The following is a 56,465-nucleotide window of genomic DNA, read 5'->3' as shown; positions in this document are numbered from 1 at the left end:
CCTTCCAGGCTAATGTGTGCAGAGCGGGTGTGAAGAAGGTCACGATGAAGCAGAAGAGTCCTGAAAGAGGAGAGAATGCAGACCTGTCAAATAACATACTTTTCATTTTAAGACATGAGACATCGCTACAGCTTGAGATCCTCCATCCTGATGTGTGTTAGCTCCAGTGTGCATGTGTGTGTGTGTGTGTGTGTGTGTGTGTGTGTGTGTGTGTGTGTGTGAGTGTGTCTGTGTGTGTGTGTGTGTGTGTGTGTGTGTGTGTGTGTGTGTGTGTGTGTGTGTGTGTGTGTGTGTGTGTGTGTGTGTTTACCCCAAACCTCCCTCTGCCCCCCATCCTCTCTGAGTCCCTCTCTGACAGGTGACATTTGGAGCGGTCCAGGAGATGTATGTGCCATTTGTATCCATGGCAGGGTCAGAGCATGTTACATGACCTGCAGGACAGAGAGCCAGAGAAAGATACTAATCTTACCCGAGGATCAATACGGCACAGAGAGAGCCTCTGATAATTGGCCGGTGTCAATCAATCAGCTCTGTGTTTGTGCAGCTCTTAAACATGTCTTTGTTACTGCAGGAAGTACTGAAAACTGAGGACATCCTTAAAAATAAAAGCATCATATTCTTGTTATCACCATGGACAAAATTCAGGTGCCAAAACACAAGCATTCAAAATTCTGCTTATATATTTTCAAGGTGCTCAAACATGATCGGCTGAAAATCCAGGTATTCAAGGAAAAGCAATAGGTGCTACATCAAGTCAAACCAACGTCCAGCCAATCAAGTCATGCTCCTTCGGTCATGTGACCCAAGAGGTGGGAAGAATCCATCCAGATACTTTGCCTGATTTGAATTTGGTCAGTTGAGTTCTTAAAACTTGAATATTTTATTCTGAAATTGTGATCACTGAAAAATAAATTTGAAAATGAGTTGTTGAAATTTTGAAGAGTAGAAATTCAGAGGCAGATGAAAAATAGTCGGTGCTGGAAATTCAACCAATTTTTGATCTCCTTGTACTCTTCAGAACCTGGAGATGATTTAAAGGATCAGTTAAAAACTCGCCTGATTGGACAGGTATTTTGTTAACGAACCTGCTTCTGAATAATATTGTGACTCTCTCACCTTTATCATATTTGTCTTGATGTATGTTGTGTTCATATAAACAACTTTGTGACTCGTGTCTGCATAAATGTTTCACTTCCTGTCTTTTGATTTTTTTTTCAAAATGTTCACACCTTTATTTTTTTATAGAGGAGAGGGTGTGGGAAACTGGGAGAGAGTGGGGGAATGACATGCGGCAAGGAGGCCGCAGGCTGGGTTTGAACCCAGGCTGCCTACTACATGGGTGTGCAACTTAACCATGAGGCTAAGTCTGCGCCTACATCTTTTGATTTTTAATTTGATTATAGTGATGCATCAATGTGTGGTCAGACCATCATTGTTGAAGTTTGTCGACACAGAGATGATCCTGACAGTTCATCTGTTTTTTGCTGGTTTTAGTCATCAATATATATAAACTTATATGTTTAGATTTTAAATCTCTCAACTAGTAAACTCAGATTAAGCTTTCAGATAAACATAGTGAAGAAAAGGTATAAATTTACCACATGAGGAGCTGCATAAATACTGAGTTTTAATGGTAATACATCTTCATCTTACACCTTTACTCAAACTGAGAGTTTATTTCTTGGTTATTTCATTTACTACATTTTATCACATGTGTGTGTCTGAGCAGGTTTAGCTGCTGTTCAGTAAACTGTTTGAACTAAGGTTTGTGACTCATTTGCCCCGAAAGATTTCCAAACTACAATGGGAACATCCAGATCAAGTTACAACACTCAAACATGATTTAGTAGGCCTGGTTTGGTTTGTTGACATGATGTGGGAAAGAAACACAGTAAAGGGGGGTCATCACTAATTATCTGAGGAAAGATGCCTTGTACACACTCTACATTACGAAGACGTCACTTACGTAAACACGAGTATTTCCATAAACGTGTCTGAATGATTGAACATCCGTCTGAACGAGCTAGCCTGTCTGACTGTGTTAATGGGTCCTGTAGTTAGCTCTGTCTGGACTATTGGTGCACCACGGAGGATACACACACACACACACACATGAAGACTTGCATTAACAAGAATGCAAACACACAGATACACATGTGCACACACACAAAGTGCACCAGAGGGGTAGACTACAAATGCATGATGTTCAGAGAGAGGGTGACATCAGAATATGCAAAAAAGACTTTGCCGCAGGCCAGAGATTTTTAATGATGAATCCATTCATTATAGAATAAGGTCATTATGCTTTTGTTGTCATGAAATGTACACATTCATCATCAGTCCACCCAGGACCGAGCGCTTTGTCCCTCTTCTGAGGACGACCTTGGATGGAAAATTTATAAAGGGAAAAAATAACAAACACACAAATACAAACACAGACGCCGTGCACAAACACACATGATAATACACACATTAACATCCCCAAGGACAGCAAATATACACACCATGAAATAATTTCTACACCACGTTCATTTCATCACGCTGGAGATAAAACAGGCCATGAAATGCAACATTTTGTCTGTGTGGTTCGGCTTTTTTTCTACCCTCAGCAGAGACTAAAGCAGATATATGAGCCTGTAATGAAACATTTTATGCTAATTGTATTTGTTTATGAGCAAATTAATGGCAGCCGTGCAAAACGGATGATGATGTGAGCACATACACAACATGATAGGATTCCTGAGGAATTCATTAGCTGTTTGCAGGTAATTAGAGGAAATAATTAAGGTGATTAGAGTGCGTCACATGCACGCTCACACACACATTCATACACACTCAAACACTGGTACAGTATACATCAAAAGATCTCCCCTCCGCCCTCCCTGCTTTCCTGCAACTCTTTGCTTAAAGTGCTGACAGTGCCGTCTGGAATAACCCAATCACTGAATACAGACAGATTCTGATCCCTCTTTCTCCCCTCATATTCTCCTTCCTCGCAGGTCTTCTGTTGGTGAGATCCCCCTCCAGTCACGAATCCCTCATGCAGACCAGGTCACAATCTGACACATGCAGAGGTGGCATATTGGTGCACCAAAGATACAATCGAGTGGGGAGCCTGGCAACACAATGCAGGAGTGATAAATCAACAAGCTGGAGCTCCCCAATATAGACAGCACCGCATCACAGACAATAGCCTGCTGTCCGTCTGAATAGCAGGGTGGAAACACACACTCACATTCACACACACATTTGTATATATGCAGCAGTCAGCCATGCACATCTTGCAGGAATCAAATGTTCATGTGTGTAGCAGGAGCTGTAACATGGAGGGTAAAACCGGCTGATTATCAGAGTGTAATAAGCGAGCAGCCTCTTCTCAGTGTAATTGGTCTGCAGCAGATCTGCAGCCGAAGCTCGTTAGTGTCACAGCAGAAATAATCACGCAGTAAAAACCCCTCCTGTGACTGATCACCATATATCATACACATACACACTTACAGATGCATGAATGATTCCCTCACACACACACACACACACACACACACACACACACACACATACTGGCTCTTGATAGGTGGAGCTTTAGGGTTTTAATGCAGATTTGTGCATTAATGCAGGATCTTGAGAGCGAGTGTAATAGGTTGCCATGTGAATTGGAGGGGGGTTGATTTATTTGGATAGAGCTTTGTTGCTATTTTATGTCGCAAAAGTGTTTAAACTGTCTGCCTCGCCACAGTCATCCCGAGCCTACAAAACAACAGAAATACATGTTCGGATGCAGCTTTATGCTCCTTCATTTCCACAACAAAACAGGAGTCTTCTCACAAACTCAACCAAATATCTCCTGTCATTCAAATCCTTCTGATTCAGGAAACACAACACTGATGGAAACAAGCAATATCAGATCTTTACACCACTTCCTGTTTGAGATCAGAGAAATGCATCAATCTAAGTAGATGTTGATGATTCTTTTTCTTTCCTTTTTAATGCACCCCCTTCATGTGAGCGAACACTAATATCCTCTTTCAGGTGTGATTGCTGCAAAGACACTTTTGCATGCTGTATCTGCATGTTGCTTTATGGTAGCACACACGTTAAAAATACCTGCTCTGACTCCAGCCTCACAGCTGAAGAAAATATCCATGAAGCCGCTGATGTGCCTCAGAGAGAAATAGTTCTACACGAGCACTCCTGTGAGGAGAAATACTGAGTAGATGGCATTGGAGCTATTACAGTTTAAAGAGTGCAGACCTTTTCATTGTTTAAGATGAAGGTGAACGGCAGCGTGTGTGCGTGTGTGTGTGTGTGTGTGTGTGTGTGTGTGTGTGTGTGTGTGTGGGCGGTGACTGATGATCCTGATTCAGAGAGGGGACCTACACAGCGTCTGAAGCAGAATCAAAGTCCCGACACCCAGGTATACAGCACCTGCACCAGAAGTCATTTAAATGTCCTCCTGGGCCATCGTGGCATCAGGAAAATTCAATCAGGCTGTCTGCTGTTGGAGGGGGGACAACGTTCTCTGAGATTACTTGCAAAGAAACTTAATAGCTAAGAGCATTAAATGCTGGTTGTTGCTAGCACCGCTGCCAATAGTGAATAAATGATTTTGGCAGTGTATACAGACAGGGAAATCAATACCAGAGGGTTTTCTGTGGCGTTGGGCTTCTGTATTCATGTAAACATGGGAAGTGGTTTTCTTCACACCTCAGAGCGAGATTACCTCTCACCACTGGAGGCCTGCCCAGGCGCAGAGGAAGATGCAGCTCTAAGCTGAAGTCTGCCACCCGCAGGAGGATGATATTTGAATATCACCTATTCAAATACGACGTATGCAAATATCAGGCAATTTTTTCTGGTTGCCCACACTACATGTCAATGGAAAAACCCTCTGCTTTGATAAGAGAGTGTTCAAGCAGAATAACTGTTGCACATTTAGTGGCAGCTGCCTAGAAGGCTTGAAATTGTGTGATGGGTGATAAGCAGGAGCAATATTTCATGAAATGTCTCTGTTATGCTCAGTATAAGCTGCCGGCTCTTTGCTCTTTTGCTGTCCTGTTCCCTGTTGTGACCTCGCTCTCTCCATATCTCCATCCAGACTTAAGTTAGGGGGCGAACAGAGAGACGGAGACGAGAGGCTGAGGAGGAGGAGGAGGAGGAGGAGGAGGAGGGGGTGGGGGTGGAGAAGGCAGTGGTGTGAGGGGTCTACTGCTCAGCCATAGTGACCGGGTGAAAAGGCAGTGCAGATGTAATTTGTCCTCAATGGCTGTTTGGGAAGAGTAATTGTGGTGACATTGGCGGGTCGATAGTATGGATTTTTTGTTTGGAGTGCCCTGTGTGTGTGGTGCTAAGGGGAGGCCAGGAAATATAACACTGCTGCTCAAATACAATAAAAATGGATCGAGGGTGTGGTGGTTGTTTGCAGAGCTGGTAGCCATCGTTTGGCTGTGGATGTCATACTGTAGCTGCTGTGGTTATCAAACACACCCCGCCGTTCTGCCCTATTAACACCAAATGTTCCCGGCTCCCAACAGGTCTCTGAAACAGGTTTAAACGCTGGAACAAAACCATCAGTTACAAAGTGTTTTACTGGAGCAAATGCGTGTCCAAATAAAGCACAGTGGAGAGAGGCTGAAACAAACGCTGATGTGTTCAGCCTCTTTTAACTCAGCTTCCAGGCAAACCGTGACGTACTGATGACGACACGCAGCTTTCCAAAAGACGTGAAAGAGTCTGAATCAAAGGGGCTGGTTGTTTGACCCTCATTCCAGGGATGGTACAGTAACAGTGGGGGGTCTGGATGAAGCCCCAGGGGGGCGGAGGATAGCATCTCTGGTGTCCCAGTAAACTCTAACATGATCAGGCAATGGTGTGTGAGCACAATGTGTTTTGTCCACCCTAAGAAAAGTAATGAGGGAGAAGAAAAGGGGTTATGACACAGTAGAGGGACATCCTCTGTCTGTCCTGCATTAAGGTGGGGGTCTAGGGTCAGCGTGTAGCCTTTTGTAATGCTCCCATAAACAGGTTTTCACTCAGAAATTAACACGCATGTCACTGGATTAAATCCTTTGTGGGGTTGAAATCTGTTTTTAAAAGAGCCAGCTGAACTCCGAGCATGAAAGTTCAACCATAATTTGAGACCCTGACTGTTCATGTGTAGTCTTTGTATGTGACCAGGAGTATCAGTGTTTTACCGACTGTTCAATGTAAGAAATATGGACACACCTACAAATAAACTCATATTATCCGTGTTTAGTCATTTACCCAAAGACGATAAACTGTGTTCCTGTAGTTCTGCGTGTTGTTTGTCTTAGTGGTGTTGCTGTACCTGTATGTGGAGCATCGTCTCCATAGTTGAACATAGAGCAAACAGAACAGACATCCTTAGATCTAGTGGTTCATTTAGTGGAGGTAATGTTGGCTACGACTCTCCACCTGAGCACTCATTATCATAGCTTCAGCTCATGTTCGAGCTTTGTGAAATGAAGAATGATTCGTATGGTTTTAAATGTTCACCCTGTTCACCGCTCTGCACACACTTTATCACAACCTACAGAAACTCACCATCCAGCCTGAGAGAGCATGTGCAGGTCTGCAAATTAACCTGAGCTTGATTCAGATGAACATTTGAAACCAACCTGTCTGTGCTCAGAGTAACTTACTAGAGCTGCTGTTTTTATTCTCTGTTTGGTCGTTCCTGTTATTGTTCTGATTATTTAGAAGCTGTAAATCTGTAAATGTGTAGCATGTGAGTTTAAAAACTTAAATAATGTCTTCTTAATTAACACAATGTAGCAAAAATGTGAACCAATGTATTCCTGATTGCACTCATGCGTCGTGAAAATACAACAATGTTCAAAGAGTATTTTGAATACTGAAGTTTTTCAAAGGAAGAACTCCAGTACTTTGTTCACCACTGACAGTATTAAGTCTTCAAAAGTTTCTTGTTTTGCTTTATTCTACCTGTTTCTCATGGACTCTGTTACTGTATGCATTTGTTGAAGTTTGTTCTAAAGTCTGTGTTTGGTCCCTTCCTTCATGTCTTTTCTAGAAAACTTGATAATAGCTCTAACTCTTGCAGAATCCTCCAGTACACTAAGCTCCTCCATGTTGATAATGAATACTTTTAGGCCTGTTAATAAGACGCTTCCTTGCGAGTCAAGGCCACCTCGTCGAGCAGAGCCGGGCTGGCCTGTCCCTGTCACCCCCGTCACCTCACATCAAGTCCTGTTTCACTCTGAAGCAGTGCTCTTTGGGTCAAACCATTAACAGAGTCAACAGACACAACCAGGACCACATTTTGACACTCGGCCGCCGCGCTGACGTAACCGAGCACGACACCTGACGTGGGGAAAAGGTCACACGACTCGTCAAAGAGACAGGGGTGCCTCAGAACGAGGACGTGAGGACTGAAAAATGGACGCCTCCCAACAGTGATGATGGACACATGGCTGAAGCATGGCCTTCTGGGAGCGGTGGGAGGAGTGGATGTCCTGCCGGGAACTGTCCCTTCTGGTTCCTCCGGCCCGCTGACGAGCGGTGTCCTCGCTGATCTCACATGATGAGGCTCACGCTAAGTAGGCAAATCAGATGTGGTTAAGTGTGGACAGTTTCACATGTAATCAGAGCGACGTGAGCGCTGTCTCTACTGGCGAGAAGTAAAGAAGATATTCTCATGATTGCTGGTAAACCTTATCAAACACTGCTTGAAGATTTTGGTGCTGTTCTTGGAAAATGTGAGACAATGTCACACCCTAAAACAGCTCCAGTTGCATCTAGTGCTGCAGACATGTTGAAGCAGCTTGTTATAATTGTTCCTGCATCATGCAGCGCTTTAGAAAGTTTACAATCACAGTGTTTTCATCTTTACTTCTCGATCATGCCTCTCTTGAAAGAGAGATTCCAATTTTTGTTAAGTCTTTTTGATGGTTAGCTAACAATGAAGGTGAAGTTTGAAGAGTAAACACAGAAAACTGTGTGATAATTTTCTGTCCAGCAATAAGGAAGACATTTGGTTGAGATATCGACGTTTTAGGAAAAACACATATTTGTTTTCTTGGCATCAGTTGGATGAGATGGCTGATTCATCTTCTTTCAATCTGTCTGTCAAACATGAAGCCACAGTCAGCAGATGGTTAGCTCATAAATCTGCCTACAAGCTTCTCTCAAGGTCAATGAGAGTAAAGAAGACATTTTATTTTGTCTGTAAGATCTATTAACAGACTCTAAATGAAAATGTAGAATCAGTTTCTGTTGTCTGGTTTTATAATCTGTGAAGTGTGCTGTTTTTTGTTTGTACTCTGAGTAGTGTTGACCAGTCAGATATCAGCAGGCTTTGGTGTCTGCAGGAAAAACAGTCTGAATGGAGAGCGAAAGCAGAAGGAACATAATATCACAATGGCATATCTGGAGGGGGGGGTTTGTTTCTATCTACATCTTAAAACACAGTTTCCAGTTGCATATTGGACTGTTAATACAGGGAACTTAACGTTTACAGTGAGTTCCCAAAATATCACTTATCCTTCACTGATCTTCTATTGGCTGTGCTCTAACATAAACAATGGAGTGTGTGACTTCCTGGTTACTTGGATGAAACCAGCTCTTTATAGATGTAGCATGAAAACAGTGCATCAACAGTGGCACTTTTATATCGGATGTTATATTTAATAGAGGACTTATCAGTTTGTGATATGTTAGAGAAGCAGCACCAAGTGTGATGGGAGCTGAATGCCAGGGGCAGAGAGACAGAGAGTTTGGCTTTAGAGAGCTGGTGAGGAGGACAGAGGGAGAGGACGAGTGTGAGGGAGAGATAGAGTGTCCCGGGGGCCCCATTAGAGGCAGTTCTGAGGGCCTGTGACATCTGACTGGATCAGTGTTCTTCAGTCAGAGGCTCTCCTCTTATCCACTCCTCTACTGGAGTCAATAAACACATCACCTACGCACAAACACATACACACAGTTACTGAGCCTCTGGGGTGAACGCCAGATTAGTTCATTTAGAGAGGGTTTGATTCTTTCTCCTTGAAGGTACACAGCTTACCGAGGACTTAACGAGAATGTCAGGTCTGATGCATATATGCTCTGCACCTGGAATCTGACTATTTTAAGAAGCAGTCATCTTGGAAATTCATCATCACATCCTGCCTGTAAATAGAAATGTGTGTGTGTGTGTGTGTGTGTTGCACAGGATGTAAATGTTTGCAGGAATGTGAAAGTGAAGAAGAGGCAGTTAGCGAAGAGGCCTGGCTAACTTGACAGAAAAACCAACTGACGAGCCGTAAACACTTTTCTCTCTGCGCTGACAGAGCGGTGGCACCAAGCAGGGTGAAACTTTGAAAGTCAAGCGGTCCTTTATCCATCCCTGCTCTGACCTTTCTGCTAGGCTGCCCTGTATTCACTGGCTGTCAGTGTGAGTTTGTCAGGAGCCATCCGTCTCTGTCCACCTCCACCCCCCTCCCCAAATCCCTGCCGACCCATTAGCCGATAGGATCCGGGGGAGCGGCGGCACAGCCGGCCTATAGGGGCCTCTCCTCCCTCCCCTTCCTCCTCCCCCTCAGCCTGAGTCTCCATGTAGCTCACAGCTCATCCAGGTACCCCAGAGAGGCCTAGCTAGCTAGCTAAATATATATACAGTATGTTGCAAAAGCATCAACACAGCAGTACTGTCTGACGTGCGGCCCCTGGGAGCTGCAGAGAGGCTGATAGCTGCTGGGACAGAGGGCGAGCTGGTGGCATCACTGCAGGGGTAAATCTGCTCCACACTCATCTGTGCTGAGCATCTCCAGCAGTCTGCATGTTTATGGACCACAGGCCAGATACTCCTGATCTGTGGAAGTTCAGACTCAGGTCAATTAAAACACAAGTGTTTACTGAGGAGATGAGGGAAATGCTTGCTAACAGAAAAATAAGAGACTTCAAAATACTTTAAAAAACAAAGTCTCATAACTCTGAAATTTACAGACATTTTATGAACAGGCCATACGATTATACATTGGCTGGGTCAAAATCTACAAGACCAGATTAACGGTGAAATCAATTTTCATTCTGGGCATAGTGAAATTAACATGATGACAAAAGAAACAAAGAAACAGAGGCAGCTCTTGGCCAAAGTTGCTTTTGCTGTTGGATGCGGTGATTGAGGTCTTTGTTAGCTAAATACGCGTTACCCGTTAGGAGGCTGACAGGAAGTCATTTCTTTTCACCCTCCTTCAAAGTTGTGTGCTGGTTGCAGATGCCAGCCTTTATGGATTATCCTGTGATGCCCTCCATATCACAATTTTCTGCTTCCTGTCAGTGCTGGAGACAGTGTTCACAATTTTGAACTTCACATTTTGCATAATTTAAAAAAGTACAACTATACGTTTGATTCAATGTAATCACATGAAGACAGTTAAAAAAACATGAAGAGTCGTTTCCAAAGATTTAATGGTACAGTTTAAAGCTAAGAAAGGAAACTAATTAGGGCTGTGAAAGTGAACACGTTAATAAAGAGTTAACACAAATTATTTTGAATGCAATAATTTCTTTTGACATGCTATTAGCATGTTCGCTTTCTGTGATTGTGACCCTCAGCTTTCAGAAAGCAGTGCAGCAGAAATGTTGTGGAGGGCAAAAAGAAACAAACCTCCTTGCACAGAAAAAGATACAGAAATGGAAACACGGTTTTATTGAGGTTCCACATTTTTTAAAACTCAAAAATCAGTTCATTATGAGCTCATCATACTGCTATCAAGCCTCATGGGTCACATAATGAAATGTTATCTTCAGTTAATCCATGTCTGTTAAATCAAATCACTGATGCACAAACATGCGTCAGCTGTCTAACAACATTTTGGAACAGATTTTAATTCCCAGCTAACAGCCAACAGGAATTAAAAGTTAAATTCTTGTCTCCAGTTTTTTGTGAGGAGGGTTGAACGCAAAGAGGTCTGAAGATGGCTTAATGTTATAGGCCTACCTTTGACTGTATTCATTTTGAAAATACTACATCAACTGCTGCTGCTGGAAAGTCATCCTCCTCCTCCACTCAACGCAGCCATGATATCTCATCCAAACTTTCTAGCAAGCCCCACAAATTAAAAATAATACTCCAATGTTGGAATTTGTGTTAAAATCGGCGGGATAGGGGCGAGTAAGCTAACTTGACAAGGTGACACAGGGTTACATTCAGATGTGTTCAGGTCGGGTCGGAAAAATGACTGTTCAGCATGCAACTTAAAGAAAATTAATATTCACGTTTTGGACAGAAATTTGAATAGTAGTTGTTTTGTATGCAACAGAATCGCTAAGTATGTACAATACTACTTTTTTCTTCAAGTTAATTTTTACCAGGATGCAGAGTGATGAGGTAATGTGTTGATTTGTAGCTACATCAAATTATTAACTGTAACGTAGCAATGACTTAACTTTGTAAACTCTGATTTATTACCATCTGTTAGCTTACAAAAGGTAAGCAGACGTACCAGTTTAACGTCACAGCCCAGTGTCATGATGTGAGCCCCGGTGACCGAGTAAATGTCTGAATAACTTATAACGTGTTAAACCGCATGTATAATAAACATGCACATGGTTGAACTCTTTAGTCCTCAACGAACAGTGCAAGCTAATTCATATAAGTTTCTCTGTAAACAATATCAAATGTACGTCTGATAATCCTGCTCCACTATCAACCATGGGAACAAAACATCATGTCAAAAGATACTTATCCAAAGCAAAAAGACTCCTCCTACTTGATAACTCAAGCCTCACTGACAAACTTTACCAGCAGAGCTCTTAACAGAGACACTTCAGGGTGAGGGATGGATATACACTTGGTTTTAATCACAGAAATCTGATCTGAGTATAGACATGAAAATTCAGTATTAAGAAATAATCAATCCTTTAGCTGATTATCTAATTTCACTCTGTAGGTCATCGAGAGTGACTTAAAATGTCTGAGTTTGCCCAAAGATCAGAGAAAGAAAAGAGAAAACTTGAGACAGACAGGAGCTTGAGAGCAAGAGAAAGAAAGTGAGGGTTTAAAAGAAGTGATTCAGTTGTGAATGATAGAAGGATAGATGGCTGTCTGGGGCTGTGAAGGAGGAGCAGAAAGGTGGAGGGAGGAGAAATAGACAGTGAGAGAGGGAGGAGGGAGGAGGCAGTATCATGTGATTAATGGATGGGTGGTAGTGGGGAGGTTGAGGCAGACTGGGAGAGAGCAGAGTGACAGTAATAAAGTGAACCTGCCTCCCATTCATCTCCCTCAACCCATCTCCCGTCTGACTGGTAGGGCTTTACACACTCTGACTAATGCCACGCTCCACATGCGGGCACAGACAGCAGTGCCACACACCGCTTTCTGCCTGCTATTCTTCGCCACGTAAATGAACACGCACCTTCTCATGGCCTCCCATCGCCGGCTTCAAGCCCGTCCAGAGCTCAATCATTCATCAGCGGGGATAGCTGTCGGAGAGATCAACACTACCTCATCGCTTTTTATGGCTGCTAAATCATACTGTGTATCAGCCTCATCGGGCGTAAAACAATAGCTATCGCCACTTTAACAACAGGTCAAACATGGCGGGCGTGTTCGCTGCGGCACAAACGCACATGACCTTTTTCTGGATGAAATGTGAGCTTTTTGTTCTCTCTGACTCATACCATGATAGGGTTTGGGTATTTGGTACATTTCACCCTGATTCTTAAGGGTGAGAGTGTTGCGGCGGGCGAAGGTAAACAGTAGTGTTTGGTGACCTTCCCTCCGGCTGCCGTAATGAGATGCAGATCCCAAATGTAGCCTCATTAACCTGTCCTGAGCTGCTGCAGGTCACGTGTTTTACATTGATTCTGCACAGGGGAAACATAACCCCTGTGTAATAGGGTTATGTTAGGGTTGTTACCTCTGCTCATAACATGCCGCCTTCACTCAGACTTTCTGTAATTATAATAAATTAAACATGGCTCACAGAGGAGAAGATGAACCTAAATATTCATCCTTCTGGGACTGTGTGTTGCATCTGAAGTGAACCTCTCCTGACCTTGCTTGTGAGCAGAGATTCACCCTCCCCACCCCCACCCTCCCAAATGAATATATTAAAAGAGTCGCTCCTGCATCTGTGCAGGTGGAGGTAATGTTGAAAGAGTTTGCAGATGAGTAAACATTCAGTTTCCGCTACATATCACTACATCAGAAGCTTTGAACAACCAGGGCTGTATGTCTACTTCATCTACTATGTCATAAAAGCAACACAGCATATCAAATATATTCTAATTAATCAATATCATTTTACATCATTCTAAAAATGTTGGGACAGTGTAAAATGTTGAAAAAAGCAGAATTTGATGATTTGCAAATCATTTAAAGTCTATATTTCAATGAAAGTAGTGCAAAGACAGTATCTCAAATGTGGAAAATTAAACATTTTAATGTTCTTTGAAAAAATATACGCTAATTTTAGATTTAATGTCAGCAACATGTTTCAAACAGTTGGTACAGAGACATCAGCTCATCTTTGAACAACAACCTGAGCCCAGGAGACCAGTTTCTGGAGTTTAAAGTGTTGTCCCGACCTTGCCTGATAGAGGATTTCAGCTGCTCATTAGTTCAGAGTCACCTTTGTCAGATTGTTTGTTTCATGATGCTCCAAATGTTTTTAAATTGTTGACAAGTCAGGACTGCAGGCAGGCCAGTTTAGCATCTGAACTCATCTACTACAGAGCCATGCTGTTGTAATACGTGCAGAATGAGGTTTGGCATTGACTTGCTGAAATATGTAAGGTCTGCCTTAAAAAGTCATTGTCTGCTGGGCAGTTTTCCGCTTCCCCTCAGTCCATATAAACGGGCTTAGGTCAAGAGATGTCTCTAGTATTTCTGGATCATGTTTATATATGGTTTCCTCTTTGCATGGTACAGTCTCAACATGCATTTGTAGATGCAGTGATGAACTGTGTTCAGGGACACTGGTTTTTGGAAGTGATTTTGAGCCCATGCAGTGATTTCCACTACAGAGTCATGTCTGTTTTAATACAGTGCCATTAAAACTCTGAAGATCAGATCCATCCAGTCTTGGTTTTGGCCCTTGTTCCTTTTGTACGGAGATGTCTCCAGATTATCTGAGTTTTTTAATGATATTATGTACTGTAGATGATGAAATCCACTCATTCTTTGTCATGTTACTCTGAAGAACATTATTCTGAAACTATTTGCACACGCAGTTTCTCACAGAGTGGTGAACCTCGGCCCATATTTCCTTCTGAGAGACTCAGCCTCTCTGGAGTGTCCTTTTTATACCCAGTCATGTTGCTAACCTGTTGATCATTAACCTCATTAGTTGGGAGATGTTCCTCCAGGTGTTTTTAGTATTACACTGTGTTTTGTTTCCCTGTACCAAACATGCTGCTGACATCAAATTTAAAATGACCCTATATTTATAAAGCAAAAAAAATTCCCTTGTAACACTTGAAAATGTCTTTGCACCATAGTCAATCAAATACTAAATTAATTAAGAACCTTAAAAATCTGTTTTTATCAGATCCAATCCCAACTTTTTGGGCATTGGGGTTGTAAAAATGTTGCATTGTTTGAGCATTTTTAAAGGTTTATCACGTCTTGTTCCTGTAATGAAGCCGGATTCCAGGTTTGTTTTCAAATTAAGATTTGATCCAATCTGATAGATTTAATCTGGTCAGATTACTTTCAAACGACTGGGCCCTGGAGCCTGCAGCCAAATAAAATGTGAGACCAAATTAGCTTAAATTAGTTTGACACTGACTTGATAAAAGACCCTCTGTGTTATTTCAATCATTAGTGCTTTTAATTGCTCCAAGGTATAATGAACACATTACTAATTGATAAGGAAACCAGTAACAGTAAAATTCTCCTCCAACGGGCCCCACCTGCACAGGGTAAATCTGTCTTCATATCAGCCTCCTGACTTTTGCCCGGGCAGACAATAGATTAAACAATGAATGAATGATTTATTAGCTGTCGTTGTCATGCTATTTAGATGGATGGGTGTACACGCGGCATGACCTCACTTCCTTGTTCTCTGCCTTGTATTCGAGGGTATGAGGAGAGGAGGGGGGTGGACGGGGATGTTGGCAGGGCGGGGCGGGTCAGGCACACCACTGGCCGCTGACAGGACCCCGCCACTTGATCAATGATCCCTGGTTTCGATATTGTGCCGGGTGTGAGGCAGCTGCTTCTGAACTTCAAATACATATGGAGGAAGAGAGGAGTGTGTCTGTGAACTGTGTCTGTCTGTGTGTGTGTGTGTTTTCATGTGTGTGCGTGTGTGTACATTTAGGATGGAGTGCAAAGCCAGAGAAGTAACTACCTTTACTCTCTCCAGCCTCACCTCCCCTCTTTTCCTCCTTCTCCCTCTCTCAAATGGGTTATTCTGGCGATGGCCCTGACAGGCCATGGTTTGGATTTTGATTTATGTTCCTGTGAAGCTCAAATCAAAGATTCCATCTACTGCTGCTTTATGGCAGCTGGGATGATGAATGGTGCAGTCTCTCGGTCAAACCAAGCCTCTGTGTCTTTGCCCCACATTTTAATTGCTAAAGTAGCCAGTCATCGCTCAGCCCTCCTACCCTCTCCCTGCCTCCCATCCTCATCCTTTCTCTTCTTTTCAGCCCATTGTCTCGTCCACGCTCAATAATGTACCTTTATCCCTTCAAAATGTCTGGACGGCAGAACTGGCCTTAATAAAACTTCAATTTGCCACCTAAGGAGTGAAAAAATAAAAGTAATAACTCCCCGTACATCCAGATATTTAAGCAGGGAAGTGTAACAGATATCGCTTAATATTTAGTAGCTGTGTCAGTCTTTTCATCTCGCCTACATTATTTCACACCCCCAGCGTTAGTACATGATATACAGCAAACAAGTCTGATGAGGGGGAAAATTCATTCCTGCATCAACATAAAAAGCCACTTTATTTGGAGGAAGAATGCGCAGATGTCAAGCTCTGATAGAGTTTATGTTTTCTCACTATTTTTCAAAAGTAAACACATTCTGCGGTACATGACATTACTAAGTAGGTTAAGTATAGCCCGGGGCCATCATCCATCAGTACAGAATGAAGCGAGCATATTCTGCTCGATGAGAGGTGAAAGTTTTCCACTGTGCCACGATGACATTTAATTTTTCACATCTCCTGCGTGTTCCTGGGATGAATTTTGGCAGACCTGGTGCAATTTAGCTGCTTGGCAGTTTGAAATTGGACGATGAATCACAACGTGGATTCAATGGGAGCCAGTCAGTGTACAATATTTTCTCTGTGTCAGAATGGAAAGAGAGAGAGAGAGAGGGAGAGGAGGTAAAGAGAGAGACGCCGTAGCTTTAGATTGTGTTCTCCAATCATCTTCCACTCACACAGCCTATCATCCCCACTCCCCCTTCAAAAAAACAAAGTGCAGGAGTCGACCGTTATAAGAGGAGCGTGTGTGGCTGCAGATGTCGAGCAATGGCGGAGGTCTTTAAGGTCTGTAGTTGGATGTTTTGACAAAGAGCAGTGAAGAAAGAAATCAATAAAGTCAGGACTTTGCCAGTCACTGAGCAGAGCGGTGGAGAATGCAAAGCTCCTCTCCTACCCCGAGACAAACTCAAAATGAGCAACCAATAGACTGACACTGCCTCTGACACAAGCCATTTATTAGCCTGGCAGCAGAACATGGTGGATTGCACAGCTGATGGTGTGTATCTGGGAGGACCACACCTGAAGAGGAGCTGTGTTGGAGAAAACAGCTTGTGTGGTGGCACCGGCTCAAAGTGTGCAGTCTGCTGTATGAACACACATACAGGGTTACATGTGATGTTTGTAAGAGCAAAATAACACACTCATTTACATCTACAACATAATCCATACATGCAGCATCAATGCACTGCAGCGTGACAAAAAGGACGCGTTAAAGCTCCATGTTTGCATCATCTGCTCCACTGAGCGCTGAAAAATGATCACCTCAGTGCTGCTATTGTGTGGGAGAATGAACTTTGACCTCTCTGCTGAAAGGGCAGGAAGGAGCAGCAGACTTTTTCTCCTGTGGTCACACACATCTGAAAGCTGTTTGTGGCGTGTTGAAGATGTGGCGAGTGAAACAACAAAACGATTACCGTGCATGGAAAATAAAAGTCTGTCGTAAAACCAGGTGAAGTATATTTAGTTTACAGTAAATATTCAGCCTGCACTTCTCTCTGAGAGCATCTCAAAGCCAGAGCGTTTACCAGATCTCAAGATTCAGACAGTTCTTACGTGAAAACAATCAAATTAAAGTGAGCCTAAAACATTCTGAGCCTCTTTAAGTTTCTAATTTAAAAAGCTGTTTTATAATGAGTTGTCATGTGTTGACCTTGAAAGTGCTCGCTATAATAATCAATGAGTTATGATCCTAAATAAATATTTCCAATATTACGTTCATTGTTGAAATAACCCGTTAAGACGGACCTGTTTTAATCTTTGGTGCTACATAATATAAAACAATCGTAAAATTTGCTTCACCAAATATATTTTTCTGTTCTCCTTTTGGTTCAGACATTAAAATAAAATATAATATGTGATTATTAAGAAACAAAAATTTCGAAATCTTTTCAAGGATGATTGAACTTCAAAAATAATAGTTTAGGGCAACATGAAGGATAAACAAAATGGAGATTTTGAAAATAAAAGTTGTAACATCATGAGGATAAAGTTATAATTTTACAAAAATAAATTGGTAAGAGAATGACAAGTTAATTTATGAGATTAAAGACGTACATTCACAAGAATAAAAAGTCATAAATAATGAGGAATAGTTGTATTTTTAGGAGAATAAATACAGGAATTTATCAGATTAGAGTCTCAAATTTAAGATTTTTTTTAAGAGAATTTCAAAGTATCAAGCTGTTGTGAATATACAAGAATTAACTTTTAAACTTACGAGAATAATTCAGTCATTTAACAAAAATAATGTTATAATATGAGAAAGAAGTATTTAATTCAGTTTGATTCATCTTCAAGTCTAACATCATACACGAGAATATTAGCAGGGCTGCCTCCTGTGATAAAATGGATTGCAATTTTATTCTCTCTTAATTTAAGACTTCATAATCTATTTTTCCTTAAAGTCACCCTGATCCTCTGACAACATATTTCTAGCATCATTACTCACAACCATAACTATAAGTCTGTTATCTGTGGTTAATGCCCCAAAGTCCTGGCCTTTTTATCAACAGATAACCAATGAGCCTGGTTCTGTCTCTGGTTTTCACCTGTCACAGGAGGTTTTTGTGTTCATTGTGGATTAATGCTGGGTGAATAAAATCACAAAGAGTTAAGTCTAGATCTGCTCTTTACGTTACATGTCTTAAGATAATGTTTGGCTGTCTTTAAATAAAAACTAAACACCTCTCAGAGTGCCTCCAACATCTTAAGAAGTTAGATGAAAGACGAGTCACTGTAACACGCTGGCCTCTCTGCTCAGCACGCTGATCCCTCTTCAGTCCTGTGTGTGTGTGAGAGCCTCCACTTCCACTGCATAAAATCACATTATCCTACAGGGGAAGGCAAATGAAAGAACAGTGCCGTGGCATGGCCATAGACCAGTGAGTTGTCAAAGACAGTTATGTTTGGGCGAGAAAGACAGAAAGGGTAAGATGGAGCGAGGAGGAGGAGGAGGAGGAGAGCGGTGTCATTTTGTTTTTGAGATCCTCGTCCTCAGCTTTCTAATTTCAGGTCTCAAACACCTGCATTAATGTCTCTCCTTTGAGTGCTTGTATATTGATTGACAAACGCAGCAAAGTGACCCCCTCCACCTCTGGTAGTTGCACACTTTATGTGACATCAGGCTGGAAAATATGAAGTGAAATCTCTGTGTGTTTAGATGTGTTCGTGCGTGTCAGTGTGGGTCCACATCTAACGGGCGTGAGGATGATTCAAAGTGCCATTTGGTTGTGTGAGGACAGCCTTCACAAACACACACTCGTCATGCAGAAGATGTTGTCATCCTCCGCCTCATTGTTTGTGTAAGTGATGTCTCCAATCACCATCAAACACGAGGAGGTTTCACCCTCCCTCTGTCACTCTCCTTCTCTGCCTTCCCCTCCTATCGTACAAATTGTCCCCTCGTCCTTCTGCTCCTGCAGTCTCACATCTCTTCCATCGCTCGAGAGGAGACACACAAACACTGACCTACAGCGTTAGGAATGAGACTGAAATGAGTTCTGCAAAGTATTTATTGACCAGTGTGCATCTGAACTCCTGCATCACGAGAGCTGCAGAGAGAAGAACCGTGAGATTATAGCAAGGGATGCACAACATGGATTATTTTGAGTCTTCAACGATAACCAATAACAACCAGCTCCTGCTGGTAGATAACGATAGTAGTTTTTAGTAGTCTCTGCTCACCTGAGGGTAAGAAAGTCTGATATTTAGTGAGCAAAGATGCATATCCAGTATATCAATATTCTGTACTCAGGGTGCTGGTGGCCTAGCGTTCTAAGCAACCTACGTGTCAAGGCTACAGTCCTCGCCGCAGAGGTCACCGGTTCGACTCCCGGTCGGTCGACCATTTGCTGCCTGTCTCCCCCCACTCTCTATTCCCCACATTTCCTGTCTCTCTTCAGCTGTCCTTTCATAAAGGCAAAAATGCCCCCCTCCCCTCCCCCCCAAAAAACTTCAAATATTCTGTCCTCACCAGTGAAGTCACAGAAACAAAGATCAGCTCTGAGTCTTCAGCTGTCATTTTTTTAATTCTTGTGAACCGGAGTTCTCCTGCGCTGAAGTAATGTCTTCTTCATGTTAAAGTCTTCATCCAGCCACTGGGCCGTCACACTCAGCATCCTCACTGGGCTAACATCAGAAGTCCATCTGTTCATGGTCAAACTTCTGTCCCTGACGTTGTTGTGGATCAGACTCTGAATGTGTGTAGAGATCACATCATACAGGGCAGGTAGGGATACGTCTGCAGAGTAGTCTCATACTGTTCTAAATACATAATTAGCTGCTGAAATCCTCTGCCTCTGTAGAAATGTGGATCATCAAGTGCTTTACATTCACTGAGTTTTTCATTCACTTCTTTAGCTTTGGATTGTCTCTGATAAACTGTGTGCCCTGTCAGCACTAGGTGCTAATGCTAGCTGCGGCTTCTGCTGCTTTTTTATCAGCTCTTTTGACGGGATTTAATTGGATTATTGAAATAACAAATAGTGAGCAAATTCTCTGGTTCTGCTGTATGATGAGTAGTTACTTCTGATACTAAATTCTAACTACTTACATTAATAGTTTAAAGTCAATAACAAAGCAAAGTGCTGAGACTTTGTAGTGTCAAGTGGTGCAGGTGTGTAAACTGTGTGCCCATGGACCAAGAAAGCCCCTACTGTCAGGAGTGGGATTTGGTAACAGTACCTCAGGACCTTTCTTAATCAGAGGATACCAGCGGCTCACATACGGCTGCAGTCTGCATCACTCACAATCCAGAGTTCCCTGTCTCACTGAACGCTGCTGTTTTACCCTCTTTCTTCAATTTTCAGAAGTTACATTAGAAACCAGAAAAGCTGAATCGAGAGGGTCTCCAGTGTAAGTTTACAGCTCTCACTTTTTGTATTTCATAATGAAACAGCCCATGGTCCACACCCTATGTCTACCTTATCAAAATACACTGTGTTAAATAATAAATAATCATTCTAATAATAAACTCTGCACACATTAATGTGTCAGCACCATAATATCCAGCAGTTGTCTGTCTACAAGTTCCTCATACAACCCTATTTTTTTTTTTTAAATAACTCCCCTTTAAAATGGGAAAAGGTTGTGTGTTGTCAGGTTAAAATAAAGAAGCTCAGTCATTGGTTGAAACCTGAAGCTTTCAAGAACCTTAAAAAATGTTGCTCTATGATTTAGACAGGCCCTGGACCCCCACATGATGTGTTTGCACACTCTTCCTCATTTTTGTCACACAACGCTTTGAAAAAGTGGAAAGCTGCATGGAAAAACCTCCTTCTTTTAATTCAACATGCCACAATAAGATATTTGCAGTTTGAAAAGGCAAGTATGCACAGAAACTCTCAACAAGTAAACTGTATTTTTGTCCACATTGGCACAGACGTGGCCTTTGATACCTATAAATAGGACAAAGCTAAATTGGCATCACAAACACATTTTCAGTAAGAGGCAGAAGCACTGCAGTTTAAAGCTGTTGATCTCACTGTAGCTGTTTTGAATCGCTGTATAGGTGAGTACTCCATTAGTGCTGTCTCTGCCTGTTATAATGGAGTCAGTGAAGGCTTATGGCAGGCCCATTACTGCACCAGTCCCCCCCGCCCCACCCCAATCCACACCCACCCACCCAAATATCTCTTCTCATTACCTGATCGACCTGTTAGCATTCGTTACCAAAAGCTGTATCCGCTCCCCGCAGAGTACTTCAGATAGATTTCCCATTTTAGATCAGAGCAAAGTGGAGTCAGCTTCGATTGGAGCCGACATCGGTGGAGTTCTTCAGGGCAAACCAGCTGTGACTGGGCTGATGTGTAGCTGTCACTGTGTCCTGACATGATATAATATGAAATGATATTGAACAACGCCGGTTTGGCACTAAATTGTTAGCAGGGCTTCAGGTCTGACAGCAGCCAGTTTATGGCTTTAATCCCAAGGTCCTTTAAACCTTGTTTGACATAAATTGAGTTTGGCTTCTTGACGGGAGGAAAAAGAGCAATGACAGAGAAAACACTTTCCGCTCCTCTGTCTTGTTTGGTTCAAATGGAAAGTTTTTCTGTCTGTGAAGTTTCATTTACTCCTGAGCTGCAGTAAATGTAGATGTTAATGTCAAAAGAGTGCAGTGGTGAATTCATAATCTTGGATATCTGTTACACCCCAGAAATGCAGTTTGACACCATTTTGCCACCATAAATGTCACATTAGAATGCAGACTATGAGCCGGGATTGAAGTACCTGAAAGCCATCTAAGTAAAGGGACGAAATCATACCAGAAAAAGACAGTTAGTTATTAATACTCCAGTGAAAGTCTAAAAGTATCCAATTTGAACTGTGCTTCAGTATAAAGAGTATTTTTATGACGTTCATATAATTAAAAGTAGAAGTACAAGTGCCAACACCAGGTCTGTCTTTGCCTGCAGCATGCATCCAATATAAACCAATTGGTATCCTCCTTATGTAGTGGCTACTTGCTTACATGTCTGGACTTGACTTAAAACACAACTGCAGCTTTGAAATCTCTTGTTGCATTTCACACTTGATTTACCCAAAGACTGTTGTTGATGCCCAACAACAGTGGGTGCCATATTGGAACTGCTGACTCAATCTAATCTAGAAAAAAGTAAAGAGGTGAAGCTGTGGCGGGCTTTTAGCTCATGTCAAACAGCTACCACACGCCTACCACACGCCTACCTGTCTGTCAACTCAGCGGTACCCCGATATGCATATTTATGTATAACTCTTAGCCTTGATAAAATCAAAACAGATTAGTCATATAAAATTATTGCCTTCCTAAAGTGTGTCCGAGTAAATAAATGAGCTAGAGAACAAAGCTGATTTTTGAACCAGGCTGTAAACGTAATAACTTGCTGTCATTTTAACACAAGACCTAATAGGGATTTCAGCCTCAAGTGGACTCAAAGGGAACTGCAGTTTTTTGCGCTCCTGCACGGTCTTCACTTTTTAGCACTGGAGGTTGCTGCTCGACTTAAATCAATAATGAATAATCTTACTATTTTAGGCCTGAAATTTTGGTCTTATGTTGTGTCTAAGCTGTAGCACAGCCTCCCTCCACTTGCTACAACCTACTACCTGGATGTAAACGAGCACAGGTGACAGATGTCATCTGGTAGCGTGGCGTGGTTTGTTAGTGTGTTGATGTAGTACATGGAGATAAAGTTGTATGTAGGCTGTTTGGTTAAACTGACATATAACCACTCGACCAGAGCAATGAGTAACCAGCACAGACATATGGATGTTATACTGCAAGGAGGACTGAAGTCTGGTGGTGCTAGCTCTGCTAGTGTTAGCAAACACTCAGTCTGTGTTTAGCCACGTTAAATCAATGTAGAATTAAATGTTTCATTTAAACGTCTGGGAAGGTAGTTACTGTGAAATGAGTTAGACAAAAATCCACTCCCTGTACAGTGTGTACGCATATAACAAAATAACTATAGAGACCAAACTGTCTATGTACAAGGCTGTAAGCATGTTTACTTCTGCAGGAAACATTGGTACGTTTTCATAAACAGGGTTAGCTTTTGGAGTTAAAGCACTACTGCCACTCTTAGCTTTTAACCTCTCCATTAGTTTAGATGTGAAGTTGTATTTTTACTATCTAAAAAATCATTACACCACAACATATCTCCCAACATAATTTTGAGAAACAAAGAATCTTGATTATAAATGTATCAGAGTACAGATCTTATTTAGGATGCAGTGGAGTAAATATAGAGTTGACAGAAATATAAAACTTCAAGGTAAAGTAGAGATACTGCCAGAAAATACTCACGTGCTGTAACAAAATACTATCACTCCATTACATTACACCACTGCAGACCACAAGCCTTTATCCACACATGCATCATCCAGACCTTGAATTACAACGGTGAAGCTAAACAGCTTTAGACGGTCATCTCATCTCATTGTTAGGACGTTGACATCAGCTAGTCATCTGTGATAAATCTGCTACGTAGAGCTCAATGAAAACCCCGAACACAGTTCTGAGGGACCCGTTACCATGACTAATGCCCCGACTGACAGCGAAAGATAAGACTCATCCTTCACCTCAGCCGAGCCCATTTCTCAGCAATAATGTTCATAATGGAGTGCTCCGGTGTCGTTATTGTGTGAATAATTTAAATGGTGATTTAGGTTATTGGGCACCGGGGTCACAGCCACAACATCTACCCGGCCTGATCCAGATGAGATCCAGCCTCACTGTTTGTTTGGATGCTTCTCAGACAGAAGCAAAATGAAAAACACAGGAAGTAAAATGGCTGCAGATGACCATGAGGCAATGATTTGGTGTGTTGCTTAATTAGATGTTCCGGCGACATCTGTTTTTAAGGGGAAACTGCAACTCTGGCACATTAATTCACTTTGTAATGAATGACTGAATGTCAACGCAGGCCGTGAAATCACCAAGAGGGAAGTGTGTGTGTGTCTGTGTGTGTGCAACACTGTGATGCTTTTCCATCTGTTTGGCAAAAACATTCCCTCCAACACTGGCACCAACGCTGCGCAGGAGCCAGAACGAGGAGGGATTCAAGATGGCCTAATGCTGATTGGAATGCCTTTTGAATGGGAAATATGAAACAAAGATGGAGTGGACATTACGCCGCTGAATCTTAGTTAAGGACGCTTCACAAGTGTGTGACAGTGTCATTAATCTCGTGAAATTACAGACAGAGAAACCAATACAACAGAATCACAGGCTGTTAAGTGAAAATGTGCATAGAAAGACCTCTTTTAGCTGCACTGAAATCCGGAAAAATGCATGCAAAACACGCAAATGTGGGTACGCATGCATAGATAAATATGTCCACACAACAATATTATGTCTATTAAAGCAAAAAGGTTTTATCCTCCTGCAAAAATCTGGAATAACTTATCTTTTTCTGTGTTCCAGATGGAAGTAATGAAACAAACCACGCTTTTCTCTCCAACAGGATAAAAAATTGGGATGCGGCTTCCTCCCAGTGAGTGACTGACTGCAGTCCAGAGAGACCACTTGGCACCTGGAGTGACAGACTGCCATCAGCGTGCAAAGATGCTAATATGAATTCTGATCACTCACTCTTATAGGCAGGGGAATTACTGCCCATCACCAGCGTCTAGTGATTCTCCACACATGGCAAAGTCAGAGGGCGCGCTGTAAAATCCAGGTAAATGGAGTTGGCACGACAGTCAAAGCCAGATTCTGCTTGACACTTCCCTCCAAAGTGATAGTGCTACAAGATGTACTCTATAATGTCATAAATTGGGAGCTCTGCCCTCAAGATTTCAGACTGATGAGAAATTTCGATGACAAATCCGTTGCTTAAACTATCTCTGTCCTTCAATCTTCTCGCCTGCATGAGCACGGCGGAGTCAGAGGTTAATTACCAAACAGGATAAGAGGCAGAGGGGGGGAGAGACGGAGCATTCACATTTTTAAAAGGTGTTAATTTATGCAGATTATTTCTGACTGGAATGTCTGTCCACCATATTTCAAGAGGAAGAGGCATAAATCTGTCCATGAGATGCAGAGTTAAACAGAGTGTTTTGGAGTCTAACTTAGGTTTATCTCTTAAAAGAGATGAATGGAACAAGGACCACGTACATCAACAAATATCACTTATAAAACTACCTCACCTGTTGATATGACGTATTCTTTGGAAATACATTTTGCCACTACTGACTAATAATGTTGCTGTTGGTTTCGAAAAAGCAGACACGTGTTTACTTGTATTGAAACATATGTCTGTACTCTTCTGTCTGTCTGTTGTTTCTTCTGTTGCTGTGAGTCTTTTGTGTTTCTGTTTTCCTATGTCCAGCTTTCTCATCCTGTTAAAGCAGAACTGTTCATTAATGAGTCCAGTTGTGCTTGAGGTTTCTGCCTGTTAAAGGAACTTTTTGTTGCCTCTGTTGATAAGTGTTTTGGAGTGCTTGCTTATGGTGGATCAATCTTGGAACTTGTCAGTTATCTTCACTTACTATCACTTAAAGCAGTGTGTTTGCGTTTTTAACAGTCCAATCAGCAACTTGAGAATCGACCATGTGTACAGATCAAAAGCAAGGGGAGATTCACCCCTCCAAATATGTCTGCAAAATAACACGGACATTCCTTAGTTCATTACATCTCCCAGAGGAGTGCCCGTTCATTTGTCTGTGAGTCTCACTTTCACTGTAAACAGTAAGTTCCACAGAGGCTTCTCTCTGGCTTCCATCAGCAGTATGAACCTGAAAACTGAGGTTCTTGTGGTTTCCTTGTAATTAACAGGTCCTAAGCTTGCTGAAATAACAACATCATGATGCAGATTAAAAGTCAAGCTTTGTCCGGTCTGTCATCAAGAAGAGAAGAAAACTACTTTTGCAATGTTTGTTTGTTAAATGGAGGTGAGATCCATCATTTCTGATGCATTCCAGGAAGTCAGGAAATCTAAACGCTGATTGTCTTTAGTGATACAGCATCAAGTAGATATGTGTCTCAGTGTAAATGTTTGATCTGGAACAGATTGTTTACTTTTCTTCATGCAGATATCTGCTTATAAAGAGAAATTAATTCTCCATTGACATTACGCTGGACTGTGTTCTTCCTGCTTTTGCTCTCCATACAGACTGTTTTTCCTGCGGACACCAAAGCCCGCTGACACCAGATCGATCCATACTGCTCAGACTGCAAACAGACCAAAAATGCAAACTAGAAGAGTTCCATGCTGAAAATTCAAACCCCTGTGTACAAATTCATAAGGACTTCTATCTCGTACTTGGGAAACATCAAAGGCTAGAGCGTGATAGCTTGTTATCTTTATAGATGCTGATGGATTTATTGAGTTTCTGGTGGTTGAGCCTGGCTAACTATTATCATCAAAGTAACCTGCCAGTTTTCATACTTAGTCAAGCTAACCAGCCATAGCTTCACATTCAGCAAACAGACACAAGCACAGTGTTATTCTTGTCATCGTATTCCCAGGAAGACTCAACCAATATTGCCAAATGTTTAACCCTTCTTTTAGATAAGGCTATACCTTGATGTGAAGGTTTAACTCAACAGTTAGAGCCTGGGCCCCATACACAGAGGTTGAGGCCTTGTCGCACAGGCCCTTGCTTCTTCTCCAGCCCTTATCCTTCTGGTGCATGGTCATCCCCACTCTCTCCTCATATATTTCCTCACCCGGTCCTCTGTCCTATCAAGTACAAGCAAAGAACAAAGAAACAATCTGTAAAGATCAGGCAGCCCAAGACAAACATATCCATCTTACTTAAACTGTAAACCTGTTGTAAGAGATGAGGAGGTTACATGTGGAATTCTTCCTTCAGATTAAAACTTTGTTTACATGCATTTTTCCAGAATCTGAATGAGCAAGAACCAGAAATAAGCAAAAGTGCCAAATGACAAAGAGAAGAGCCGAACCCCACAGAAGCCAGGCCAGCAGAGCAGAGACGCAGCCCGCTCTGCACCACTGTCCCTCCATCCTCTCCTCCCCTGTGAATTCTCACTTCACTCTGGAGAGTGATGATACTGTCTGCTCTGCTAAGACTCCCTCTGCTTGACATCTCGACACGGGGAGAAGGATGTTCCTGTCTGTCTCGTCACATCACAGCCGTCCTGATTCGGATCCCTCCCATCCGACACCCTGTGATGCTTCTCTTTAAAAAGCTGCCCGTCCATCATAAGCATCCTCCCTTTTATGTTCCCCGCCTGAGAGGGAAGGAGAAAGAGAGGAATCAGCCCTCTCTCAAACACGAGCTGACAGCACTAAGCAGACTGACGTGACATCAGAGGAGCGATGTGCCAGACGTAGCTTTGAATTTCCATAACAAGGTAACACCACAATTATTAGTCACTCAGTAGGACCATATAGCTCTGAAAACTTGTGGAAATATTCCTGCGTTTATTCAGAAACTGCAGATCCATTACGGAGTAACAACTGATCTTGTGCGAACTTCTTCCTCAAAAAAGTGTTCATCATATAAATCATTGTTCCTTCATCAGTCTTTTGCTAAATATTCTGAGCCGTTCTGCAAGAGTCTTAAATTAAATCCCTCACCTTGACTCCATATAAATGTAATACTGTCAATAAAGGAGATATAAATAGATAGGGGTGTAACCATTCATAATCTACCTGAATATTTTAAAAGGGTCTTTTGGGCAATGAGGCAGGGATAGAGGAGAAGAGAGAGAGAGGCTTGATCAATCGTCCGAGTTCTGCCTCTACAATCAGAAGTGTGCTAATTGAAACGGTGTGGAGTCATCTACCAGCCCTAAAGGATGAGCCTTTTCATAGTCTTCATAATAATTTACAGCAAAATGATAAAACCCTCCTCGTCTGACATGCCCTGCTTCTCTCTGGCCTGGACAGTGATTGAGAAAGAGCTGCTTGTAGGCTGTCTGAGGAGAAGCAGAGGGAAATGTTAAAGAGACCTTTTCAACGTCTGACCCGTTCAGTTTGTGAATGTTAATGTCTTTTAATGGAGACATGCACTGAAAACTCAACTAAACAGCTTGATAAGAGGGGAACAACTTGAAAACCACCAGATGTGTGACTGAAAGTGATTCTTTTAGAGCGAGTGGTTTTTGCTCAAGGGCGCAAACTGCCCCAAAGAGAAATAACCAGCATGTCAGAGGCTTAAAGAAAGATCCAAAGTGTTTAAGGTGGATTGGTGGACATAGTTTAAAGGTGCTTACGTTGAGATTTCATCACATGTCCACCTTTCCCTGAGCTTTTCTATTTTCAGTGTGAAGCTAATGAATTGGGATCTGGAAAAGGTTTTTTCTGCAGGCTTACATTGAGAAATGATAAGAGATTATTTTAGAATGAAGATCAATGACAGAGTCCAAACGGTATGAGGAAGAGCAGCAGCAGGAGGAGGAGGCGGAGGAGGAGGAGGAGGAGGAGGAGGAGGAGGAGAACGTGCACTAATGTAAGATGAGTGTAATGTGCAACCCAAGGCCAAAGGCAAGAGCTTCATCTCACCAATTCTCTTTACAGGAGTGGAAATTACTTGGTGTCGTACATAACAGATTTATACAAATTAATGACCTGGGTTATTAATAGGCAGAGATGCATATATTAAACACAATGAGTAAAGGTAGCTTTAATTATGCATCCTTTATAAAACCTGTTTGACTTCAGCGGCTGGTGTTCAGGTGCTCTCAAAATTAATCAGAGTTCTGAAAAATGGGAGTTAAGACCGTGCATCCTTCTCTTTCTGAGTCATTTTCCTCTTATAGATCTGCTCAAACTTTAACAGAGACAATAAGGTAAGAAAATGTGCATTTAAATGGATAATAATAAAAGTGTTGTCCTGTTATTTATGCCTTTGGCCTGATTTAGCTCCTCTGTCCACCAAAGCACTCAGATTATTTATAGAGCAGATCTTTGAGCTTCACTGTCGCTGCTGCAGATTTACCTCAAAGCCTTTAACATTTCACGGACACTGTGAAGCCCCTCGTAAGAGCGAGGGTCTCTACCCTGCCCCTTCTGTTGTCCGAGGGGACCGCCGCACTGACAATAGTGTCACCTCTCCCCCGGGGGGGACACCTCCGAGTGATTTGTGGTAGTGGAAGACTGATGAACTGCTATTGCCACCCTGTTTCTTTGCAAGATCAATTCTACATGTAGGAGTGCGCTTTATGAATGATGGAGACCTCCTCAAGCCATCCATACAGCTGCCCAAAGACACAGCCCGGCCCCCACAGCACCTACAAGGCAGGAATAAAGCAATCACTCTTCTCAACAGGGCCATGCATTACACACCCACACCCACACATGAACATACCCACATGAATACACAGATAAGCCTCACACACAAACACTTGTATCTGTTTGCAGGGAAAACACAGAAGTTCAGTTTGTGTTCATCCAGAGGAAATTCAAGAAACTTTGCCAAATGCAGCAGATTGGTCCTGAGTTTGGACAAAGTGCATCTGAATGGGTCTCCTTGTGAGAAGTGTCAGTTAGGCCCATGACTGGGAGCACGCCAATAAGGCTGATCTGATGGGTTTGAGGGATCGCTTGCAGCTCACATCTGAAGGCTGAATAGCATTGTGAGAGAAAGCAGCATACATAGATGTCATGAGTCGTGCCTCCCGCAGAGAGGTTGAAAGCGAAAAATAGAGCGCAATGAATACTTGAGTGTTCTGGAGGCTATGAAATTGAAAGACCTCTCTCTCTCTCTTTTTGCCAAAAGATTTCAATAGAGAAATAGAAGCAGCTCGAGCTTTTTAATCACAACTTTGAGATTGATCGGGCGAACTTGTGTGCAAATCAATGCAGGCTCGACAGACGTTCCTCTTTTATGATAATCCCGGTGTCAAGAGCGAGAGGAGGGGAATAATGCAGCAGGCTACCTGACAGAGGAGAGAATCACACTGAATTTTCAATAATTTTAAAAAATATGCAACGCTCCTGTATGCAGAAAATGCATGCTTTCATCTTTCTTCTAACTAAAAATTCACTCTTGTCACGCTTTTATCAGTGCAAAATGTTAAAGCATGAAAATCATCCAGCATGTACTTCACTCATTATAACCATGATGTCCTCTTCCTCTTCTTCTTCACGTGGTGAAACCAAAGCAGGCTGCAATCTGTAGACGACAGGGTTTTAACACAGAGCAAAGCAAGACAGCTGAGATAACTTCCATTTACAGTGTGAGCCACAGTGTGGAGGCCATATACTATTTATGGGTTAATCGATACAGTAGCTGGATGACACCATGTCCCCACTACTTTCTGTCATCATGATGGCTCACTAATTTTGGAACGGCTGCTTTCTCCTCCTGCCTTCAGCAGCCTGCAGGACGGTTTAATTTGGCCGTAAAACCGCCAATCACCCGGTTACTTCTTGTTCCTGGGGGAGGTCATGATGGGGGCAAGTCCATAGGAGGAAATATATTCACATAGTTCTCTTGGAGACAGTGCTAACCCCTGACATCCCGTTTGGGTTGTAATTTCACGTAGTTAAACTGACAGGGACCCCGGCTCTGTGCTCTTAGAGACGGGAAGGCAGTCCTGATCAGGGAGGCCTTTAATTCTTCCTCTCTGAGTTAGGATGCTTGTGTGTGTGTGTGTGTGTGTGTGTGTGTGTGTGTTTGTGTGTGTGTGTGTGTGTGTGTGTGTGTGTGTGTGTGTGTGTGTGTGTGTGAGTGTGTGTGTGTGCAGGAGGATTGTGTTTGTGAGACAGGAAGAGAAAGAGGACATGTGTGTGTGTCTATCTGTGTGTATGTGTGTGTGTGTGTGTGTGTGTGTGTGTGTGTGTGTGTGTGTGTGCCAGTTCTGGGAGCATAATGTTTGAGATTTGTATCTGAGAGAGAGCAGATCCTCGACTCTGAGCAATCCATGTGTTTGAGTGTGTGTGTGTGTGTAATGAGTGTGCAGCGTTGAGCACCCACACACAGCATGTTTTTGTGTTTGTATGTGTCTTTTAGCTGGCAGGGGTCAGCCCACATCAGAGGCACAGCACAGAGGGAGACCCGGGACCCCCCCGCTCTGCAGAGATACTGCTGGCTCGAGAAAAAAGCCAGAAGAGCGGTGAAAAAAAAGTCATTACCTTGGCACTCAGACTTAACGCTGCTTCCTTGAACCAGCTTTGATCTCTGCTTAATGTGGATATATGGCAGAAGTGATGCTTTTACTGTGATGAAAGCTAACATTTAACTGCTTGCTCTAAATTAGCGAGGAAAAGGCCTCAGGACTGTTTGCATTTTGGGGCAGTGGTGGGGAGGTTGATTACCAAATTTCTGCATCAGTTGTAAAATATAAAGTATATGTTAGCATATTTTCACCTCTAAATACTTTACAAAAACAGCTTAAGCATCTTTGCCTCCTGAATCAGAAATTTGAAGTTTATGTTTCAGTATTTTTTAACTCTGAGTTTTATGTTTAAGACGTTAAGACTCACTGTGTTGTTGTATATCTGACGTACACCATTAAGCTTATAATTTAACATTTTGTTAATTTTTTTACTTTACATTAATGTCCCTTCCATCTAACAGCTGCAGTGATGGACAGTGACAAAGTAATTGTAGTTCTTGTTACTCTCTATGTTTGCTCTGAAGTCAGCTTATGAATTTTCTTTTCTTTTCTCAAATCCAATCCCAGAGACGATAAACTGTGTGCCTCTGGTTCTGCGTGTGGTTTGTCTCAGTGGGGTTGCCTTACATGTATGTGGAGCATTGTCTCCATGGTTGAACGTAGAGCAAACAGAGCAGACGTCCCTCTGATCAGGCAGTTCACTTAGTGGTGGTAATGATTGCTACAACTCTCCTCCTCAGCATCATTATCATATCTTCTGCCTGTGTTTGAGCTTTTTGAAATGAAAAATGATTAGTATCATTTCAAATGTTCGCTCTATTTACCGCTCTGCACAAACTTAATCACAGCCTACAAAAATGTACCATCCAGCCTGATTCAGATGAACATTCAAAGCCAAGCTGTCTTTGCTCTAAGTAACTCAGCTCCTGTTTTTATTCTCTGGTTGGTCTTTCCTGTTATTGTTCTGGTTATTTGGAAGCAGCAGATCTGTTAATCTGTAGAATGTGAGTTTAAAAATGTAAATAGTGTTTTCAAAATAAACATAACCTTGCAGAATGAAAACCCATGTTTTCCTGACTGTTCTCATGCATCATGAAAATACAACAATGTTTAGAGATGCTTTTAAAAAGTAGTTTGAATTCTGAAGTATTCTTAAAAGCAAGAGCTCCTGAACTTTAACTCAGGTTATAATCTGACGATAAACTTTCACTTGTACTGGAGTAATATTTGACCAGGAGGATCTATACTTTGACTTAAGTCATGAAGATGCATGCTTTGTCCAACACTGCCACAGAGTAAACTAATCATTCAATGTGTTGATTTGTAAATAGGCCTTTATTTAGATGCAGATTGCTGCATTTTAAGAGCCTGTATTGATATGCAGCTTGTAATATAATCTGTTAAATATAAAAAAGTAACATAAACTGTTTTTAATTATCAAAAACACTATTTGTAAAATCATACTGTGTTGTTATTTCATGCTTTTTAACGGATTTTGATGACCTAAGTCAACTCTAGTTATTATCAGGACTGTGACCAACAGCTTTGCAATATATAAGGCTTTCATAAATTAATATCAGTGGCTGATTGCGTTTTGCATACCAGGATAAAATCCCATAGTAAACACGTTAAGTCACTGAAATGTCAATTATAGTCAGTGATAAGAACTAAATAATCACAGGTCAATAATGATAAACGGACAAATGGAGGTAAATGTCCACAGTTCTACAACAATATGAGTAATACATTCAAACTAACGCGTGATAACGGTGCACATCAGTGATGATGAGTCCATATGAGACACACATCTGGTGACATTATTGGAATATTATTCAGGTGTGTGTGTGTGTGTGTGTGTGTGTGTGTGTGTGTGTGTGTGTGTGTGTGTGTGTGTGTTTGTGTGTGTGTTTGTGTGTGTGTGTGGCTGCTAATTATCCGCCCACTGTGTGTAATAATCAACTAATAGCGCCGTGAGCTGTGATTCACGTGCACAGCGGAGGTAGGAGGACAGCGGCGCGCGGTGTCCGCCCCTCTCTGAGAGGTAAAGAGTTAACGGAGGGAGCGGTGGGTTTGCCCATTCTCCTGCTGTGAGTGACGCGATCATCTCTCTTATCCCTCAACTTTGCCTGTTGCCAGAGCAGGCAGCCGAGCCGGACGCTGCTGACACTCTGAACGCGATCTCACCAAAACAACCCCTCATCTCTCACACATTTCTTTTATTTATTCCTCCGCTGACTTTTCCCAAAGGCTGATATTCCGGCATTATGATTTTGAGTTTTTCTTCCCACCGGACTCCCCGATGTTGTGCCGTTTACTACACGAAGGCGTGAATCTTTCTGAGGAGAGGTGGATCTTCCCGGATACGGCGCGGGGGTATATCAAATAAAAAAGAAGACTTTCACGGAAATCCCCACAAATAAAAATGCCGAGGAGGAAACAAGAAGCGCCCAAGCGCGCAGCAGGTACGTGTATGCAAGCCAAACGTGCGTAAAAAGACAATTTACTGTCCTCAAACTGCGGATGTTACCTTTGTTTTGTAAAGCTCACTTTACAGTCACCGCATTTCCGTTTCCACTCTGTGTTCTCCTGCTCTCTAACGATGCGCTTTGTCACTCTCTGCCACTCTGGGAGAGCTCAGAGAAAGTGTTGTCTTTGTCAAACAGATGTACAGTTTGTATACAACAATGTGTGGATCTGCGGTTTCGCTTTCCACGCTGTGCAGTTCCTAAAGTCCCATCGGATGAGTTGACTGCTGTAAACTTTCGCTTCTTTGTGTCCAAGGTTTGATTCCCTGACAGTTTACCAAAGCTCGGTTTGATGTGTGAGAGTAAAACCGCAGTAAATAAGCTGTTGTCTTGATGCTGAGTGCCCGAGGCGTGCCATAAGGGACACAAGGGCTTTGTGCGCATTTGATCCGAGCGCATAACTTCTTTACACAAGCTGGGAAAAAGCCCCTACCTCTGAGCTTTTCTCTTTTCTTGGGATAAGATAAACAATTTGAGTGCAGACAATGGGGTTTCGTGGGCTGGAAGGAGCCATAATCGACAGTTGCCATGTCTGATTTGACGGTTGATTGATTGGCTGTCATGCGGCTTTGATCTGATCCTTCCCGATTTGCATCAGAAAATCACTTCCCACCATGTGCTGCAGGCCCCTGACGTCACGTTTAAACCACTTTGAAAGGCCCTGTGTACTTTTTACCCTCTCTCTCCCTCTCTCTCCTTCCCTCCCTCTCTCTCTCTCCCTCTCTCTCCTTCCCTCCCTCCCTCTCTCTCTCTCTCTCTCTCTCTCTCTCTCTCTCTCTCTCTCTCTCTGATGGTCAACTGACTCACTAAAAAGTAAAAGAAGGGGGGACAAAGTGGTTTCACTACACGCACACACACTTTGAGCAGAGAACATCACACTCCCATGTGCACATGCTCACTTGTTCACTTTGAATACACACACAATCACACACACACACACACACACACACACACACACACAGAGTGGGCAGAGGAGGCGGGAGGAGTGGGTTAGAGGTTGTAAAAGGAGCCGTGTGCTATGTAATGGAGGGGAGGAATGGGTTTGCTCTGTCAGACCGGGCCGTCACAACGGCTTTGTTTCATGTTTGATTTAATTGTCTCTCCCCTGACAGGCCCATTCATCAATGGCTTTAATGGTCAATCAGAGACAGGCTGAGTGAGTGCTCCCATTCTGTTTAGCCATAAGCTGGCCTGGGCTTTTATTTCATCAAAATGCCCCAGCCTAATGTACATGCTCACTGGCTCAGAGTGGCCGCGGGGAGCACATAAAGAATGACTGAAAGCTTTCTGATTTCAGATCAGTGAGAAGGATGGTTTTTTTTCTTCATCTCCTCCCTCCTCTCTCCTCTCCTCTCTCTTCTCTTGTTGCTGTTTCTCTGTTGACGAAAGCGAATAAAGGCTGTAATGTGGATCGTTTAGTGTTTTTAGAAAACAACTTTTTCTCCCTGAAACCACGCTCCTTTGTTCATTCATTCATCTATTCATTTCTTCATTTTTTCATGCTCCCCTTCCACCCCTGTCAGTCAGCCCGTGCAGCTGCAAGTTATAAAGTTGTCAACTGTTCAGTGGCACACAAAGGGTGATGATGAATTGATTGCAGCACAGAGCATGGTGATAGAGAGAGCAAAGAAAAGGATGACAGATGATGGGCCTTGATTAGGGACTTAGGGGGAGAGTCAGCCCACTGCAACCTTGAGACTTGCATGAAAAATCCCCCTCCCGCCCCCTCCACACTCACACACACACTTACACACACCCTGCTTTGCTCTCTCATTGTCTCTCCACCACACACTCTCTCGCCTTCCTTCCTCTGTCTGAGAGGGTTTCTCTCTCCACAGTAGAAAACTTGTTTTGCCTGCTTCATTAGCGTTGCTCCAATTAGCCGTGAGGCTGATGGAGTCCTGACAGGCCCTGTGATTGGAGATGACAAGCTCGGGGTGCCCAGCCCAATGAGGTTTGCCACCACTTTGATGTAATCAACTTGATATTACACAGAGCCGCTCGCCTTTGGTTGTGCTGTAACTCAATTTTCCGCTGCAGGTGACAAATGGGCCTGCCTACCTGGGTCAGGTCTGAGTGCTCTTAACAACCGAGGGCAGCTGGCCACGTAAACAGCCCAGCAAACATGAGAAAGAGACTCTCCCAGCTGTGGAAATACAGACCTGCTTCCTCTGTGGTCGGTGATTACCTTTGCCACAAACCAGAGACCTGAAGCTGCTGCAGCATCTGCGTTACGTCGCAATACTCCAAACAGGAAGTGGACGTCAGTTTAACAACATACGTGCGATAATCTACCTCACAAGACCGTCACACCTGTACAGTTAGTCTGCAGGAATGTGTCAGCACGTTTGTGGTCAGAGTTGCATGTGTCGGGCGTCTCTGTTCTATCATAATCTGTGTCATACGAGTGAGTGTGTGTAAAAGAGAGGAGCTGGACACGGGAGGAGAGGAGGTGGAGGGTTCTGATTTGGACCAGACTCCACAGCAACAGTCTCTTCTTTCTGCAGGCTCAGGATTAAAGCTGCCAGACTGGCAGCCATCACTCACGTCTATCATTAAGTGTATGTGTGTGTGAGTGTGTGCTCAAATCAGTGAGCATGCACTTTCTTATGTGCTGGGTTAGAGAGAGTGTGTGTGTGTGTGTGTGTGTGTGTGTGTGTGTGTGTGTGTGTGTGTGTGTGTGTGTGTGTGTGTGTGTGTGTGTGTGTGTGTGTGTGTGTCTGTGTGTGGTTTGGCTTGGCTTGGCGATGACAGGAATTGTAACTATAGAGCACCTGCAGGGGGTCAGGTCTTGATTCTCTGAACTCTTGTGGCCTTCTTCGTTACTGTGTCGTCCTTTCCCTCCACGCCGTGTTTACACGTCATCCTCGCAGCATAATCAAACATAGCAACTCTTCTTCACTTTAAACAAATTTGCTGTGCTGATGAATAAAGACTGGAGCATTTACAGCACATGTTGTAGATATTTGTGCACACATGTTTTAAAAGCAGTGAGCAGATGAAGTAAACTGTTTTTGAGTCTGCCTGCTTCCTGTTGTTTATGTGTGAAAAGCTTGTCCTTATGACAGCAGCACAGAGCGATTTGGGACTTAATTGTTGAACCGACAGACGGACTGACAGCATTAGCAAGCTTTAACAACAATACGCCTCTGCTGGTGTTGTTTGCAGGTGTGAGCGCGGCAAATGTTTTGGCCTTGCAGCTCCGTTGCTAATGAAAGTCCTGTTGCTGGATTCCGGTGAGGTTGAGTCACGTCTGTGATCTATGTGTCTGATAAGTGCATACCTAATGAGGCTGTGAGCACCAGCAGAGGAGGAGGAGGGCTGACGGAGTGTTTCCCACAGGTATTGACAGATGCCTTTTTGTTTTTGCCATGGGCCCTGACTCCATAAATCCTGCCTGTGTGATGATAACAGTACCACCCTGCCAGCGAGTGAGTGAAAGAGAGAGAGTAAGAGAAAAAGGGCAAATGGGGAGGAAGAGGAGGAGGTGGGGATGATGAAGAGAATTAGAGTGGGGGTGAGGAAACAGGCCTTCTCCTCTTTTTAACACACACTTGGCAGATGTCAGGCCATGGGGTTGTGCTGTGGGAGAAAAAGAGGACTGTAAGTGCTGTGGTTGTGTCACAAATAGGAAACTGTTTCCCTTTCAGCTCATTCAGCTCTCAGGTTTTCAGCCGGGACTGCTGTCTGAGTCGCAGGCTTTGTAAAAATAGTCCCACCGCTGTTGTGATAGATGCAGCTGCACTGTGGCGACAATTGGGACAGGCTGGATCCCTCCAACCCCACCTCCCACCCACCCTCTCCCTCTCTCCCTCTCTCCTTCTCCCACCTCCCTCCGTCTCCCACCCCTCCCAGAGGTAGCGAGGCAAGCGTCACAGCCTGGTTGGATGTGTTCTCTTTTCGGGGAAACTGAGCTGCTCCGGTCTTCAGGGGTCCTGAAACCCAATCCAGGAGGAGAATAGCCCGGCCATGCCAGAGAGCCGATTTCCTTTTCAACAGAGTCATTTATCACTGACCCACCCTTCGCTTCTGACACGGTGACGTGTGTCATTTATCAAACAGGCTTTAGCAGACACACAGAGAGGGGAGGAGGACAGGGGGCGCAGAGGAAGAGAAAGAGAGAGTGAAAGAGGGGAAAACAAGACAGAGAGTGGACGGAGAAAAACAAAGAGAAGGAGAGGAATGAGGTGTAGAGTCAGTGGAGAGAGAGACGTTGTTTGTGTGTGAGAGTTTTTCCAGGAGAGACTGAGTTTTCCTGAAGCGTCTGGGAGGGGAGATTTTTGGGAGATGACAGGGAGGATTGAGTTACTCTGAGTTGTGTTTTGATGAGTGACAGAATGTTCTTCCATGACATGTTTCTAGACATCTGAATGAAGGGAGAAACACGCTCTGTGAGTATACAAGTCTGACACGTGTGCTGGTGTTATGTACATGTAATGTATGCACCACAAACAAACGTAGAAGCTCTGTCGAGGTGTGTGTGTGTCTATGCTTGCTAGTGCATGTGTGGCCATATGGCGTCAATGTTTAATGGCGTACAAGTGTGTGTGTGTATGTGTGTGCTGCTCCCTGATGAGCTGGGCTGACAGGTATCACTCACGCAGCAGCCTGGCCTTTAAATGAACCCGAGCTGCTCTGCTCTCCCGTGGCCCTAACAGGCTCTCTCCAAGATGGATGCTTCTTTAAAAATCAGATTAATGATGGATACCAGGCTTATAGTGCCATTTATCATGAAGAATATTATTTAGGCCGGCCGTGTATGGCTGTAACTGGAGAGCCAGGACGAGGAGAAGCAGGGTGGAAAGCCTGAGACAGACACTCACTGCGTGATGGATGGCTGAGCGCTCTCTGAGTGTTACTAGACACCAGTGCCGCAGCAGTAGGCCATAATCAGATAGCCCAGGGATGTTTATCCCGCAACTACACTACCCAGATTGCCTTGCCTGGAGGGTTGCTTTATGAAAGGTACAGTCTATCATTATTATCTTTAAAAAGTTAGTGGAGGGATGAAAAAACTCCAGACACTGAAGGGCATGCAATTATACATTATAGAATGATCTATTGGATCCAATCTAACTGACGGTAATGATTACCTACAAGTTTCCACTTTGCAGTTTTTCCAGAAGATTCCTCAGCCCAGCACCGAGGAATAAGAGCGTACAGTGAGAGGTCAAGGCGAGGCCGGTTTGCTGCTGCAGAGAAGTGAAAGAAAACAGTTGTTTTTGTTTTTTGTCCTCTTCTTGCTCCCTTTCTCCGTCTCATACCTCCTCCTCCTCCTCCCACACACTCTGTGATTTATGGTGGCCATCCATCTTCAGGCTGCGTCCATCACCTCCTCGTTGCTAGGCGATCATGGCAGCAGCTGTGCGTTGTGAGCAGGGTTTGGTCGTCCCACTCCCGAGACTCCCTGACTTTATTCCCTCAGCCCCCAACCGCCACCCTTAAATTTAACTTTTAACACGCTCCAAGTTTTAGTTCCAGTTACGAGCCACAGTCTTAATCCCAGTTTCAGGAAACTGTCCAAAGTGTGAGCTGTGTGCTTTTTACTTGTATTAGGGCCTGGTTTAAAAAAAAAAGTAACTCTTAAACCCAGTCCTTGAGTTCAGACTGTTAGGGGTGCAGATGTAGCACAAACCAGAAGGAGTAGTTTTTGTAGCAGCCATCTTTATAGTTTCAGCCTTACCTCCTTTGAAACCTGAAGTCATGGGACAAATGACTGTGAGCAAAATGGATCATTTAAACAGATTCAGTTTAATCCAGGTCATGCTCAGCTGGAGGTGAGAGGAACGTGAACCTTTAATCAGACTGATGATCGTAAACTGTTGTGTGACTGTGACCCTCTATAATTACCCGACTTTGAGCTCAGGCCGTTTACAGCTGACAGCGATTACAGACGCTGACTGAACTATTTGAATGTTCAACACTCAGTGGTCGCTGTGTGCTGCAGAGTGAAGTTATGTTTGAATGTTTTGTCTCCCTGAATGAAAATTGGAGAGCAGAAAAACTAGGCCCTAAAAATAAAAAAAAGTAAGTCCCAAAATAAAAAAAAGTGGTGCAACTCATTTTAGAGTTATCCTGCAGGATTAGAAAATAATCTGGGATGTATGATTATTTTGTTTAATGTTGAGATTAATTTAGGTTAAGAAACATAAGACATAACTCCAGTTTCTGTCTTTCTGCTGCTCTTCATTTTACGTAAAGACCTTTGACTATTTTCTGTAAATTATGAAAGTTTTTAAAGTTTTTTCAGTTCCCACTGAAACTACACTGCAAAATTCCAAACTAAGCAACGTTTTTTGTCTTATTTCTAGTAAAATCTAGAAAGTAAAGTCTTATTAGACTTAAAACAAACCACATTCACCTGACAGGTCCAGATAAAGGTCTTGTCTCAACATATTATCAGAAAATAAGACCTGATGTGCTCTGACTGAGCAAGAAAAAAAATGCTAATATGGTTAGAAAAATTAACTTGAAACAGTAATTGTGTCCTAATTCATGAAGCTTAATTGTTGGCATATCACATCCTGAAACACAAAATTGATCACGTCAGGAAAATGTGGCTTATTTTATGTCTAATAAGGCAAAAATGTTTTACCAGAAATAAGACAAAAACAGTTGCTTAGTTTAGAGCTTTTGCAGTGTAACTAAATTCGCATTTAGCCTTTGTTTTTGTTGTGTGAGGCCGTTGTGTTTTTTGTTATCTCATTATAAGATATTTAAAAGGAAAAAGTCCCATAATGCACCAGCACAACAGTTCATCACACTAAGCCTGTATGATATGACAAGAACATGCTCTGTGTGATGACATTATTTTTAAATACGATAAAGATATAAAGTGTGATAAATACTCAGATATTAAAGAATGCATTCCAGATCTAATCTAAGTCCTGTGTTTGCAACACATCCCTCCTCAATCCAGAATAAATCCTTACTGCAGTTACTTTTCCCTTACTACTAAATTAGCTGATTGCTAGCTTAGCTTCAACATGATGAAAGCATGAACATTACACCCAGACCTCCATCCAACATATGAAATGTCAGCAGGCCTATGTGACAGTGTGGGCTGGACTTGTTCACAGAGAATCTTTGAAAACATTCATGCACTGTGATAGGTTTACGTCTTTGTGTCTTTGCACCTATAGCTTTTATCTCTTATTTTGCTCCTATTTCTCTTGCTTCAAATATTTTGTTTGGCTTGCTGCCTTTATTGTATAGAACAGCTTGAGGGAGAGACAGAGAGAGAGAGAGAGAGAGAGAGAGAGAGAGAGAGACAGGAAATATGGGTTAGAGAGAGGGGGAATGACTTGCATCAAATCCTGTCAGAGTCGGGAGTCGATCTTTCAACCAGCGCAACAAGGGCTGAAGCTTCTGCTCGTGACGCGTCTGCTCTACCAGCTGACTGAAACCGACGCCCTCATATTTCACTCTTTTTTTTTTGTGTCATATATTTGTGTTCCTTATTTCTATTTTCCCTACAAGCAACTGCAACACCCAAATTTCCCCAAAGCGAACTGAAATATACCTTTCTTTTTTTAGGTAGTCTTTTTTATTAGGGGGAATTTTTGTCCTTATTAGATTTGACAGCTGAAGAGAAACAGGAAATGTTGAGGGTAAAGAGTCAGGAAAGACTAACCTGAAGTTGAACTGGGAGTTCAACTAGCAACCGCTGCAATGAGGAGCATAGCCTCGATAAATAAAAGGCAGTTAAACAGCTAAGCCAACTGGCGCCCCATAATTCAGACATTTATGATCCTGATTCTGGTTTATCCTGATCGCTCACACTGTCATCATGATGAAACTTAAAATGTATCGTCCAGCTCTGGTTTAGCTTGGATTTAGTAGAAGTTTTAACGCCAGTGTAGCTCAACCCTGGCTGTTTGGCCCCTTTCACGACATCAGGTGATCTTCTAACAAGATCTTTGTATGATACCCAAACAGTGGAAGGAATGAGGAAATAAACAGCGTTTCTGCTGCACTGAGCTTTTCTCCGGATCTGCCTAAGTGCAGCCGAGAGGAACAGTGATGGACAGATGGAGGGAGGAATGTGTTAGGATCTTAAATAACAAAGTAAAATAAAAGTAAAGCTGAAACTATTTATTTACATTTTTACAGGCAGCATTCACAGAGGGTTTCACGTGGACATAACGTACTATAAAAATGTTTTTAAAAAACGGGAGGTGGTCACACAAGCCACAGATACACAGTACGATTATAAGATTTCAAACACAGTCCTCAGATACAATAAACAATAAAATACAAGGTGCATTAAAAATACTTAACTAGGTTCTTCTCTAAACAGGTATTTCTTATTTTGACTACAGCTGCAGCCTGCAGAGCTTCTGCAGAAACAGTACAATCAGATGCTGCATGTCGGCCTGAAACGGTCTCCTGCACGATCTGGATTTGTACTTCTGCCCTTGGTCCTGCACCTGTGGAAGCTGTTTGTGTCGTTTCATTGTTTGTTTCCATTTTGATTATCGCTTATTGTGGCTGCGTGAGGTTTCAGAGCAGCACTGGAACTATGAGTTTGGTCACATTGTTCTCTCAAAGTTTGGATCAAGACGCAGGAGCTTCAGGTGTTTGTTACTGGCCCTATGTGGGATATATTAGATGAACTTTGAGGTCTTGAAGGTCTGCATGTGAAGTCTTTACAGCAGCAGTAAGCCGAGGGTTGAATCTTTGCACTGTTTGTCCCTCTCTCTTTTTTTCTCTCTCCTCTTCCTCTGTGCATTGACAAGGTTCAGCCCTGAGCTTTGCCTGGGGCCAGAATGATCTCTCTGTTTTTCCCATCTCCCATATCACACATCCTGCACTACAATCGGCGGACACAATGTATTCACAAACCCATCAGGGGGTAGAGAACACACACACAAATAAAAACTGACAAAGACATCCATGATCCCTCTGAACAGGGTCGCCTGTACGAGCATTAATGTGAGAGCAGAGTTAAAACCTGAAAAAGAACAGCAGAGAGTCACCTCCTCTGGTCAAATCTGAGGAAGTGTATTATGTCAGGATTTATTCCTATTTCAGATGACCACAGATCACCTGTTACATATTTTCTCGTGGGACTCTGAGCCAGCCTGTAATGATCAAAGGGAAAGCAGGGAGAGAGCTAAGTTTGATTGAGTGTGCTGCTTTGACAAATGTGTACAACAGAAAGGCATTTTAGGTATGTTACTGATCTGCTGCTATTTTGACAGAATGGGGCTGTTTTGGGCTGAATTATTCTAATCTATTTAAAGAGTTTGGGGCTGCTGGGAAACTTGAGAGGGAGTGGAAGTCGGCAGTTTGATTGAGACTGAGGTGACTTCCCGTCCTGTAGTGTTCTGAGGCTGTTTCCTGTCAGTAAAAGCCCCCTGCTGAGGAGCTGTGTTGGTTTAAGGGCGTCAAGGTCCAGTTCAAATACTGTACACATGTCAAGGAGCACTCCTCATGTAGACCCAGTTTAACTCTCTCCTCTCTGTCCTCCTGTCTGATCTCCAACTGACTTCAAGTTTTACTTGGTGACATCTGATCAAAGGTCCCGTCGCTCTCTGTGACCTCTTTGTCTCCACTCTTTGATTGAGGAGTAAAAATAAAACTCTTTATTAATCCTTCTATTCTCACGGCCCAAAAAATGCAGCTGGTGTCATGACCACGTCAGACTGAACTCTCTGTACTTTCCTTTCCTGTTGCATGATTTTTTTGTTGTCTTTTAAATGCCATTAAGTGTCTTATTATATCTTTACAGTGAGCTATAAGGGACCACCCATGCAGACAATTTCCTATACCCTCCCTGGTTTGAAGCATTGTCTTTGCACACAGTGGAGACCTTTTATTATTACAGTTTTATATAAAGTTTACCAAGTGAATCATAAAAAAAATAACCACTGCAACATTTTTATAGGATGAAAATCAGATTTTTTTAATCTTTCTTATCTGCACAAAACATAAAACAAACTCCTGCACACCTGAAAAACATACATTTAGCATTGTTTTAGTATCCTTTATCAGGTAAAAAGGTTGGTCCAGATTAATGTCCACCAAATTGTTACTAAAACGTTTTATTTTCTGAATTTAGTTGTTTGCATTTTTTAATTCCCCTCTTTGCATTTCTCTGAAAAAGATGTCTAAAGCATGTTTCTCCTTCATATCTGTGCAATACATGACCATCAGTTCTTTAGAGATCGTTTCACATGATGCACTTTTTAATGAACAAAAAAATGAGCGCCACGGTTTGCGTTTAGCCTCCTTTCATTGTGTCTTTATCAGTTCTTTGTGCTTGTAGTGTTACATTTTGCAAGTTGAGTGTGTGTGGTTCTTTTCTGCAGCACCGAGATTTTGGACTCGCTGAAGTGTGATTTGTTTTACAGTATCAGATGATAGATAGATGATAGATCATGATAGTTTGAGTTCAGTTGGAAGACATTTTTTGCAGAGTAGTTTCAGGGTCAGTGGAGGAGGAGTGGTCCGAATGCTCGGGAATGCCAGAAAAAATAAGATTATCTCTTTTTATCAGTTGTTATAACTTCAAATGAAATAATGTTTAACCAACCTACCAGATCGAGTCGTGGGAGTTTTCCTGTAGTGAGGAAGTTTTTTCATCACTGCTTACTTAATGATCTGTAGCATCAACACAAGTTTTTTAAATAATCGTAACCTCTCCAGTCCTCAATGTGCATCTATTTCTCCTGGGGAAGTATACTTTCTGTTTCAATGCAGAACACATTTCTTTCTTTCTTGAGTGAATGTTCACTTGCTTTGCATGTCTAAATGTTGTGCACTTCAGGATGTAGCATTTCTTAATTTCGTTGCCCTCTGTATGACCAGATTAAATTCTTTCTCTCTCTCTCTCTTTATAAGGTTTACTTTATTCCAGCTTTCCAACTTTGTTTAAAATGATTTTTTTAAAGTCATATGTTCTTCACAAATGCACAGGTTTTCTTGTCATCCATCCGGTTATTTAAGTCTCTACCATTAGATAATTTTTACTGTCATTTCTAGCTTCTAAAAGTGATGGATAATATTTTTGATCTCACTCCCGTGTGTGGAATTAATGCGGACAAATTAGGCTTTAGCTGTGAATTTAAACATAATCTCATTTCATAGAATCATTGACCATTCATTTTAGAATAAAATCTGCTTTGTACTTTTCTAACCGGAGAATGAAGACACCTTTTGTTTCAGTTGCTTCAGTTTTACTCATTAGTCATACCACGTTATTCAAAAAGGTTTTTCTAGATCTGATATGATAATAACTGTAATTATGGCACAGTTTTTCTAAAGGTGTCCATCATTAAAATCAGTTTGGTACAGCAGTGTTTACCTTTAAAAAGTAATGAATAGGTGTGCAGGTTTAGCTCAGCTGGTAGAGCAGGAGCCCCATATACCGAGGCAGTAGTCCTCATCAGATTGGTCTCAGGATCCATCCCTGGTCCTGAAATGATTATTGCATAAAGTCAAAAATACAAAATAAAAAAAATAAAAAAACATTAACTTAAGAATAAACAAAAATAATAGATAATATTTTTTATCTCGCTTCGATGCATTCAGTTGTTGCGGCCAAGAGGATGTAGAAGCTATGAATTAAAACATACTCTCATGTCACAGTATCATCATATTTCAAAATACTTTCAGGAATAAATCGTATTGTATACTTTCATTCTCAGAGGATACAGACAGCTATTATTCATCACTGTAATTGTAGGACAAGTTTTCAAGGTGTTTCAATCTTAGAAATCAAGCCACCGTGTTTAAATTGGATGGAGTAGTGTTTACCTTTTAAGAAGTCATAAAAAGGAGCACCAGTTTAGCTCAGAGCAGATGTCCACTGTGCTGGAGATACATTGGTCACAGGATCGATTCCCAGTCCTGACACAACACATATGCTCCTACTGTATAATGGCACAAGATTTCCTTTTTGATAATCAAGTTGTCATGATAAAATTTGTTACGGTAGTTTTTACCTTTTTCAAAAGTAATAAATAATATTTTGTATCATTCATTTAATGAGAGGTCATCCTCTGAATAACTCTCAAGGATGTGTATGAATTTAAAAATATTCTGGTTTCACCGTTTTTCTGATTCTATTTTGACAGAATTTTGTAGCCTTAAAAAAAATCTAGACTTTTGTTCTGCCTTTAATGTGATTATATAATTACGGCAGAGGTTTCATTGAATGCTTTTAAACGCTTGGTAGCTCGATATGAATGTAAACATTTTACCTTCTTAAATGAATACAGAACAATTATTTATATGCCTTTTTTTTCCATGTTATTAAACGTCTGTTGTCAATGGATGCTTTTTTAGCATAAAAACACTCGGATGAAATATTGTACCCACCTATTTTCAATCACCGCACCTTTGGCAGAGTTGTCTCTTTTTTTTATTCTCCAGAGACCGAACAGTCATCTGAGTATCAGGGTCAGACACAGGTAGAGTTTTTCATGACACATCCTGTTTACTCGCTGCTGTGGGTGTGAGCCGGGGCGCAGACTGTTTTCCCAGCTGTGGAGACCAAATTATTCTCTGTGGTCATCAGGGGACAGCTTTGAGAGAAGGGAGAGGACTTTTACTTCAGGATGTACAAACATGATTGATAATTTTGCAATGAAATGAAACGTGAAATCACACCGTTGTTCTCTTTGAGGTCTTTGTGCTATCACTTTTGCGTACAAGGCTTTTTTAAAATGCAGCATCAAAAACAGATAGAGCTTTGAGCAGCACTGGAGGAGAAATAACCCCGGGACAGAGAGAAAGAGACACAGCACCTTCCTGCTTAATCACCCCCCGTCCCCCTGTCCCCCCCGTCCCTGTCCCTGCCCTGTCTGTTGTTCCTGATCGTCAGAGCAGCACTGCAGTATTTCTATCAGATGATCTCTCCCTCCTCGTCTGCAGCCCTTATGTTTATGAAAATGACACTCCACAGGAATGCCTCCTGCATGCCAAGATGTCACTGTCTTTCCTCATCGCTTGCATCTGCATGTGTGTACGAGTATGTTTGAGTGTGTGTATGTGTGTGTGTTGTTGGGGGTTTAACTGGTGTCACAACTGACTGAGTTGCTTTATTTATAATTAGACGTGGGTTTGATGTGGTATCTTCAGGTGAAATGTGTGTTTTGCATGTGATTGTGGGATTTTGTTAGCGCTATTTCTGTGTTGGCCGGACTGAGATGTTGATTGTGTGAAGGCGCACCTCATAAAAAAAGAGAAGCATTCACTAAACCTAATGATTCTTGTCTTTCCTCCACATGGCGTCAGCTCACTTTATCACTGCAAGAACACACACTTTCCCTTTTAACACACACACACAAAAGGAAAACTCACACATTAGCCTGCACCATATGCTTCGATATTAGTTAAGACTGCATCCAAGAGTATTGTGGTATTCATAATCCTCTCCCCTTTTTTCATTCTAAGGGAGCCTCTATACTCCCATCACCTTTTATTAGCTTGATAAATCACCTCTGTTGTCAGTCAAGCCAGGGAGAATAATTGGATGTGGTTGTCGCCCTGTGTGATGGATTATCAGTCATTGGGGATTAAATTAACAGATAGTGCTCAGACATAATGGTTTTTGTTTTGCATTTTAAATTGCCTGGGAGCACGGCTAGACCGTGTAGGTTTTATAGCGGATCCGTTTGGACTCCTCTCCCCCTCTCCGCGCTCTCTAAGCTTAATGACAAATCAACAATAACCTATGGGGCCGCAGCTCTGTTAGCATGAAATGTAAAACATTTACTACCAGGTCCATGCACACAGAGAGGCCTCAGAGGGCTTGTGAGCGTGATAACAGGACATGAAATTTGATCGAGCACTCGCTTGATGAAATAGCTTGACAATGTGAAGAAATATGTGAAATATTTTCTTGATGAGGAAGAGGAAGGTGACCTGACAAGTTGGTCAAGCGGTGTGCAAGACTCGCCTGATGCAAGCTGACATCTGTGACCAGCTAGAGAGGATAGAAACAAGTTAACTACCTCATCCTGGCTGCATTTCCTTTTTCAAATGAGAGTCTGACACAAGAGGAGAGGCGGAGAGAGAGTAACCAAAAAGGAAAAGAGGGTGTGTGCAGTCGTGTGAGCTCCGGTAGCAGCCAAATATCTCCTTTGCGTGTTTGCCGGAGCATAAGCGATTTACCTCCTCGCCCCTTTCTTCATCCTCCCAGACCCCTCCCTCCTTTCCTCCCTCCCTCCCTCCCTCCCTCCACGTCCACATTATCATAATTGTGTCCAGAACATGAGGGGCCGGGGAAGTGATCATGTCATTTTATTTACACCCTGCTTGGCCCTTTTTACAAACGACATGCCACTGACTGCCAAGCGGACTGGGGCCCGACGACATCTTTTGATCAGGGCTGTCGGGGCCTATCAGCGGAGAATGGCAGGTAATGGATACCCAGTGACAAACCAAATCTCCGGGAGGACGGAGAGTGGGCCGCACCTGCCAGGTCTCCATTAGGCCGGCCTCTCAGTAGGGCTGCCTGCTGACTCTGCCCCCAGGGCCCAAATCAGACCAGCGCCAGCCGCATGGCTGCTGAGAGATTGGCTGTTAGCACTGGAAATGAGAGTTATTTCAGCTATGACATTTTTGTTTAGACTGGACGTGTGTGCGTGGGGCGAGGGGGGGAATGAAAGATTTAGTCACAGTGCGCGTTAGTGTGTGCGTGTGCCCAAACTATAGCTGTACCTTTGACTTTTTTCTGCAGCATTTGTCTCAGATAGACCGAGACCTGTCTTTGCATCTGCTTCTTTAAGGGTTGATTTGTTTTTCTTGGGTTGAGCAGTTTTATGAGTGAGGTGGACAGGAAATGAGGGAGGGTGACACTGCAGAAGTCGGGGGTTAGCTGGCGTTTGGTGTGTTGGCTCACAACCACAGGAGACTCAGGTTTGTGTGAATTGGTGTGGGCAGGGTCGCTTGCTTACACACAAACTCATGCACACACACACACACACACTAATCGAGTAAGCAGTATCATACAAAGATACTGAACGCTCATTCACAGCTCAGTCTTTAACTCTCTCTTCTTCACTCCCTTGGTTTGTACGTTTCTTTTATCAGTGAAATATCTTGATATCATGTTTGCCACCTGTTTAGACTGTAAGAGTGAAGAAGCTAATGAACTCACGTCAGTCGGGATGACACTGTCTGTTCAACACGTCAACATTTCTACAACACAACTCTGACGACCCTTTCTTTAAAATCTTCAAGATATGCTCTTTGTCTGTGCTTGTGCGTGTGTCTGTCTGTGTGTGTGTGTATGTGTGTGTGTGTGTGTGTGTGTGTAATCAGAGAAGAGGCAGATGAAGAGGCGTCAGACATATTAACTGACAGATGGAGGTTGATCCAACTCATTTATTACCCCAGAGGAGAATGCCACAGTGAGATTGGGCTTCATTAATTTCAGATTTAGTTTTCATTTCAAGCTGTTGCGCCCTGAGATAAATAAAATGGCGCATTATGTTTTTGCCAAGATATTTCTTTTTTGTTTTCCTCCAATAGAAGGAGTGAAAAGAGGGGAGGCATAAGTTCCGTGTGGCTGGGGTAGTATATAAATACAGGCTCGCCTAGAGGAAAATAACACCTCAACGGTTGATGAGGTGAAATGGGATGACTGTAATTTCTCAGCTCAGCTTTAAAGGCTCCCACACAGATGGCTCATTTATCCCTGGGAGTCCTCGGGCACACATAGCAGGGAAACTTTTTCTCCAGTTATTCTAACATAGCGTGTTCACTCCCTGCAATTTAACTCATCTCTTTCTGTCTCTCTTTGTCTCCATTCTCCTTGCAGCCTATTCTCCCGAGGACCTGATAGAGCCCACTGTGGAGGAAGAGGAGGCTGAGGCAGATGACCTGCCCTCGTCCCCCCAGGATGACCTCCCAATGAGAGATGAGTTTGAGGAGCAAAGCGCGGGGCCTGCCAAAGAAAAGGCATGTGATCAGGAATCAGCCGGGGCTGCAGAGCTCTCTGGTCAGGAGATGGACAGTGAGTCACATGTGAGCGAGACCAGTGACCGACTCTCAGACTTCGAGAGCCCCTCCAGTAAAGCCGAGGGCGTTTCGGTCACAGCCCCTCTGAATGGTGGCACTAAAACACCTCCCATAGGCATGGACACCTTAGAACAAATGAAGGCCATCTACTCCAGCTTCCTGAGCAGCCCTTTGTGGTCTCCACTGAACTTTAACTCCACACAGCCACAGGTGCAATCATCAGCTCCTGCAGAGAAGCCCGCTCGCAGCAACAGCACCAGCAGTAGCAGCAGCTGCAGCAGTGGTAGCTACGACTGGCACCAGTCTGCAGTGGCAAAGTCATTACAACAGCACCCTCCCCAGAGCCGTCACACGGCTCACTCTGAGCCCAGCCTCTTCAGTACGGTCCAGCTCCACAGGCAAAACCCCAAACTGTTTGGCTCAATCTTCACGGGGGCCAGTAAGTTCCGCTGTAAGGGCTGCAGTGCTGCCTACGACACGCTGGTGGAGCTGACCGTTCACATGAATGATACAGGCCACTACCGCGATGACAACCATGACAGGGCGGGCAGTGGTGGGAAGCGCTGGTCCAAACCCCGGAAGAGGTCCCTGTTAGAGATGGAAGGGAAGGAGGACGCCCAGAAAGTTTTAAAGTGCATGTACTGCGGCCACTCGTTTGAATCCCTGCAGGACCTCAGTGTCCACATGATCAAGACCAAACATTACCAGAAAGTGCCTCTGAAGGAGCCGATGGCCCCCCTGGCAGCCAAAATCCTGTCCTCTAAGAAAAGAGGGCTGGTGGGTTTAGACCTTACTGGTTCACCACGGTCTGGAGAAGGAACCCCCAAAGCTAAGCACCCACCGGCTGACCTGACTGAATCCTCACAGAAAGCTTCCTCCAGCCCTTACACCACTCAAAACAGCCGCTACGGACACCAGAACGGGGCCAGCTATGCTTGGCAGTTTGAGTCCAACAAATTTCAGATCCTAAAGTGCATGGAGTGTGGCAGCTCCCATAACACACTGCAGGAGCTGAGAACCCACATGATGGTGACAGGACATTTCCTGAGGGTCACCAGCTCTGTGGGAAAGAGAGTCAAAACACTTCCTGAGGCCACGTCCCCCAACCCTGGACGAGTTACCACACCCACTGAACAGAGGGTCCAGTCAGTCCCCCTGGCACCCTCCACCTTCTCTCCTCCACCTCTTCAAACTACCCCAACTCCCCCAGCTGCCTCTCCTCCACTTAAAGAGATCAAAAAGGAGGAGGTGGAGGAGGAGTGCACTCAGAGGGAGGCGGTTGGAAATGAGAGGCCAGTTGCAGCTTCAGTCGGGAAGGAGGAGGATGCTGATGAGAAGTTTGATGTCTCAATGTATAACTATCTGACTGAAGAGGACCTGAAGGAGAGCCCCAAAGGGGGCTTTGATATCCTCAAATCACTGGAAAACACTGTGACATCAGCCATCAACAAGGCACAGAGTGGGAATCCAAGCTGGGGGGGCTACCCAAGCATCCATGCAGCCTACCAGTTCCCCAGTGCCCTCAAGCTCCAGCAGGGCGGCTTGGAAAAGAATTCCCCTCTGAAGTTCTTGTTCAATGGAGGAGACATAACATTGTCCTCCCTCTCGAAGGACCAGCCCCTAATTTCCCCTCCGCTCAGTCAGTCCTCCCCCTTCCCAAGCAACAACTTCCAAGCTATGGAGGACTTGGTGAAAAAAGTGACTGAGAAAGTAGCAAAAGTGGAGCAAAGGGTGAAGCAGATGTCTCCGAAGATGGAGAACCATCTCTCACCATGCAGCAGTGAGGCTGGAGAATCGTTTAAGGGAGGAGAGGCTGACTCACCTCGGGAATGGAGGGCTGTAACCCCAGCCAATAGCGACAAGGGAAGCCATAGCGACAGAGCATCCCCAGCAACAGAGCCCAAGAGAGAGGCAGCAGTCAAGTCCCCTCTCGCCTCCACGCTGAGATGCAGTACTGCCATTATTACTGGCCATACTCCTCCAGAGCAGCCCTTTGTCAACCCTCTAAGTGCTCTTCAGTCAGTAATGAACATTCATTTGGGGAAAGCAGCCAAGCCCTCCTTGCCAAACCAAGATCCCCTGAGTTTGCTCTCCAGGCTCAGCCACAGCATGGCAGAGAGGGCTGCTGTGGCCGCCCCTCCCTCACAGACCAAAAAGCAGGATAGTGTGGTCGATAACAGTTTCTGTCAGCCCAGCGATGACCAGCCTATGGACCTAACAAAAGGGAAAAGTGATAGAGGAGGCTCCGTTGGCTCTGCACCTCTAACGCCTTCATCCACAGCCTCTTCCATCTCCCCTTCCTCCCTCATCACTCCTGCTAAGCTAACAGTGGTCTCGCCTTACACGTCCAGCAGCCCTCTACATGAAAACGCGCTGTCAGATATCTCAGACATGCTGAGGAACCTGACTCAGTCCCATCATGTCCCAAAGCCCACCTCCAGGTCCCGGGTCTCAGAGAAAGTCGAGATTGTGGGCTCGGCTCACGATGACGAAGAGGCTTCTCTGCATGGTCACAAACGCAAAGGGCGTCACTCCAACTGGAACCCGCAGCACCTCCTCCTCCTACAGGCCCAGTTCGCCTCTAGTCTGAGGCAGACATCAGAGGGGAAGTACATCATCCACGACCTCAGCCCACAGGAAAGGATGCACGTGTCCCGTTTTACAGGCCTCTCTATGACCACCATCAGCCACTGGCTGGCCAACGTAAAGTACCAGCTGAGGAGAACAGGCAGAACCAAGTTCCTCAAGAACCTGGACTCTGGTCAACCTATATTCTTCTGCAGTGACTGTGCCTCACAGATCCGAACCCCGGCAGCATACGTATGCCACCTGGAGGCCCACCTCGGCTTCAGAATCAGGGACCTGGCCAAGCTGTCCCCTAAACAGACTGTCAGGGACTCCCACACTCTCACTGAGAAACTTGCGCCCCAGGAGTCCTTCCTTTCTGCACAATCACAAGACGACTGCAGCAGTAACGGGGCGGTGTTCCGCTGCCAGCTCTGCGTCCGTAAATTCGCCACTAAGCACGCCATCAAGCTTCACCTCAGCAAGAGCCATGGAAAGTCTCCAGAGGACCATCTGCTGTATGTGTGCGAACTAGAGAAACACTAAATCGCTCTCAGCAGCAGATGTACTGGAAAACACATGTAGGGACGGCTGTCACAAACAAAAAACATGAGAGAGAGAATATTATTAGAACGTGTGGTTGTGCACAAAGATGCCATGAACTACTGTCACAAAGTCAGCACAAGGTGTTTACATCTATTGGGCCTATAACATTTCTGATTTCTCTGTATTTCAAAGACATTTATTTCCCATCAGAAAATAGTGTAGGTCAAAGATATTCAGCCCGACTTGTTGTCAGCTCTGTCGTCCCCCTCACTTTGTTTACTCCTGGTGACGTGAGACAGCAGAGGACAGATTATATCACCATCACGGTGAATCTCTTGACAAGAAGGTCAGCTTATAACTTGAAATGTATTAACTTTATTGTATTTATTTTGTATTTCTGTGCGTTTGGTTTTGATTTGCTGGTAGACTGCATGTTCAACGAGTTTTACTGTTACATCTGTACAGCTCAGTCCTGTCCTGTCCCCACTTTAAGACGCCCTCTTCAGACGATCGTGTCCAAACACCCTGAAACAGCCAAATGCCTGACAGAGCTCCTCACACAATCTGCCAAACAGCAAAGGTTCAGCGCTTGTTTTTGTAGTTTTCTCTGTACAGCCTGATGATTTCCTTGCTGATTGTAAAAGCTGCCTTGTTCTTGATCATGGAGTGAGGGGCATTTGAATCCAGGTCTGTGTAAAAATGTAAATATAGTGTATAAGCTTACTACGTTCTGTTTAAATTATGCATACTTGTTATATTTCCTAATTTAAGAGGACTATGACTATCCACTGGTGCAGAGCCTTTGAAGAAGATTAAAAGGACATTGTTTTGCACAATAGTTTTATAAATGTTATTTGATAAAAAAAAATCAATACAAATATGTTAATGCCTTGTGCTTCTATGATTAAATTGAATTAACTGCTGCATAAACCCTTTGTTTTCTTTCTCATTTTAGAAGTGTAGATGGAGGTGTGTTATGACTCGGTCATTTAAAAAAAAAACATGAATCCAACAAGTGACGTCTCATGCCCTTTGATAACAGACGAATCTGACTCATAGTTTGTCCAGAGCTGAATTTTTTTACCACGCTTGTTAAAAAATTATTCATTTAAAAAAAAACAAAAAAAACACTCAGCCCTTTCGATTGTTGTCCCACATTTGAATGACTAAGTTTTACAAATCAGCTGACAGATTGCTCACAAGGCTACATCTGCAGAAACCCTGAGCAGGAGTTAGAAAAGCCTCTGCGTTTTCAGCCGCAGTTGTCTTCCCAGCCGCAATTTGTCTCGATATTCCCGGTGATTTCTGTGTCGTCTTGTTGTTGTGGGGCGAGCTGGAGAGGTGCGAGCGGTGCCACTGCCTGCGAGGCGTCTGGCAGGTGGTGTGTGCTGCATGTAAACCACCAGATGTTTCTGAAACGAGCCACTGGAGGAGGAGGAGGAGGCAGGCGGGCTGCAACAGCAGGCAGAGTGGGCTGATTACCACGGGGGCTTGGATGCCATCAGGAGCCCTGGGCACAGACAGCAGATCTGGCACACACCTGGACTCCAAGACTGTCCCTTGGAAAAAATAAAGCGGATCCTATATACGCGCGCTGAGACGAGCTGACAGTGGTGCAGAATGCACAGACAGGTGCTATTCCCTCAAAGCAGGCTTTTGGATCTAACAATATTACTGGCAGGTGTTGATGCTATCAGAGTAGTCACAATTCAGGCACAGTGCCATGTAATGAGAAAGTTTTTTTATGTTTCTGAGTTTGCGTAACAGAGGCACACACTAATACACACACAATCTCACACACACACACACACACACTCATTTACTTCTCAGATTTTCTCCCATCCACCTTGGTCTCATTGGAGACGCCTGTGGACACCATGTTCTCTCTGTTTGATGTTCCCAGGCTCAGCTTGTCATGACTGACTGACTGAGTGACTCGGGGCCGGGGAAGTTATCTGGTTACCATGGTGACGGCCATTTGCCCAGCCTCTAACCCCGCTCGCTCACTCAACAGAGGACAGCTCGAGTGCAGCACACCCATTTACTCTCTTAAATCTCATCATCTCGCTTCAGTTCCTCCCACCCGGGAACAGATTAATTAACACACACACACTGTGTCCTGACCCCGTCTTCTCACACAAACTCATTACCGCCTCAGACTCGCTCCCGGCCCTCCGACGTTTAGGATACATTGGTCTAACGTTGTGGGAGAACCCAGTGATGACTCACATCTGACAAGCAGAATAAAGCCTTTAACAAAGGATGATAATTGAAAGATGGGATTCAGACCGGTAGCCATTGATAATGCAAATGAAAAAGGCCGAGCTGCCTTATTGAATATCTGGTGAGTTCTGCAGAGCTCACTGCGTCCTTGCAGACATAAAATCATCTCTCTTTTTTAACACTGTATGTGTTGATGAATGCTTTATGCTTAGTGATGGACTCGGGGTGAGGATGGTTGGGGGCGTTAATGAGATAGTTGACACTTTGGGGGTTAATGAGGGGCTGGAGGGAGAGGGCTAAATGATTGGACTTCTGCTTGGATGAGCTTTATAGTGGCTGCTGGAGGAGAGCAATGAAGGAGCTGCAGATCTGCTGTAGCCAATTATTTAGCATGAAAGACACAAAACTCCTCTCAATCGTATTTTTCTGCGATAATAAAGAGGAGATTAGATGCTTTATCCATTGTTCTTTTGTCTTGGATATCCTTGAGGGCTGGGTAGTTATAGACGCCGATGCGCCTCACTGCTCCTAAAACAAAGTCAGCAGTGAAGGGGGAAGAAAAGAGGCGGACAGGACAGGGATAGGAGAGGAGGAGAATGAGTCCCCCCCACTCCTCCACTCCACAGATCTCCCATCAGCTCTTGTCATCCCTCTAATGAATATCAGTTAAATTGCTCTGTGGATCTGAGGAGTTTGGATGTCAATGTGATTTGTGTGAGTGTGGCGGATGGAGGGGCCCAGACTAATGAAAGGCGAGCTCGGCCTGACAGAGTGATGAGCATCAAACCCATCAGACCAATCACACGAGAGAGGCTGACAGCACCGACAGTCAGACAGCTGAGGAGGAGAGGCTATGTATTTAGGAAACAAAATGGCTGCCAAAACAGTGGTGGACGTCTTTAGAGCATGTTGATATAGATCCGTCCTGTCTTTGTGCGCTTGTACGAATCCTGGCAGCTGTGGCACACACACAACTGTGCTGATCTGTGAATAAGTAAAGCAAGATTTCACAAAGATTTACAGCAGCCGGCTCTCTTTTGCGTCTTAATGCCTCGTGTTAATCAGAGAGAGTCTTAAAATTCAACAGGTTAAGAGGATAAAATCGGTTTAACATAAATCTAATGTTCCTCCTCTGGCTTGACATCATCGTGTGATAAACAACTGCATTGCTAGCATCAAATAAGCTCTGAGTCTCCCTGAATCCTCGCATGCCAAGAAGAGAGACGATGTTCATTCACACAAAGCTGACATGATATCTTCTGACATCAGCGAGGGAGTCATGGGCAGAGCCAAGTTAGCTTCACCTTTGACCTCTGACCCTGCCTCTCATGTATGGGAGGAGTCACACACATTTAGGAGTTTGTTCCAAAGAGGAAATATTTCCCTTAACTCCTGCAACATTAAAGAAACGGACTGTAGCATGATTTCTGTAGAGCACACAAAACA

At 43.4% G+C, this 56,465-nt stretch overlaps 1 protein-coding gene across 1 annotated transcript; it reads left to right on the top strand.

Moving 5' to 3' along the window:
- The first annotated feature begins 33,279 nt into the window (after positions 1 to 33,279).
- tshz3a (teashirt zinc finger homeobox 3a) lies at positions 33,280 to 53,726 on the top strand. The gene is made up of 2 exons (XM_034684859.1): positions 33,280 to 33,650; positions 49,486 to 53,726. The coding sequence occupies exons 1-2, from the start codon at positions 33,611 to 33,613 to the stop codon at positions 52,794 to 52,796; spliced, it is 3,351 nt and encodes a 1,116-aa protein (XP_034540750.1). The 5' UTR covers positions 33,280 to 33,610; the 3' UTR covers positions 52,797 to 53,726.
- The last annotated feature ends 2,739 nt before the right edge of the window (positions 53,727 to 56,465 follow it).

Source organism: Notolabrus celidotus, chromosome 6 (genome assembly GCF_009762535.1).
Source record: "Notolabrus celidotus isolate fNotCel1 chromosome 6, fNotCel1.pri, whole genome shotgun sequence".
In the NCBI taxonomy this organism is placed as follows: Eukaryota; Metazoa; Chordata; class Actinopteri; order Labriformes; family Labridae; genus Notolabrus; species Notolabrus celidotus.
This window is presented reverse-complemented; position numbering and strand designations above follow the sequence as displayed.

Bases quoted from the DNA above. Each gene is read 5' to 3' on its own strand.
- tshz3a (XM_034684859.1), top strand. From the start codon at position 33,611: ATGCCGAGGAGGAAACAAGAAGCGCCCAAGCGCGCAGCAG. The intron at 33,651-49,485 runs GTACGTGTATGC...TTCTCCTTGCAG, and splicing joins AGCGCCCAAGCGCGCAGCAG to CCTATTCTCCCGAGGACCTG.